This window comes from Lacerta agilis, chromosome 11 (genome assembly GCF_009819535.1).
Source record: "Lacerta agilis isolate rLacAgi1 chromosome 11, rLacAgi1.pri, whole genome shotgun sequence".
Taxonomy (NCBI): Eukaryota; Metazoa; Chordata; class Lepidosauria; order Squamata; family Lacertidae; genus Lacerta; species Lacerta agilis.
This window is the reverse complement of record NC_046322.1, coordinates 28481888-28553976: the sequence shown is the minus strand read 5'-3', so window position 1 is coordinate 28553976 and position 72089 is coordinate 28481888. Positions and strand designations below refer to the sequence as shown.

Below are 72089 nucleotides of genomic sequence, written 5' to 3'. Positions count from 1 at the left end.
GACATAAATTAGCACATGCAAATCTCTGTGCCTCTTTGGAGGGGGTGTTGAGCGATGCTGCATAAGTGCCTACCCTATCTACAACTTGGGGAAACAAGTCAAGTGGGAGGGACCAGTTTCTCTAAGCGGAAAGAGGAGCAAATTCTATACAGAATAGCTTTATCAAAGTTATTTTAGAATAATGGGGGGGGGAGCTCTTTATGCAGAACAAGGGTTTAATTCATCCCAAAAGCTGATAAACTGCCCAGTTCCTCTGGATGCTTCAGCATGGACATTTCTGCTTTCATGTGGCAAAGCATCAGCACTGGGTGGCATTCCTTCAAATCTAGTGGCTGGAATTCAATGCACAAGCAGCCTAGAGCCAATTTATGGATAACAGGTAAGATTTGTGTTTTGTCTGCTTCGCTGCCAGTACAATGCAATGGCTTCTCTGCAGTTTGGAATCTTTATTTTGATGCTATATTGTCTACTCATTGTTTGTTTAGATATCTATCCCTATCCCTAGTGCTATTTATCTAGAAAAAGAGGTGCCGAACCACACCTTGAATGCCTCTCTTGTTCTCTTATAATGGCAATGGTGCCCACCTAAGAGGTGCTGGAACTGAGTTCCAGTGAGTTCCGTCTGAAAAAGCCCTGCCTATCCCTATTAATATTATTCATAATAAATAATTTTCTATATAATAAAAATGTAACAATGTCATCACACAGCTCCCATTGAAGGATTTACAGTGCCTCGTCACAATCCTAGATTGTGTCAGACATGGTAGAGGAGCAAAAATGAAAACAGGTTGGACAACAGCAGTAGCCATGACATGGAAGTGAGAAGGGAAGAGACACTGAGAGGTGGAAAGTGGTGATTTAAAACCAAAGTTTTTTTCAACTTCATGTTGGTGGTGGCTCATTTGGTTATTTCTAAACATTGGGGGTTTTGTGGCAAGGTGGTGTCACCCTAGGAACATGGTGTGTGTGTGTATTGCAGTTTATTGCTAACCCATCAGATCTAAATCTCTAGAAACCAAGCACAATTGGACATGTTTTATGAGGTGTGGCAAACTTTTATTATGTACACAAATAGTAAGGCCTCAGGTCATTCACTGTACTTTGTGCAAAGAGGGCTAACATGCACTTTGTTGGGTGGGGGCCAGGGGCATAACAAGGCGGGGCGTAGGGGGTGGACCACCCCAGGTTCCATAATGGAGGGGGTGACAAATTATCAAGGAACAATTACTGCCCTACAAGGGCGGTTCGTAAAAAACTTTAAAAAAAAAATGCCTGTTCCAAAGGTCTTATTTTACTATACTAGGGATTATATAGCTATATATGAAATTTCATGCATATCGGTTAATATCTTGACCCTCCTCCACCAAAATAGCTGTTTACTTGGCTGTTTTCCTATGTCATGAAGATGTTTTTAGGAGGTAATTTAATTATTGATTGATTTTATACCAATGTTATGTATCTGATGTTAGCCACCCTGAGCCCGACTTCAGCCGGGGGGGGGGGTGAGATATAAAGAAAAGTTTTTTATTATTATTACTTGTTATTATTCCTTTGTAAGAAAATATGAAATAACGTAAAACCATTTTTGTGGGGGGGGGTTGTCAATGGGGGGGGGTGGGGTGACAAGAAATTTTCCGCACTGGGTACCACCTGACCTTCCTACGCCTCGGGGGAGGTGACAAAAATCTTTTTGCCCCTGGGTACCAATTTACCTTGCTACGCCCCTGGTGGGGGCAAAATTGTGGTTAATACTGTTCTGATAAGTTTGTTACAAAGTAACATCTTCAGCTAAGGCTGGGAGAGACCCTCATTTGAAACCCCAGAGAACCACTGCCAATCAGTGCACACAATTCTGAGCTAGGTGGTCAGACTCCTATATTTCCAAATCACAGAGTGTTTCTAGCCCATAGATCACAATGAACTGCATTGAATGTGATGGTCAATCTGAGGGAAAACCAACAATTTGGCATGTAACAACTGCACAAATGCTGTGTTCACCCCTCTGGGGAGTTGCTAACACACAGGCATGCGTGGAATGACCAATTTCTTGCTGATAGGATTGTTTTTAGGAGTTTCAAAAGGCTTTCCTTGTTAATGCTTATTTTTGTGATTGTTTCTTTGATCCTTTTAATTCCCGTGAAACCACAGTTGCAGTGAAAGCCTATCCCTCCCAAGTGCGTCCTCAAGGGAGTCAATCTCATTTGCCTTTCATATAAAACTTCTATTACCTAAAACGCAGAGTAGTCGTTCTGTGAATTCTCCAAAGCATTCCCCATCCCATGGGGGCAAATTCATCCCTGATGAAACTTCATTGACCTCCAGGGAGGGATTAACTCCCAGTGAGGTTAATGGGGGTTGCATGCTTTCCTGCATGCAACTTAAAAGAGGAAATTACCCATAAGTTATCCAAAGATGCTCCAATTACTCCAATACTGCAGCAAAGTGAAAATAAACAGCAATGCTTTTTTCCCCCTGCTAATGTCCCTATAAATCTGATTGTTGTTCTTTGAAAATAGACTGTTAAAGATTTCTGTGATTGGATCTTTTGACAGAAATAACAATGCTTCAATCTCCCAGAAAGAAACAAGTCTGTTACTAAACATATTTGCAGTAACTGCATTCACAGAACAAAAGTGGATTTATATTTTTAAAGGAAGCTGGCCCTAGGAGTAAAAATATAAAGGATCATTTCCTGCCAGAAACTCATTTGGGCTATTGCTGGTTTCAACAGCTCTCTCTTTCCTTTAATCCAAGAAAAACTTTCTCCGGTTTCCTCACTCCTTAAACATTTGTTAACTGTAAATAAATGGTACCTTTTCTGCATTAATATCACAGAGAGAATAAATGTTAAGCACAGTTCTGGATGTATAGCAAAAACTCAGATATTCAAAAGCTGCAGTTGCGTCTCTGTCTTTAAACTGGCTCCACTTGAGAAACGAAAACATTCACCAAGACCTAGTGAGTTATTCTGGGTCACCATGAAGTGTCAGTTTCCTGGCTTTTGTCAGTTTATGTCAAAACATTTGCTTTAGCTAAACATCAGCTTCTTTCCTGCATGAGAAGCAGCCTTGAAATAAGGTAAAGAGTTACAGTGGCGGTCACTTCAAAGGATCTTCACTTGTAAATGAAATCATGAAGCAAAATGTATAAGGGAATTAAAGCAGTTCTCTGGGCTTCTCTAAAACGCATATTCACAGTGCAGTCCTGTGCATGTCTACATAGTGGTGTTGTTGTTGTTGTTGTTGTTGTTGTTGTTGTTGTTGTTGTTCAGTCGTTCAGTCGTGTCCGACTCTTCGTGACCCCATGGACCAGAGCACGCCAGGCACGCCTATCCTTCACTGCCTCTCGCAGTTTGGCCAAACTCATGTTAGTAGCTTCGAGAACACTGTCCAACCATCTCATCCTCTGTCGTCCCCTTCTCCTTGTGCCCTCCATCTTTCCCAACATCAGGGTCTACATAGTAGTGAGGCTTGTTTTGTTTAACAGGGCTGACTCCAGTTCAGTGTTTTTCAACCACTGTTCCGAGGCACACTAGTGTGCCGCGAGATGTTGCCTGGTGTGCCGTGGGAAAAAAATTGTTTATTTGATTCCTATTCAAGATAATTACTTTATATATAGTCAATATAGGCACAGAGTTAAATTTTTTAACATTTTCTAATGGTGGTGTGCCTCGTGATTTTTTTCATGAAACAAGTGTGCCTTTGCCCAAAAAAGGTTGAAAAACACTGCTCCAGTTCAGTGTGCATATAGGGTTGCAGCCAGCCAAAACTATGGACCCGTCCAAAACTGTCAACCAAAAAAGTAAAATGATGTAGAAATGCTCACATAATAATTATTATTATTTCCAATCTTCATATACTAAATGCCATCACATTCATTTTTTAAAAACTGCCACGGGAAACATGAAAGACCTTAAAATAAAACTAAATGGAAATTATGGGTTTTCAGATGAGCCCAGGGCAAATCAAGATGTACCCCTTTGGCTCACTTTTAGAACTGCCTTGTCAGCTGCACTTAAACTCAGCTATAACACAGATTTTCTTCCCTGGGTTTACCTGGCTATAGCATTACCTTCCCAAGAATAAACCAACAGACTGCGGAAACCCCATAGTGGCAATCTTGATGCACTGTACCTACTCAGAAGTAAGTCCCCTTGAGCTCAGTGGGGCTTACATACAGGTAAGGTACAGAACCCGACCCCATGCAACTGTCCTGGGAAAACTGGCTTTTTTCACGCGAGAACACAGAGGCCATTTTGGGCGCTGTGATCTCACACCACAATCTCGCCCCCTACAAAGCCCCCAAAAGAGGTGACTGGCAATTAAAATTGATGGAATACGCAGAGATGGCGAAACTTAACCAAAAGATTAAGAGGTCAAGATGAAAGACTTTTTGTAACAGAATTGGGGGAAATTTATTGAATTTGTTGTTGTGAGCACACCAGGCACGCCTATCCTTCACTGCCTCTCGCAGATATTTATTGAATATCTGATAACAAATTGTAAACAATTAAAAACATTAGCAGGATTGATATAAACACAAGCAGTAAGAAATCTAAAGGAATTTTAAGGATAATTTTGGATATGCAGTAAGAAAACAATATAAATAAAATTAGAAACCACAGAAGGGAAAGGGAGGAAAGTCACAGAAAACATTACAGTATTTGATTTGTATAGATTTATATTGATTGTTGAATTCTGAAAAATGGAAAGTGCAAAAAGTCGAAACAAAATAAAAAATAAAAAAATCCTTCCAGTAGCACCTTAGAGTCCAACTAAGTTTGTTATTGGTATGAGCTTTTGTGTTTAGTTGGTCTCTAAGGTGCTACTAGAAGGATTTTTTTTTTATTGTGTTTCGACTACGGCAGGCCAAGTGCAAAAAGGTGAATGAAAACTTTCAATATCGGTGATTACACTTTATGGTGTTTTGATTCACTATTTTTTTGAACCAGCGGATTTAACTGGCTGTTGTCATTGTATCCAAGCTTATACAGTGGACGCTCGGGTTACGGACGTATTCCGTGACGGAGGCACGTCCGCAATCTGCAGCGTTCGTATACCGCAGAACCACGTCTGCGCATGTGCGTGATGCAATCTGGTGCTTCTGCACATGCACCGAAACCCGGAAGTAACCCATTCCAGTACTTCCAGGTTTGGCTCAGAGCACAATACAAAAAAAGTAACCCGCAGTGGCCGTAACATGAGATATGATTGTAGTACTGATGAAAACTATGTGATTTTCTAATACATATTAATCTCCACTGAAAAGAGGGATGTTGTGGTTCTTAAATAAAATCAAGGGGGTTGATGTGCAGGATTATTTACCATGTGATGGTAGAAAAACAGTGGAACAAATCAATTGATGGAATTTTTCTTCTGCATGTTGCTTTATTGTTTCGTTCTTTTAATTAAAAAAAAAACACCTTTAAAACAACCAACTCAAATAGGCTTTCTAAATTAACCAGTGGCTCTAAGGTGCCTCATCTAAGCGTATGGTGTCAGTCAGCTGAGTTGTGAACCACCCCCTAAAATATAAAGTGCCTCCTAAGGAACCAGCTGACTCAGCAATCAGCCACCCTATGGCAAGGCAAAATGAATGGGTTGCTCTGAAATCATTCATTCATTTGAGAGGAGGTGTTTTTTCCCCTTTGTCAGCCTGCCTTTTGTACTGCTCACAACTCCTACATGCTACTTTGTGCCAAAGTATTAGCCACCCTTTGGAGAAGGGCCTTAGAGCCCGTTTCCTATATCAGATGGAATTTACCTTCATGTAATTTATTTGTTCCGCAGGGGCTTTGATCTTCACTTCCCTTGCAAACTGCCATGTACTCACACTTTGAACTACAAACAAGGGTACCAATTTAAAGGGCCTTGCTGCAAACACCATAATGCTTAATCCTAACAATAAGGTGTTAATTGGTCCCTTGGCTATTCAAGTGACAGTCCCAAAAGGCTTTTGTATTTGTTTACAGCCTCTGGATTTCCTCCTGACCAACACTAAGGAGAATGTTAGAACCAACCCTTCTTTTGTGACACCTTAATTCTACACACACACACCTTTCTCAATTGTGTTATAATTTGGAATAGAGAAGGGGAATATGAGCGTGAAGGATTTAACTCAACAGGTATACAAATAAGGAAGTGAAAAATCAGAGCTACAAATTTGATGCTATGCATTCGGGCAGAACAGGTGAGCAATTCACGTCTCTCAAATAAATGTTCAACAGCATACAGTATAGTGCTGAGCTACCTTGAATTTGTGTCTGAAAAGTACCGGTATGTTGTTATAATAGATGGATAGATAGATAGATAGATAGATAGATAAGAGAAATAGATTATTTCACTGAGCCTTCACATGTGCCAATAGTTTTGAATTTTTCAAATTTAAATCTCCCTTTCCCACATCAAAACTCACCCCACCCCTTTATTAAAACAATATCATAATATAGATATTTGCTGCAGGGTTGCCCAAAAGTTATTGAGATTTTTTTAGGAAGACCCCAAAAATGTTGAGCTTAAATTGAGTGTAGGTTTTAAAATCTGCATTGGGTGACATCCAGTGTTGGCCATCTATCTGCTCAATGGATTGCTGCTTGTAATCATAAGAGCTTGCTGGATCAGGAGAATGGTCCAGCATCCTGTTCTCACAGCAGCCAGTTAAGTGACTGTGAGAAGCCTGCAAGCATGGCATGAACACAACAGCACTTTGCTCAGCTGTGATTCCCAGCAACTGGTCTTCAGAGGGATGCTGCCTCCAGATAGTGGAGGTAGAACATAGTCATCATGGTTAGCAGCCATTGATAGCCTTGTTCTCCCGTCCATGCCTGTGGATTTTTGGTTGAAGGCAAGAGATGGCACATTCACTGCATTCAATATTCATAACAAAATAGAAAATTCTTTCCAGTAGCACCTTAGAGACCAACTGAGTTTGTTCTTGGTATGAGCTTTCGTGTGCATGCACACTTCTTCAGAAAGCTCATACCAAGAACAAACTCAGTTGGTCTCTAAGGTGCTACTGGAAAGAATTTTCTATTTTGTTATGAATATTGAATGCAGTGTGCATGCACACTTCTTCAGAAAGCTCATACCAAGAACAAACTCAGTTGGTCTCTAAGGTGCTACTGGAAAGAATTTTCTATTTTGTTTCAACTATGGCAGACCAACACGGCTACCCACCTGTAACTTCAATATTCATATTTATTTTAATAATAATTTATTATTTATACCCCACCCATCTGGCTGGGTTTCCCCAGCCACTCTGGGAGGCTTCCAGCAAAATATTGAAATGCAATAATTCATCAAATATTAAAAGCTTCCTTAGACAGGCCTGCCTTCAGATGTCTTCTAAAAGACATATAGTTGTTTATTTCTTTAACATCTGACAGTAGGGCATTCCACAGGGCAGGCGCTACTACCAAGAAGGCCCTCTGCCTGGTTCCCTGTAATTTCGCTTCTTGCAGTGAGGGAACCGCCAGAAGGCCCTCGGCACTGGACCTCACTGTCCGGGTTGAACGATGGGGGTTGAGACGCTCCTTCAGGTATACTGGGCCGAGGCCATTTAGGGCTTTTTAGAGGTCAGCACCAACACTTTGAATTGTGCCTGGAAACATACTGGGAGCCAATGTAGGTCTTTCAGGATCAGTGTTATGTGGTCTCGGCGGCCGCTTCCAGTCACCAGTCTAGCTGCCGCATTCTGGATTAGTTGTAGTTTCCAGGTCACCTTCAAAGGTAGCCCCATGTAGAGCGCATTGCAGTAGTCCAAGCAGGAGATAACCAGAGCATGCACCACTCTGGCAAGGCAGTCCGCGGGCAGGTAGGGTCTCAGCTTGGAGCTGGTAGACAGCTGCCCTGGACACAGAATTGACCTGCGCCTCCATGGACAGCTGTGAGTCCAAAATGACTCCCAGGCTGTGCACCTGGCCCTTCAGAGGCACAGTTATCCCATTCAGGACCAGGGAGTCCCCCACACCCGCCCGTCCCCTGTCCCCACAAAACAGTACTTCTGTCTTGTCAGGATTCACCCTCAATAATGATATTTTTGTTGCCTCCCCTCTTTGTTATATATTGCGCTCCATTGTGTCACAATTTGAATTCTATGGAATTCAAGTTGCAACACAATAAAAGAATTAAAAAGCAATAAAAATACAATTAAATATCACACAGCATCCAGCACAGGGCACTACAATTGCTACAACAAGCACACACACACACACACAAATCATTAAGTAGTACAACAAAACTCTCACCAATTCTCAAGTGGTGTGGGGAGGGAGTTTATCACATGAAGAAAGAAGATGCCTAAAGAGAGCATTTGTGTTTTTACATCTATCAGTTTATTTCACTTGCTGCAGCAGATGGAGGAATCTGAAGAAAGTGGGAAGAAGTGGTTACTTATTTCACAATCCAGGAAGTCATAGTGATAGCATTATTGGTTCTAACATTTATACCTCTGAGTCTTGGCTCTGAAAGCTTTTCAGCAGTGTGACTTGGCTCCGTTTCAATATTATTTTGAGACGCTGCTTTTAAAAAAAATACTTAAGCATCATTCCGAAACAGAAAAAAAAAATATTACAGTGTTTTATGTCCTGTCCCCCATTTTTCCTCTTTTATACTTTGGAAGAAACAGATGTGATTTTTTGCTCTCCTACCCCCCAAAAAAGGTTTCCATTCCTCACCCACCCACCCAACATTTCACATTTCTAAGCAGATTTACTGTGGAAATTGTTTATTTTTAAAAGGGGAGCAGTTTTGTCCCTCTATAACAGTTCCCTTCTGCCACTTCGTACTGTCCATAGTTTTAATAATTACACTGGTATTTATACCATCTGCAAAGGAGCACACCCATGATCTGCGCATCTGTTTATTGCTCATTATGAACAGCTCCAGTCTGAAAAGGGAAATATGTAAAAATTCTGGACTTTCAAGTCCTCTGCTTATTCATGAGGAAGAAGAATTCAGGGAACACCAACATAAGAGATTTCTCACATAGCTCTTTCAAGTTAGCCAAGTCAATTTTGGGTGATCACCTAGAAAATTACCAGTAAACTTGCAAAGTTTGCATGCAACAAATAGAGTAGGCAAGCTTCAAAACCATACACAGCCACACCACAGCCCGCAGGCTGGATGCAACCCTCAGTGGAATGTCGTCAAGCCCTCTGGGCCTCCTCTGGGCTATAAGCTGAAAGGTAAAGGGTCTTTAATGCTTTCCAGTTGCAGCTACTTCCTCTGCAAGGGTATAAACCGGTAGACTTGTGTTCCTTGAAAGTATGCAAAAAGTCACCCATACGCTTTGCAATTGCACATGTGCAATTTGGGGAATGCAATTGCATTTTGAAGTTTGAGTCTTTACATACCTCTAAGGCAGGACTTAAATGTGGCGATGTGGGTTAAACCACAGAGTCTAGGGCTTGCTGATCAGAAGGTCAGCAGTTCGAATCCCTGCCACAGGGTGAGCTCCCGTTGCTCGGTCCCAGCTCCTGCCCACCTAGCAGTTCGAAAGCACATCAAAGTGCAAGTAGATAAATAGGGACCGCTCCAGTGGGAAGGTAAACGGTGTTTCCGTGCACTGCTCTGGTTCGCCAGAAGCGGCTTAGTCATGCTGGCCACATGACCCAGAAGCTGTCTGTGGACAAATGCCAGCTCCCTCGGCCTATAGAGCGAGATGAGCGCTGCAACCCCAGAGTCGGACACGACTGGACCTGATGGTCAGGGGTCCCTTTACCTTTACCTTTAAGGCAGGACTTGCAGCTCAGCTTTGCATTGATTTTGTTTGCATTCTTATGGGGGGGGTTAAAGGAGTTCTTTTTGCCTTTTACGCAGGACAACTAAAGAGTATTGGAGAATTGGGGTGTGGGGCATGGGAAAGTGAATCATGAGTGCAGTTACTAAGAATTAAAGCTATGACTGTTTCTATAGGGTGTGTGTGTGTGTGTGTGTGTGTGTGTGTGTGTGTACACTAAGGGTGTCTGATTATGTGCCAGTCTCACCCAATCCTCTGCTGGAGTCTGGCTCTCAACAGCTTTCCACTGAGATAATATGGCCCTCAGTTTTAAAAGGGTTCCCCATTTGTGCCAAAAAATAGGTTGGTGTTTAATTTTTTTCCCCATTACTTAAAGCATTGTTCACAAACTCTGTACTAATATCACCAGATAATTTGAAATGTGATGGTGCTATCACATGCTCCAGGAAGCTTGGCTCCAGGGAGTTATGCTATTAATGAAGAATGAATGCCTGATTCTTGTGAAGCAGGATGTGGGATATACGAGAAGCATTCTTGCATTGGGTCTGTTAGAAAAACCAAAACCATTATTCCTTCCAAATAAGTCATTTCTTCTGTAGGTCATATGCACTGTGGGGGGGGGGGCGATGTGTTTGTTTGTTTGTTTTAACATAAACATGATAAGCAGTTCTTCAAGCATTGGTTTTTTCCCCCCATGAAGTGATATAAAGTGTGGCCCTGAAGAAAAAAATAGTAAAGGAAATGTAGAAGCTAGGTTGCAAATTATACTTTAAATAATTCCACATGAGCCTTTTTATACAGCTGCTCACAGACCTTTCTTTGAATTTTGCACCGAGATAGGAAAAATTCAGCCCTATCAGGTACCGGTAGTCAGCGCTTGGACATGAATAAGCACATACAATGAACAGGGTAGGCAGGGCAGGGCCGGCCCTACAAGGAGCCAAAGTGAGGCAGTTGCCTCAGGTGGCAAATGCTGATGTGTGGGGAGTGGACAGAGCTGTGAGTGCTGTGTGGCCTGCCCTTACTATCTACACTAGCCTGCTGCCCTCAAATGCAGTTGAAGATTTTATCTTTTCACTAGTATTGGAGTAAGATTCAACTACCAGTTCAATTGGCTTCTGTATGTGCCTCCCCCCCCCCCCCCAATTGTCCCAATATTTGGTATACTGGCAATCCATTTAGTTCTCGCAGCTAATAGTCATTGATTAACTTATCCTCCATAAATTCATCTCAAATATTTTTTAAGCAGTCTTCCCACTTTAAATCAGAATCAGTGATCCTCCAGATGTTTCAGGCCTATAACTTCCTTATCAATGGCTATGCTGTTGGGGCAGATGGGAGTTGGAAGTCCCATCACATCTGGAGTGCATCTGATGTAACTGGTAACTGTACACAGCCCTAATAATAATTTGTTAGTCTTTGAGGTGCTTTGTGTTTTTGCCACACCAAAAGACCAACAGGGTTCTATCTCGAGAAGCCATAAAAAAACACCCCGATACAGTCCAATGACCATTCAAGAAAATAATTACATTTGGCATATTTTGTATTTTCTAAGATAAGTATCTGATTTTGTAAGATAAATGTTATGTAGGTTCATTTCATTACAACAGCTGTTGGCCATGAGGTGATGGAATGAAAGGCTGGGATTTCCCCCCACATGTTGATAAGGTTTACGGTTCAGGCAGTTCCCATGAGGAGGAACTAAAAGTCACAATGAAGGTTGTTAGTTCTCACAGACTTGTTTTGAATCTGTGCCTCCTTTCCTGGGTCTGCCCCCTATTATGTACTCTGATTTCTTCACTTTTGATCTCTTGCCAGCAGATAAGTAAACAGTGTGATAGATAAAGAGTGATTCTCTTTTAAGCTTTTCCCCTCCCTGTTCTCGCCAAGACCAGAAAGTTGTTTGGGCCATTTCTGTAAATCAATATCACAATGCCTCTCCTCATTATATCCAGCCAACAGATTTTTAAAATAATTTTTTTGGCAAAAACAATAGCTTTTTTGATGACAGTAATAGGATAGCACAAATACCATGAAATCTTGCGTAAGAACTCGACAAGGTTTCACTCATAGCAAAGCTGTCACAAAAATAAATTAAAGGAGGTTATATGTCCACTGATGTCATATTCTGTGCTTTCTATGATTCCAATAAGAATTTCACCTTCTGCCCTAGATTAGGCCTGCATGACAGGTCTATTGTGTTCCCTTTCCCATTTGCTGTCCCCTGGGAGAATTCAAAAGACACATTGTGTATGATCCTATCCCACATCTTCCCACATCCTCTAAGGCCTGACTATACCTGTCAAAACTGTGGAAGGGATGGGACAATGCCTGCATCCTATATCTCTGCTGCTTCTCTTCTCCTTGGATTCAGGCTTGGTCTACCCATGGAAGGAATACAGTGGCAAGAGTTTTAGAATGGATCATACCCCTTCAGATGGCAGGTAGCGGATTCCCGGTCTCCAAGATGCATGGAGTCAACTTCATGCTGGAGAAGATCTGTTTTGCTTTTAATATATGTATACATCATCATCCATTCTTGCATACCCTCCAACATTTCTCCAATGAAAACAGAAACGTCCTAAGGAAAAGCAGGACATTCTGAGATCAAATCAGAAACCAGGACAGCTTCTGTAAATCCAGGACTATCCCTGGAAAATAGGGACATGTGGAGGGTCTGTCTGTTCTTGTCAATAGATGGTGAGTGGAGTGAGGTTTGTGAAGGGACAAATCCATAACGGCCCAGAAAAGCCTGTTGTCACCCCTTAGCTCAGAACAAGTCCTGACAGTGAGAACAAGAGTTTGGTTCTTAAAGTTATTGTACAGAAGCACCCATACATATACATATCTAAACTATATGTTTCTATGGATATCGGGGGCACTGCTAGGTACTTAAAAGAATCAGGGCACAGCACAGCACAGCACTGACAATGCCATTAATTTCATTGGGTGTCAGGTTAACTAATTGTTCCCATATTAGGGTAGATTTCTATGAAGCTTTCCCCTGTTGCAATTGATAGGAGACTATGGAATGTCCATTTTAACCCTCTTTGCTTCACAACCCATTGCTGAGAACACTGCAAGGGAGGAAAGAGTTCCAAATTTTTTGCTTGGTTCCCTGGGTGTCTTCTTTCCTTGAGCAAGAGGAAGTGTCTATGCTCTTCATGGGTATATAATTCCCTCATTAAACAGGCCTTTGAAATGTGCCAGCTGGGTATTCAGGAAATAACTCCTGTACCTGTGAAGTTATTACCTGCCAAAATGCAATCTGTCTGAGAAAAAAAAATGTCATCCAGCATTACTGATTTTAGCAGCAGCAACCAGAAAAAAATAAAAACCACCCCAATCAAAAAGAAGTCTGGAAGCAGAAGGGTTCATGCCTGAATCATTTCCTTTCAAAAGTCTTTTAAAATTAACTTATTATCTCAACTGTAGCTTGTAACTGTGGCAGGAATTGCCCAGGGCACATTGCTCTGCTTAGACATTTCCCCTCTCTCATTGAGGGCTTGCCCAATTCAACTAAATTGGTTTAACCCTCCCTTTTTTACACAGTAATTAAACGAGTCTTAGAAGCCAGGGCAGGATCAGTGTAAACTGGTGCTTAGCATTTCCTGTTGCTGTCAGAAATGGAGACGTTTGATTCTCGAAGCTGTTGATGTTTCTCTACAATTGTCTCTCTGTGAGCAGGGAGAAAATAGCAAGGTTATTCTCAAAGAAATCAGCCCTGAGTGCTCACTAGAAGGACAGATCCTGAAGTTGAGGCTCCAGTACTTTGGCCACCTCATGAGAAGAGAAGACTCCCTAGAAAAGACCCTGATGTTGGGAAAGATGGAGGGCACAAGGAGAAGGGGACGACAGAGGATGAGATGGTTGGACAGTGTTCTCGAAGCTACTAACATGAGTTTGGCCAAACTACGAGAGGCAGTGAAGGATAGGCGTGCCTGGCGTGCTCTGGTCCATGGGGTCACGAAGAGTCGGACACGACTGAACGACTGAACAACAACAGAGAGAATCGGGGGTGATAGTTATATCTAGAGAAGAAAAACCTTTAAACTGAAATGAAAGGAGAGTCTGAGTTAGGTCACAAATAAGTATGAAGCCTAAGCCAGAGGGCAGATGGAGAAAGAAAAGCACAGAGCAAGGAAGGCAATATTGTTATTGGGCCAGCTAAAATTCAACACATTGCAAGTGAGCGCCCAAGACTCCGACCCTATGCTTGCTTCCTTGGGAGTAAGTCCCACTTCTGAGTACGCACATAAACATCAATACTGTAAACACCAATACAGAAGTGTAAGTCACAAAGAAATCTTGGGACACTGTAGTGGAAACTCGTGGAAGATCTTTGTAATCACGAGGAGTCAGGTGGCATATCCTCCTCCCTTTTCCATCCTCAGTCTTGAAATTAGCACAGTATCTATGTATCTACGGTACATGCCGAAAGGAAGATGTCCAGCTGTAATAGGTTGCTGGTGAGGAAGATACAATTAGTTGTGAACACCTTCAGCTGCCAATGATCTTAGCCAGGCCACACCCAGGTTCCTGACCAGTCGGGAATGGCACCTGATAGCCAGGTGGAATCAATCAAACCTATTAAGTTAACTATATAAACGAAGGAATGGAGGGGACCGATTGGGCTTCGCCGCAGACCAGGAACCGGGTGCTGTGGGTTTCCTGGCGTGGGGGTCTCTCTTGCCGCTCCTTTGGGGCCCCGGGCGGCAGAAGGGGAGATTGTGCTTGGGCTTTTATCAGGTATGCTACCGGTACATTTGTCTGCTGCTGATTGTATCTAAAAATAAAAGCATATTTGTTCTTCTTCCATTGGTGTGTTCATTGAATCCAGACCCCAAAAGAACCCTGCCCCTTGGCGGGACACACACTGAAAGCAAAAAATGACAGGTATTCTTACCCTGCTGAAAATTTGGTGCCACCAAAAACTAGAAAAAGAGGGAGTGTGGGTACTAGAGGTTTGGATTTTGCTATGGCAGTGGAGCTTTATTTTATTTATTATTACGTTTATATCCCACATTGCCTTTAAGGAGCTCAAAGAGGCATCCATGGTTCTCTTCCCCCCAGTTTTACCCACACAACAACCCTGTGAGGTAGGTTAGGCTGAGAGACTTTGACTGGCCCAAGGTCACCCAGTGATCTTCACAGTGAAGTGGGGATTCGAATGCTGTTCCTCTAGGTCCTAGTCCAACACTCTTAACAACTACACCACAGTGGCTGTGCCCTTTTGGTAGCCACCATGGTTGGGCTTTGCCCTAAAAGGTGTCATATGAGTACTTTAAATAAATAATATCTAAACACAAGGGTGTGTTTTTTTAGACTTCTCGTGTGCCACAAAACTAAATGTGACTTTTAAACAGGTACATGAAAACTACGTATTTATTTTCTATTAGGGATACAAGAATAATAATGAACCACTTCAATCTGTGACTTTCAGCAGCATACAGAATTGTTTCCATAGCAGTGGCAAAAAGGGAAAGTATTTATTGTGGAGGTTTGAGCACAGGAGGTTTTTCTTAGAGAGAGAATATTATTGATTTATGCTGGAGTTTCTTTCAGAAATAATGTAAGTGAGGGCGGTATGGTATTTCAAAGGACTGAGTTTTGAAATAGCAACTGATGGTTACCAAAAACCAGTTTTCTCTTTTTCACTTTTCATATTCTTTTGTCTTATAATTTTTTATTTTTTAAAAAGATGATGATGATGATTTTTTTAAAAAAAAGGTTTTCCCAGGGAAAAGTAGCAGGTAAAGCAGAAGTGTGGATGAACCCTTTCTCCCAGGTGAGCATGCATAGGTTTGCAGCCTTAATCACATTTCAAGGATGCCTAGTGACAATCTTATGAAGGCGTGAATCTTCCCAGGAAAGCAAACAGCAGGTGAGGGAATCAAGTGTTGTGGAAATGACCTCACATAATGGGCCACCCTCCAAGTAACATGGCAGTGCCCAGGAAGGATCAAAGGAAAAGAGGATCTTTGAACTTTAACTCCCAAGCTTTCTCAGTAAAAGTAGAGTGCTGTGAAGGCTCCATGGCTAAAACAAGCAATTCCGAAACAAACAAAATAACAAGACAGTGGCAAGACAGCCTCACCTTGAAGAATAAGCATGGCAAAAGGGGGCAAGTGGGCACAAGTGGGTGATTCTGTGAGTCTAGAGATTGCTGCATCCTTTTATAAATGGAAGCATAGACAAAAGTGGGCCTGAGTTTTGAAGACAAAACTGAGCCTCGTCTTATTCTCTGTTTCCTTTTCCAAATAAAAAACTGAAATGTGTCCCAGGCAGGGATGGTGGAGAATTTTGAAGGAAACGGAAGCAGAAATTGCTGGTGTTTGCTTAGCCATCCTGTGATGGAATGGAAATCAATCCAGCAAATATAATCACAATTTGCTGCTGCCGCCAGTCTGCAAAGAGTACATGATTGATTAAATTTCACACACACACACCCCCCATCTGCATTGCATTTTCTTTGCAGTGAAGTGCGTGGGGTGAAATAATGTAGTTTGTGTAATTATCTAAATTACATAATCTTGCAGCAGTTATTAGTGGAAGACAAACTGCAGTGGAATGAAAACAGTGGCGGATGCAACAAAAGCAGAGCAGAATGGAAAACGATGTCTTCATACATCCCTAATCTCAAGGCAATTAAAAACAGGGTAGTTAGTTTCAAAAGGGGATAAGTTCCTAGTCTTAAGTGCTGCAGCTTGACTGTCGAGTGTTCCATTTCTGTCAATAACAGCCTTAGGCCGGTCCAAACCTACATGCACATCATTTAATTTGTTTTCACCTCTTGAGGACAGGACTGGCAGGTAAAGATGCAGGCTGATTCCAGTGAAAAGCGTGGCATTTGGCATGAAATGGAGTGATACGCTGCCTGCACACACTGTTGTAATGTTTCATTCACATATCGAAGCACCATCCATTGATACCACGGTCCTCTGAGCGTTAGGGTGGGCTGTATGTGACCACTGGCTTAATTTCAAGCAGGTGGGAGGAGTCCAGAAGGAGGTCACATGGGGGGGGGGGAATAGAGGATTAGCTGAGAAGAATGGCATGATGGCAGCAAAGGGGGGAAGCTCTTTGCAAGTGCTCAGTTTGGACCTTTTAAATGTACCTCCCCTGTCAGTCTACTGGGTGGGTATGGAGAGCAAGAGAGGAGAAAGCGGGGTGGCAGAAAAAGAGAGAGGAAATGTAATGGTTCCACCCACTTTTGCCTCCATACCCCCAGTGGCTTTAGCCCAGCCCACCCTAGGCATGCAGAGGACAAAGAAGAGGTTTCCCAACACTGATCTATTGTTTATTTACTTATTGCATCTGTATCATGGGCATAGCCATGATTTATTTTAAGGGGGGGCAGGCTTTATGGGGGGGCAGAACCGAGTTATCTGCGATGCAATTGGTCATTTAATTAAGTATTTTTATTTATGTACTCAATTTAGTATCACACCTTTCTTTCAAGGAGCTCACGGTGGCCCACACAGTTCTCCCTTTTTTCCTCCTCACAACAACCCTGTGAGGTAGGTTAGGCTACGAGGCAGTGACTGGCTCAAAGTTACTCAGTGAGCTTCATGGCCAAGTGGGTATTATGAACCCACGTCTCCCATGACCTAGTTCAACACTCTAACCACTACACCATACTGGCACATATGTGTCAACCACCTATAATCACCCATTATGAAAGGGGCTCCAGACTACCTAAGCATGATGATTCAGAAATGCAAATATCAAGGGAAGTAATAGTACCACTATATTCTGCTCTGGTCAGACTTCACCTGGAATACTGTGTCCAGTTCTGGGCACCACAGTTCAAGAATGATACTGACAAGCTGGAACGTGTCCAGAAGAGGGCAACCAAAATGGTCAAAGGCCTGGAAACAATGCCTTATGAGGAACGGCTTAGGGAGCTGGGTATGTTTAGCCTGGAGAAGCGAAGGTTAAGGGGTGATATGATAGCCATGTTCAAATATATAAAAGGATGTCATATAGAGGAGGGTGAAAGGTTGTTTTCTACTGCTCCAGAGAAGCGGACACGGAGCAATGGATTCAAACTACAAGAAAGAAGATTCCACCTAAACATTAGGAAGAACTTCCTGACAGTGAGAGCTGTTCGGCAGTGGAATTTGCTACCAAGGAGTGTGGTGGAGTCTCCTTCCTTGGAGGTCTTTAAGCAGAGGCTTGACAGCCATCTGTCAGGAATGCTTTGATGGTGTTTCCTGCTTGGCAGGGGGTTGGACTGGATGGCCCTTGTGGTCTCTTCCAACTCTATGATTCTAAGATTCTATGAAATAGCTTGATACTAGTATTTTCACTAGGCTCTTGCTGGTGGAATGGGTCACCAGAAAGGACTTGTGCAGCTGCAGGGCCTATGATGCCAGTTGATTCATTTTATTTATTTATTGCTTTGTTTCAATATCCCCCTTTAATTCAGGAGGTCAAGGCAGTTGCTTAAGAAGCAGAAGTAGAAAGCCCATCTATAAATATTAAATGTTAGAAGGACTTAAACCAAATATATTTCACCCAACCGTGTACAATAAGGTAGGACTGTTTGCACCAAAATGCAATGCAAAAAGCATTAGGGAAGACTAACCCTTTGTGTTTCATTTGTTTATCATTATGCTCTGAGTGCTACATGTTTAGGGTTTGGGTCCCAAGGTCAAGCTGAAAAAATGTCCGCTGAACTTGTTTCATTTTAAAACATAGACTTAAAAGACTTGAGATGATTGATACAATTGTGTTGCTAGGGAAAGTCATATTACAAGTTAAAGCAGAACAGATTTTTGCTCGGAACAATTCGGTGGAAAACCGAAATCAAATACAGTAGCAAAGCAATCTGTCAAAGAAAACCTGTTTCATTTCTGTAGCAGGACACACTTTTAAACCCATAATTCACCCAGGTATGGAATAAATAAACGACATTTTCATTTCATTTCATTTTTTTTTCATTCCTCCTGTCATAGGGACATCGGATCCGCTGTATAAAATCTAAGTTTATAAATCAGTAGAGTTATTGGGTAAGTGACAAGGCGTATTGATTTTAGAGCCAGAGAAACAAAGGGTTCTGTCACCAAAAGTCCCACAAGAGTCAGTAGCTCCAGTCTAGGTGCAGTCATTCCTAACTAGTTATGCAGAAGCTGTTAGTTCCCCAGGGAACATCCTCCTCCACCCACTTCAAGGGAACCAAATGAGCAGCATCCTTCCATTTATGCTCCATTCAGAGTTTGCATAAGGGCTTTTATGTCTTGCTGCAGCTGTGGAAACTTGCCTTGCACACAAACCTCTCCTGGTAGATTAGAACAGATCTGTATAGTTCACACTGACATTTGTGAAGGCCTTATAGGAGTCATCATGATTCACCTGAGCACACCACTGCTCAGAGACATCTGAACAAAGCTGGTGCCCGTATCAATATGACAACAATGACCATGGACATATTAATATATACAAAATAATTAGCCATGTACAAACCTGGTCAGCAAATTAAGCAAAAGGGGGAAGAAATGGTCCCAATGATTCTTCGTTGATCTTCTGGCTTCTCTGAATTGGGCTGGGTTGTTTTGGTAAAATTGTGAGTTTCTTTTCATTGTTATCAAACACTACTGAGCAAACACTGGGAAAGAGAGTTGTTGTCATTTGTGTGGACATTTTTAATTTATCTACTCCACATAGATTTTTTTTTTATCTTGAGTGTTATCAAGGATTTTATCATAGGCAAAAGTTCCATCTGGGAATTACAAACCATTAATCAGATGCAAACTTGTTTTCTTTACTTTTTTACAATGTGGCTTTAAAGCTGTCTAGTATTTAAAGAAAAGTATTTAAAGACATATTGATCTAGTTGTATTGCTACGCTTGATTAATAACTTCTAACTTTTCTATTTCACACTTCAAGCAACTCCAATTTTCTATGGGAAAAGTCAGACCCTTCTTACCTGTCTGCATGCATCCTGCTGTGGTTCCCATACACAAAGAGAGATGCAATTTATTGTCAAAACACCAAGACCAGGATAGGCAACTACATGGTAAACTTTTCATCTATTCTGGGTCTATGGAACTGAAGATGTGCATCAAAGTGAAGGACCACCGCTAGAGCTCTTGTGTAAAATAACTGAGCTCACATTTAAAAACGTGCACTGGGAACTTTGCAACAACTTCCACACAACTTTCACAGAATGGTGTGGTTATTTTTGAGCAAGCATTTTAAGCCATAATGGAATGCAGATGAACAGGGGAGGTGACTTGTGTCACTCTGTCACAACAAGCAGTGCCCTCAAATATGTCTACAAAGCAACGACAGCACTTGTACAACCACAATTACAAAGCTATGAATGCAGCTTCTGAGAGACGAACCGCACTCTCAGACCCTCCAAGTGTCCCTATTTTCCAGGAACATCCCTGATTTAGAGAAGCTGTCCCAGTTTATGATTTGATCCCAGAATGTCCCACTTTTCCTTAGGATGTCCCTATTTTCACTGGAGAAATGTTGGAGGGTATGGAGTTATCCGACCCACTGAAGACAATCCTGTATAGGGAAGTTTTTTAAATGTTTAATGTTTTATTATGTTTTTATATATGTTGGAAACCACCCAGAGTGGGTGGGCCAACCCAGTAAGATGTGTGGGGTATAAATAGTAAAATTATCATTATGGAATGGGACGTCCCTATTTTCATCGGATAAATGTTGGAGGGTATGCACTCTCTCATGTACAAAACTGCTCACCTTTGGAATACAAAGCCCTGAACATTTTAGGTCCTGGGTACCTTCTATCCCAGCAGATGAGGAGAGAGAGAGAGAGAGAGAGAGAGAGAGAGAGAGAGAGAGAGAGAGAGAGAGAGAGAGAGAGATGGTGTGAAAAGGCCTCTATCTACAGTAATGTTGACAGAATTGAGCAAAGTAAATAACAAGGAGGTGCCTGTTGCTCCTAAGAAAACCCCACACTTCTCTCAGGCAGCTGCTGTTTGACTGCCAAGTGGAAAATAAAAGCCACTCTCCTCCTCTGGACATCTTAAGAACTCGAGCAGCCTGCAGATGTACAAGGGGCCCTCCGTTCCTACTTCATGATATAAGTTATGTGTGCTCACTTCAGCATTGTGTAAGCAAGGAGCAAAGCACATGTTGTATCCGTTCAGTTTTGTGTGTGTAAGGGGAGGCATCTGATGGGGAAATTTTGCAGCTGGAAAATCTGCGTTTAAAAAATCCCAGTGCATCGTAAACCTGCGGAAGGTGTGGGCATGGCCTGTGAGTGCCACCACCAGAACCCACAAAGCTGCCCTGTACTAAGTCAAACCACTGGTCCATGTAGCTCGGTATCGTATACCTGCTGGCAGGGGCGTCGCTAGGGGGCGGCAAGGGCGGTACACCCCGGGTGACAGGGGAGGGTGGGGGTGACAAGCGGCGGGTGGGGGTGACAAGCGGCGGCCCCTCCCGTCACTCCCACGCGTTGCGCTCCCCCGTCACCCCGGGAGCAGCAGCACACGGCTGAGTGAGCACCCCGTCCTGCAGCGCTGCTGCTCCTGGGGTGACCGGCGGTGCGTGGGGAGTGGCAGGAGGGGCCGCCGCTTGTCACCCCACGCACCGCTGCTCGCTCCGTCGCCCTGGGGGGAGCAGCGCACGGTGTATGCGGTGCTGCTGCTCCCAGGCGACGGAACGAATGGCGGCGCGTGGGGGGTGACAAGCGGCGGCCCCTCCCACCACTCCCACGTGCGGCCGCTCCCTCCGTCACCCCAGGAGCAGCAGTGCACGGCCTGCAGGCGCACTCCGTCGTCGGACCACCGCTTCCGCGGCTCTTTTGAGCCGCAGAGGGAAAAGGCGGCTGGTGGGGGCTACCGTGCGCGATCGGCAGGGAGCCGCCGATAGCGCTCAGCAGCTCCACGAGCCGCCTTTTCCCTCTGCGGCTCAAAAGGGGGTTGCGGAAGCAGCAGCGGCCCGGCGATCGTGACGTCACAATGTGACGTCACGACACCCCGCCCCTGGGGCGTGTTTTTTCGCCACCCCGGGTAGCGCGGAGCCTTACTCCGCCACTGCCTGTTGGCAGAGACTCTCTAGGAATTCAGACAGGAGACATTCCCAGTCCTACCTGAAGATGCCGGAGATTGAACCTGAGACCTTCTGCAAGCAAAATAGATGCTCTGCCACTGAGCTATGGTCCTTCAAATGAATGTTTGCACTGAGTTTATATAGAAACTATTCTCTGTGGAAATGAAAGCAGATGAGATAAGCTGGATCTCTTGCCTACTGAGAGTGAGATGCTGAGACCCAGCTCTTTGGTTGTTTTGTGTCACGTAACGCATGGATGCCCCAAAAGTTTCTCCTCTCACACATGACTGAAAGTCGCTGTTGCAATATCAGTGACCTGAATTTATGAGAGCAAAACTCTCAGGGAGAATTAGATTCAAAGAAGCCTGAAGCTTCCTGAGAATCTGAAAGAAAATGGCATTTAGGTCTTCATGGCCGACTAGAGCAAGTTAAAAGGTCAGAAAGAGAAAGGTTACTGACCTGTGGGTTTTCCTAAGACTAGGAAGGCATCACAGGAACATTGGGCCTAGCATTCTCCTCACAACACAGGGATCATCCAGGAGTTTGCAGGTCAGTGACCCCGCCAAAACATTCACAAACAATATAATGTCTCGCATCAGATGTAAAAAAAAAAACCAACTATACAATTTGAGAAAAGACAGTGCACATTTTTGTGAACCATGAAAATATTTAATAAAAAAATTAAAAAGCATTCAAAAATGAGATGTACTCTGCATTTTGTTGTGATTTTTCATTTAAAGTGAGTTTACTGAATGATGTCACATTGTTGCATTTCCACTGCCACAACTTGACTTGCCGATAACATGTAAACAGCCTCTATTTCAACTGGATTATGAACCAAAATATTGGGGGGAAAGGATGATTGTCTCCAATAAAGAAGTGTTGTGAGATGGACATGGTTGAGCAACCAGTCTTACTAAATTCTGGCGTTGTTATTAATACCTCATAAACTAATGTTACATTTCTAAGCCAAATTTAGATTGGAATTCCAGGTCTTTAGACAGGACTTAGTGGGCAGGAGTCAAGGTGATAAGCTGTTATAGTGCCATATGGTAATTACTTTGGGGCAGGGCTTTTTTTTTTTCAGCCGGAACTTGCCAGAACTCACAGGTGGGCACCATTGCCATTCTGAGAGAACAAGGGAAGTGTTCGTGGCGAGTTCTTTTTTCTAGAAAAATAGCACTGCTTTGGGGGTGGGGGTGGAATGCAAACTTCTAGGTTGACTTTAAAGCACAGAATCAGCAGCAGAAAACATAAGTCAGGCCTAGGGAACCTTATTTTTCCCTTTTTTGAAGGCCGAATTCCCTCAAGCGTACTGTGTTGGGAGCCACATGCAGACAGAACTAGACACAAAGGTGGCCACGGCCCACTTTTCTCTATCTACCCCTTGTTTCCCATTCCACTGTCAGAGGCAGAATGCTTCTGAATGCCAGTTGCAGGAAACTACAAACTGTGAGAGCGCTGTTGCACTCAGTTTCTGCTTGTTGTGGGCTTCCCTTGGCATCTGGCTAGCCATTGTGAGAACATGATGCTAGGCTAGAAGGGCCTTAGGCCTGATTCAGCAGGGTTTGTCTTACTCCCTCCTCCCCCCCCCCATGGTCACATCCACACCCTACATTTAAAGCACACGAGATTCCTGAGAACTGTTGTTCACCCCTCACAGAACTATAATTCCCAACACCCTTAACAAACTACAGTTCCCAGGATTTAGGGGAGGGAGTTGCATGCTTTAAATATATGCTGTGGCCCATCTCCTTCTCTCAGCCCCTCGCTTTTCTCCATTTCTGCCACTCTTTTATCCCCACCCCTGTTTTCCCCTATTTGTCATCAGCATGAAATTAAGCTAAGGGCCACATGCGACTCTTCACTGTAAGCTGCCCACTCCTGCTCTAAAGTAAAAGGGCTATAATTAAGAGACTGTTTCGGCATGTCCAGCGACTATTATTATTATTGAAATTGATATACCGCCCTGTACCCACGGATCTCATGGCGGTTCACAACCTAAAATTACAATATAAAAAACACAAAATACGTAATAAAAATGAAGACAACTCAATAATCCTCACTTCCACAACACATTTAAAAGGGGTATAAGCATAGCTGTCAACCCTCCCTGCTGTTCCCCACTGCTATAGATGTTAATCAGCCAAAGCCCCAGTTAAAGAGGAACATTTTTGCTTGGTGCCTAAAGGTTTATAATGAAGGCGCCAGCCAAAGCTTCCTGGAGGCAGCATTCCACAAACAGGGAGCCACTGCAGAAAAGGCCCATTCTCGTGCTGCCACCCTCCAGACGTTTCGTGGAGGAGGCAGGCGAAGGAGGTTACAAACTGTGCAGCTTTTACTTTTCATCTCAGAATTACATATCTTCATGCCGTATCGCAATCAGCTTTTGAAAGTTTCCAAAGGCGTTTCCCTTGTGGAACATGGGACTGAGTTTTTAGATACATCAATCTGAAGCTCCAGAAGGTACATAAAGCTCCCTAGCCACCACGTTTTCAGGACTGTGGTGAAAGACTCTGCATTTAGAACATCCCCATGTCCCTTGCAGCATCATTGACTGAAACCTCCACCAAATCAACTCTGTTTGGCTCTTTCCCTGGTTGCAGTGCAGAGCTGCAAATTATATTTCACAGCTGAAGGAGTGATTGAGTTTGTTGACATTCTGCCAAAACAGATTGAGAGAAGAAGGCTTCAACATTTCTTTGATCGTAGAAGACAAGTGGCTCTCATTATATGAAAGTGTGCTTGACAGGATGGAAGGAATACAGGAACTTAAATGCTAAACTCCCCCCCCATAAAATATAAATGGTTTATGAATATTTAAGCAGTGCAAAAATAGCACTGGGCTTTCTGAAGGAGAAAGTAACATAAAAAATATTTTTTAAAATGTCATCTATTATCACTCACTGAGTTCACTTTGTTTTTATTTTTATTGCGATATATATATATATATAATTTCATGTAATGAATCACCCTGAGATCCATGAGTATAAACCGATGTACAAATTTAATAAATAAGAAAAATAATTAAAAATGATCACCTTGAGAAGTTTCCATAGATTCAAGACAGAGTAAAATAATGGCATGGTCTTAAACATTGCCTGAGTCTGATTCTCCTCTTACAGGGTAAAGTGAAATTACCTACTTTCAGTTTGCTTATTCCCAGATTATACTAGAGTAAATCAGTTGAATGAGACATTTACATTTTAATGATGTAAGGACATTGTTTTCCTAAGAAAAAGACAAACGCATTTTTTTTTAAAAAAAAAATCTGATTTGTGTGCATGTACACACAAATAGAACAATTTCGTTTGCAAATTAAAACTTTGGATAAACAACATTGGATGTGCCTGCTTGGTTTGACCATGATGCTCTTGATATATTGCTTCTGGAATGAAATTTTGCTTAGGGCTAAAGGCATGTTATGCAGATGAAAGGCAATTGTTTAGCCAGCCTCCCTGCTGGCTGCTGGGAGAAAGGATAAGCAGAAGCAAAAATCTTAAATAGAAACAAGAGTCCATTAAGATATGAATATTTTGAGCAAAAGGTTTATGCCTGGGGAATCTTTAATGCTGGCACCTGCATTTTCTGTTACTTTTTTCCGGTTAACGCTGGGTAAAACTTCCCTTTCTCCACTGCCATGAGGTTTCACTGCTACTTCAGAAAAACAAAAAGGGAGATTCCACAGTCCCTAATAAGGCAATACAGTACCTTTACTAGGCCATATGAAATGGCACAAAATAGTGTGCATGCTGTAAAGTACACTATCTTGTGACATGTTTGGTTGGCCTAATACTGTCAGGAGTCTGAACCAGGAGTAGATTAGTAATAAAGCACCCAGTGTCAGTGAAGTTAACTCTTTATTCAAAGAAAGCAAAACAGTGCAGGCCTAGTGAACACAGCAACTCTTCCCAGTAGGTCTTGCCCCAATGAGGCAGTTGCAAGGACTGAAAGTCCCACCATTCTCTAAGACTCCTCCCCTGGGTCCTTCCCCAGCAACTTGAGGCTCGTTCATTTTGTCTCTCTTTGCTCCGCCCTCCTCATTCCTCTTCATATTCTGGGAGACCAGGGGGAAGGGGAGCTAGTGACAGCAGGAGGGGGAGATTCCCTGGCTACTTCAGCAGCCTCTCCCTTCTCCTCTGCAGCCTCCACTTTGACCTCTGAATCTCGACTGCCTTGAATGTGGTCTGCCAATGAATTGAGAGCTAGTGAAGATCTTGGAGCACAGGCATAATATGCTGCGATTCTTACACCTTTCAGCAACTGTACTGCAGCAGTCTGCACTAAGGCTGTGTACACAATCCCACTTGCTCCGGCTCTAGCACTGATGTTTGAAGCCAAGTGCACGCAACGTTAGCCACAATCCATAGGCATGCTGCAGTATTTCTTGAGAAATACTCCTGTTTGGTGCACTTTCCCTCGAACCAGTTTCCATCCGATTGGGAAACTGAGGTGTGTACACTTCAGGAAGCCATTGCACATGTGCAGATGACAGTGTATGTGCAAATGTGACTTGAAACATGGCTTAGGTGCGGTGAAGCCATCTGCTTCAGGTGGCAGATCAGACCCCCTCCTCAGTCCTGTCATTACACAGCACCATGTCACCAACACAGCCTTATTGCTCTCACTGTTGACACTGCACCCTCACAGCTGCTGCTGTGTTGCAGAGGCAGCGTGGGTGCACTCACAGATGAAGGTACAGTTGCAGTAATGGGGCTGGCAAAATGTCTCGGGCCGGCGCTGAGTGGGGGAGAATGGCATTTGGTGTGTTTCAAGTCACAAATACGTACCTAGCACAGTTGCAGTTTCTGGATCAAGCATAAGGAAAGCTTCAGATGGAGTGTATTGCATTCTTGACAAAGCATAGCCAACCACCCTAGAACCAAACATTATGAGTGCACTTCCATAGCACACTCAACACTTGAATTTTACACATCTCTATGTACTATGCACGCCTTGAAAGAAGGGTGCTCCTGCTACAGAAGGCCAGCCTTCAAGTAGGTAGCAGTCTACACATTATAATCAGGCAACTGTTTGCCGACTAATAAGATTAGAGTGTGCCAACTGCAAAACATCACAGGATGCAGCACTGAGGCATGTTTGGACAAAGAAGGAAAGGGATATACCGGTAGTACTCAACAAGGGTGACAGATTGAAAGTCACTGGAAACTTCCTGGCACACAGGCAGGAAATGGTTGAAGATGAATGAGGCAGAATGATTTTGGCCACACAATTTTCAATTGCTGTTTTTGAACCTCTGTCAGGGCCTGCCCACCCATGAGCCAAGATGAGGTGACTGCCTCAGGTGGCAGGATCCATGGGGGCAGCAGATCCCAAAGTTAATCTTCCTTTCCCTCCTTGTTCCTGATGAAGATTGTCCCTCACCCCTTCTTTTGTGGCAGGGACAGGGGTGCCATTTTGTGGTTCATCTCAGGTGACAAAATGTATTGGGCTGGGCCTGACCTTTATCTCACACAAAGTTAGCAATAAAAACATTTTAAGGCCACAATCCAATATTTAACTGGGAGTATGCTCAGGGGACGACAGAAGACAAGATGGTTGGACGGTGTTCTCAAGGCTACCAACATGAGTCTGACCAAACTGCAGGAGGCAGTGAAAGACAGGCGTGCCTGGTGTGCTCTGGTCCATGGGGTCAAGAAGAGTCGGACACGACTTGAAGGGGACAGTTCAAATAGCTAAATATCCCATATTGATTATAAATGCCTTAATTGCTTTCTAAGCTTGTTTATTTGTGTATCATTCACAGCATTTGTGCATTAATATATTTTCTGTATTTTTGTAATATTAAGAGAGACAAAGGAATGTGCCTAATGTTGCTTCTTCAACTATTTCTGGGAAATCAGCCAAAATTAGCCAGCAGCTTCAAGGTTTTGATAACGGTGTACGGTCTGGAATTAAACAATGGCCTGTTAATACAGAAATAGCACCTTGGCTGTTACCATAGAAACACCATCACGAGAGAGGGGGACGGAAAGCCCCTTTTAAGGAATGTGCCGTTAATTGTGGTTAGCCTTTAATGGGCTTAAGAGCTGGTCTTGTTGATTGATCATACTGGAGGCATCAGGCTTGTTGGAGTTGTGTATCCATTACATGTATTGGTATGTATTGATTTATATTTGTGTATTGTTCCTATGGGTCTTTGGGAGAGGGGCAGCTCTGAGTTGTGTGAGCAAGGGGGGCTCTCAGCCTTGGACGGGATGTATGCGCTTTCTGAGCAGACAGGAGGAATGCAGCTGGAGTTGGCTCCTGCCAACTGTATTAATATTATATTCAGTCCATTAAGATGTAAGGTATTTCCTAGTTAGTAGACTCATCCCCCTGCATGGGTATTATTGATTTATGCTTTTGTATTTCCTATCTAATGCAACAAGTATTATTGCCGGTTAACTGAAGTTATGCTTTCTTGCTGATAGGCACACACACATGCCTTATGAATAGGTTCAACCTTCAGCATACAATAGCGGATCTGTGTGCTCACAAGCTAGGTGATGTTGCTATATTTCTGGGAAGTCTGCCAAGTATATTCAAAGCTCGCCAGGTACACATTCCCAGACTGGGGAGGCTAGGGAGGTTACCCTCCTAGGGAACATGTGAACCTTGAGCCAATTTTCGGTTTCTATTTTCGGTTTCTGTATTGTCTTTATAAGGAGTACGCGCCAGTCTCTCAGTGCTCAGTCCAACTTTTGGATTGTGCCTTTTGCTTTACATATGTAACTCAAAATAAATCCTGCTGAACCCTGCATGGTGTTTTGCCTCTTCGTGTTCCTGAATCCACCGCTCAAGAGCTCAAGAGCCCATTATGGTCTTACAGACTGAACAACTGAACAACAATGCTCTACTGGACTCAGTAGGGCTTACTTCTGAGCAGACATATCTAGAATCATGCAGCTAATGTGCAAAAAAGCAAAATCTGAAGTTTTCCATAATGCAGATGCTAAATTTCCAGCTTCTTATGACTTGTCAGGAGAAAGCATATTGTTGGATTATGAACTCAATCATAAACATGTTCTTGAGTTATTTTAACAACCACAAGGCAAGTGGTAATTCCAAAATATTCATTTGCTTGCGGGGCAGAGGAACTCATGGAATTTACATGGCAACCCGATGTTTGGTCAATCCCTTCCTATTTTAACTAACTTCTTTTATTTTATTCTTAAATGAAAGAAAGATTTGAAAGTGGATCTCCCACAGGTTCCACCAAAGCCAAAGGTTCGGCTCAAACTGGTTACTCATGTAAATAAAGGGCCTTCACAGCACCTCGCTGCTTTTAATTAAGGCCCAATTTAAAAGAGGGTATTTAACCACCCTTCACCATCAAACTTAAATCTGGTTCCAGTAATTAAAAGGATTTTCTTAATCTAGTTCTCAGTGTTAGGAGGCTCATTTCAGTTAGTTAATTAAAGACTGTTTCTTAAGCTATTCAGTCAAAGGAAAACAAAGGGAAAGAGATTTAAAAGTGTCATGGGTGGAGGGGGGAAGAATTGCATAAACATGGCTGAAATTATCGGTCGGCCTCTTTAATTAAAAGCAACGGGTCTAATTTATTACAAATGGCACACACATTCATGTTTTAAGCTGCTTTTAAACAACTTTCGTATACTTACGAATAAACTGCAGACTCCCCGGCTGTTGCAAAGATATAACATTTGTATAAATGAACGAGATGTCGTAACATGAAAGGGTTCAAAGCTTGTGCATGGGGTTTCCTTGTTTTTATATGTTTTGATGTGGTGGTTGTGTACATGAATTGGACTTTGTAGAAATTAGCTTTTCCTCCCACCACCACCAACAACAACAACACCCCAGCCGAAAAGGATTACAGAGCTTTAGATTTAGGACATTTTGAATAATGCTTACTCTCCAAATGGATGTCACTAAAATGGGCAGGGGCTGAGCAATTGGAGGCATACCTTCCAATAATAGTCTTTGCTTGAAGGGAGGGGGGGCGGCGGTTTCCAGCGTCAGACTTGACAGAGAGCCAGCACAAATTGTAAGCAACTGCCTGTCTGCCAACCAGCTCCATCCATTGTTAGTTCTCATATTGATGCCTCTCTGCCTCAGCAGAAAGGAACAAGGAGGAACATCTTATTCACCGGACAGCATCCTGTTGACAGAGACCCTGTAGGAAGGAAAGTCAAGGAGAATTACCTTCCTATGCTGCTCAACTTCTGCCCACTTGAAAGGCAGAGGTCTTCTGCCTGCCCTCATTGGCTGAACTGTGCCTCCATAAAGACTTAGGTTACATCCATGCTGTATATTGAAACCATTTAGCAGTCACAGAGAATCCTGGATGCTGTAGTTTGTTCAGGATGCCGGTCAGCAACAAACTACAGTCCCCAGCATTCTCAACGACTGCTAAAGAGGCATAACAGTGCTTTAAATGTATGGCGTTGAAGCCGAGGAGGAATTGTTGAACCTTAGGGATGTCAGCAATAGATGGGGTAGCTGAAAAGATTAAATACACCATTCCTGGTCAGCACAGCAGTGGGAATCCTTGAGCCTCACCAAGGCTGATGTGTTTGGGTGGAAGTGAGGTATTTTGTAACATAGGAAGCTGCACCAAGTCAGACCATTGGCTCCCATCAAGCTCCATACACACTCACTAGAGGTGAAGGACCAGGGAGGAAACTCAGATTTCATAGTGGAATCCCTGGACTGACAGATCACGGCCGGGAATGGATCATTTAAAAACAGGTAATTCAGCCACCCACTACCAGAAAAAGTTGGTACATGGGACTTAATGCCATTTGAACAGAAGTGCCCCTGGGAGCAACGGGAATTGATTATGGTCCATCATTCTAAAAAAAATAAAATAAAATAAAAAATGTTGCCCAGCACAGAAACATGATAGGATGGATTTATTCCCATCATCATGCAGATCTGGGATGAACCAGACATCAATGGGTCCATTCATTTCTACATCTTTACCTGGAGGTGTCAGGAATTGAACCTGGAACCTTCTGCACACTAAGCATATGTTCTACCACAGCTCTTCTCTGTTTTGTTTTTGCATTGTTGCATGTAAAAAAATGCCTCTTTTTTGCATTGTTCCTACTGGCCCCTGTAGTAGATAGACTTAAGTAATAAAGTCACTGGAGGAGACTCTTGAGGAGGAGGAGGAGACTCTTGAGAGTCCCGTGGACTGCAAGAAGATCAAACCTATCCATTCTCAAAGAAATCAGCCCTGAGTACTCACTAGAAGGACAGATCCTGAAGTTGAGGCTCCAGTACTTTGGCCACCTCATGAGAAGAGAAGACTCCCTAGAAAAGACCCTGATGTTGGGAAAGATGGAGGGCACAAGGAGAAGGGGACGACAGAGGATGAGATGGTTGGACAGTGTTCTCGAAGCTACTAACATGAGTTTGGCCAAACTGCGAGAGGCAGTGAAGGATAGGCGTGCCTGGCGTGCTCTGGTCCATGGGGTCACGAAGAGTCGGACACGACTGAACGACTGAACAACAACAACAACAATAAAGTCACAGTGCCACAATTTGGTTGTCCTATTGCCAAGGCTTTCACAGTACTATAACTGATGTGCAATAATATTGCTATCATTTGCACCAAAGAGAAAAGGCCATCAAGCATCAGTCTTCCTCCATCACACCATTGTTTATTACTTCATAAGACCTGGGTCAATTCTTTGGCCTTCTGAAATGGTAAAGTAGCAGCAATGGTCAATGTAGGCAACAACAGATTGCACATGGATAGCCACAGATTACTAGCATTGCTTTTCTTAGCTTCCTGTTTAGCTTCACTCTGAATGCCGAAATTATCCAAACAGCAATGCCAAATGCACAGTAATTGGCGTGTCATGTAATTACATCAGTCACTACCAGTAATCTAACAGCTGTGATGTTACATGATTTCTTGTGCTTTTCAAGAACAACCTGAAGAATTACATTCTAGCAAAAACCAAAGAGATTCTGTGGTGAGTACTTAAGATGTTATCTTTAGGTAGAAATGTTTGGCGTTGAGTCTAACATGCAACAGATTTTATATCTATACTTATATTCATTATAAAGCTTTGATGGCCTTTTATATATTGTAAGTAATAAAAACAGTGAACAATGGGCACAGACATTTTTTTAAAAAAATCATGTTACAATATAACAAAACAACAATATACATTTTGGGCAAGGAAGGTTTAGGACAACAGTGGGGTGGGGATGATGTCACATCATTAATGCGGAGAGAAGCTGGTGCAAATCCACATTTTGCTCTAGCGTGGAGAAGCCCTTCCATGCTGCTTGGTCACACTGAAGCTACACAGCCCAAACTTGGGTCCTCAGCTGTTGGACTACAACTCCCATCATCCCTGACTAATGGTCCTGCTAGCTAGGGATGATGGGTGTTGTGGTCCAACAACAGCTGGGGAGCCAATTTTGAGAAACACTGGTTCAAAGCATGGAAGCTCAGGTGTGCTTACAGAGTTCCTCTGACAACAACAGGTTGTCTAATAAATCCTGGGACCCTGTCTGTCGTTTGCACATGTAGACTGGGTCACGTATATGTGCAATGGAGTGCATACAGAATTTTGGAGTAGATTATGATGGCCATGATATCTAGGAATGCACAGCACACTATTTATTTATTTTCATTGGTCTCCCATCTTTCCTCCAAGGAGCTCAAGGTTGTGTACACCCTTGTCTCCCCAACCCCACCACCATTTTATCCTCACAATAAACCTGTGAGGTAGACTGGCCCAAGGTTACCCAAGGAGCTTCATGGCTGAGTGAGAATTGAACCCTGGCCTCCCAGGTCTTAGTCCAACGCTCTAACCACTATATGACACTGATAATTTATCCATTCCCAATCGCCATAAGTGGCCAATACTGGCAGGGGCAAAGAAGCTTACTATGCAGGAAGTATTCACAGTACTGTGAATGTTCCAACTTGTTATGGCATGAAGGAGAGGAGTTCATCTCTAGACATGCTATTTTCAGCATCTCCCAGGGTGAGCTTAAAATATAGCTCAGCTTTTAATCTGAGGTGAACTGTGTCACATCTATGCATTTCTTTGGACACTGAGGTGCTTTTATGGAGGCGAGGTTCCGTTCCCTACCTTGGAATAGTAGCAGTGCAATGAGCAGAACCAAACCAGCCTCAATTTTTTTTAAAAAAATAGTTAATTCAAGTTGGATTGTTCCTGTGTTTTCAGAACAATACTGCATCCTGGCTTCTCCTAAAATGATATCAGCACAGACCAAACAGAAGCATTACATCATCAGAACGATCTCTCATTGGATGGTCAATGATGCAGCAACTTCTGTTCCCTAGCAACTTCCCAGGGTGTTTTAACTCCTTTTGCAGGTACACCACATAGCACAGTAAATCACTTTGCCAGAATATTTTTCAAAACCTTTAGCTCTCAACCCGTAATGCTCTTAAATTCCTAGAGTAAGTGGCTCAGGCCTTCATAGATAAACATCTATACACATTTTCCATATTTATGGGGGGAGAGAAGGTGGGGTTAAGGTGACTGGGGGCTCTTGTGCACTTCCCCAAACACCCTTTTTCCCCCAAGAAGGAACGCATCAAATAAAGTAATGTGAACGGAATATTGTGGCATTTTAAAGATGAACACAATTATTATGACATAAGCTTTTGTGGACCACAAAATATACTCTGAGCGTGTGCAGTTTCACATTTTGAATGAACTCATTTCCTGCCTTGGGCCAGTCACCAACTCTCAGCCTAATCACAGGGCTGTTGTGAAGGTATAGAAAGTGGTATAAAATGGCTGTAACCCTTGGGCATCACATTTCTATTCCTTTGACCCAAGTGATGCATCTTTATTCCTAGATGCATCTAGAAGGTTTTTTTTTTTAGATGGGGGAGGGGAGATAGAGACAACTCCAATGCTTCAACCAGTCTGACTTGATTATTTAGATGCCTAAATTCCACTTGTGTTCAGGTAAGTTTACTCCCAAGGTGAGTGTTCACAGGGGTTTGTTTCTAAGAGGTGTTGTCTGGGACCTATAGCCAATGGGGGTAGGGGACTGTGGAAAGCAGTGTAACCTGCTCTCATTTTAAAATTTATTTATTGATTTATTTTACAATTTCCTATTTACATTTACAGGCAGAATAGTAAGAAAAAAACACAGTCAGTATTTTCCCTAATTGCTCAGTAAAACCTGTACCCACTTTCTAATGTAATTATTATTATTATTATTATTATTATTATTATTATTATTATTATTATTAAATATTTTCTTGGTTTACAAAAGTATGAGCAATGACTCTCTCTTTTTTTTCCCAAGTTACATTTTTACAAATAAGTTTCATTTGTTGAGACATTAGTGTTACATTAGGAAGAAAATGGGGGAAAGAAGTGGAGCGGGGAAAGGTGAGTGGGGCGGTGTCAGGTGGCAATGTTTCTATTTTACTTAATATATGTGTGGGGTTTTGTGTCAGCATCGCTTGTGCAGGTTCTCTGCTATTTGCTTGTGTTCCTTCGGTGGTGAGAGAGGTTGGGGTTGGCCTAGGGCAGGCATAGGGAACCTTCGGCTCTCCAGATGTTTTGGACTACAATTCCCATCATCCCTGACCACTGGTCCTGTTAGCTAGGGATCATGGGAGTTGTAGGCCAAAACATCTGGAGAGCCGAAGGTTCCCTATGCCTGGCCTAGGGTGTGGTTGTTCATTTGTGATTGGCTGTGGTGAGCTTTGTTTTCATGTGTGAGTGTGGTGGGTGGGTGTTTTGGATCAGGTTAGCCATTTATTTTTTATTTATTTATTTATTTTAGTTATTTTCTTTAATACTGGGCGGGAACTGCCTTTGCCATGCAAAAAGGGGAGGGGAGAGAGACTTGCACGCTGGACAACAGGTTAGCCATATTGATTTGTATGCTTTTGGTGGATTTTTGTCATTGTCTTGTTGCGCTATGTGTGTGATAAAGGGGATCCATACCGGGGTGAAGGCGTCTTCTTCTATTTGTCCCTGTGTCAGTTTCAGTTTATTGGTTAGTTTTTCAAGTAGGGCTGTTTTCCATACTATTTGGTACCACTGGTCCATGCTTACTCCTGACAGCTCTCTACAGTGTCTGGTTATGATGTTCATGGATGCTGAAAGTAGGTGGGTTATGAGTTCTTTGTGATATAAATGGGCGTTATTGTCTTGGAAGATGTTTAGTAGGGCCAATTCTGGGGTGTTTTCTAGTACTTGCTTAGTTATGTAAAATTTCTTGTATGGCTGTTGTCCAGAATAGTTGGATTTTGGGGCATTCCCACCACATGTGGAGGTATGTGCCTGTGGAGGTGCACCCTCTCCAGCATTTAGGTGATATTCCTGGGCGTATTAGCATTAGTTTTCTTGGTGTTAGGTACCACCTGTAGGTGAGTGTCAGAGTGAGTGCTTTCCTTTTCGTTGATATGGATTTAAAGGGGAGTTTAGACCATATTCTGGTCCACTGGGTGGGGTTGATCTCATAGCCTATTTCATCCTCCCATTGTTTTCTGATTGCGTCTAGGGGGTTCATGGGATTTTGGAGTAGTATTTTGTGTATTGGCGATACCAACCCTTTGCCATGTCCCTTTGTTGTTAGGAGGAGGTTTTCGAAGGTTGTCAGGGGCCTAGTTGCTGCTGATTTTACTGCTGGATTGTTTAGGAGGGCATGTACCGTAGTTGGTGGTGTGTTAACCAGGGCATTTGGGTGTCTTCTAGCTTGTCCTGCATTTCTTGTGTAGACTAGGGTTTGTTATTTATAGAAGTCTATTAGGCAATATAAGCTTTTGGTTTGCCAGGTTTTTATCTGGAGGTTTTGTGCTGTGTGGTGGAATTAGTGGGGATGGGGTTAGGGATAGTTTGCCTATTTCTGCTTTCCATGTTTTCAGCATGGTCTGTGTGTACCTGTTAAGTGTTGTGGGTATTTTCCTTAGTTTTTTGGGAGGAGTGGGTATGCTGTGGTGCAGGTATTTTCAATTGTGTCCCTCTCTAGGTGTATCCATTGTTTTGTCTCATCTTCTAGTATGTATGGGATTATATGACATACTTGGTTGGCAATGTAATATGCTTCTATGTTGGGGATTCCCCATCCTCCTTCTGAGGAGAGGTGGTGCAGGTATTTCTGGCTTATTCTTGGTTTTTTATGTGAGAAGATAAATGAGTGTAGCTTTCTCTGCCATCTGGGTTGGGTTGGGAAAATCCAGATTGGGGGGGTTTGGAATAGGTAGGTTAGTTTTGGGAGGGTGATCATTTTGATAATGGCTATTTTGTCTAAGAGAGTGAAGTTTATGTTGTCCCATCTCTTTAGGTCTTTGTTAATTTGTCGCCACAGGGGCTTGTAGTTGTGGAGGTATAATTTATTGAGGTTTCTGGTTATATGAACCCCCTAGGTATCTGAACTTGGTGTGGCAAAGTTTTATCTTGGTGGCGTTAGTGATTTCTTTTTGGGTGTGAGGAGGGGGGTTGAAGCACATGGCTGTCAACTTTGCAAAATTTACCTGTAGGCCCGATACTGTTGCAAATGTGTTGAGTTCTCTGATTAGGGATGTTGCTGTGTTTATGGGGTCTGGTGTTGTGTCATCTGCGAAGAGCCCTAATTTATAGGTTCTGCCTTTTATTTTCATTCCTTTGATGTCTGTGGCTGTTCAGATTCGGATTGCTAAAGGTTCCAGAGCCAGGATGAATAAGAAGGGAGACAGTGGGCATCCTTGTTTTGTGCCTCTTTGGATTGCTATTGTATTAGAGTCCATATTGTTAGTCCTGCATTTTGCTGAGGCTTGGGAGTATGGATTATGAAATGTTATAGAATATTTTAAAATTTTATTTAGACCAGAAAGCTTGGTCAGCTCACTCAGACCAAGGTGGGTGGTCCAGAGTCTCATATGCAAAACCACATGCTCAGGACAATGAGTAAAACAGAGTCCTTGCTCTGGATTGTGCACCTTTAAGACACAGAGTAGAATCATAGAATTGTAGTGTTGGAAGGGACCACAAGGGTAATCTTGTCCAACCACCTGCAATGCAGGAATCTTTTCCCAACATGCTCATACCCACGACCCTGGTTAAGAGTCTCGTGCTCTACCAACTGAGCTACCAAGGGCATCAGGTATGCACAAGCATTTGGAAATTCAATGTTTCCATCTGGACTGGGCTCCATCTTTGCCTTCCATTTTCTTGACTACTAGTTCTGTAAGAAAGTATGTGAACAAATCAAATAATTTATTATCCATTACAATGGGACAAGCTCACTCCACTTGAGGAAGAGGGCTCATGCAAAGAAAATAGTAACAACTACTACTACTACTACTACTTTATATAACACCCATCTGACTGGGTTGCCCCAGCCACCTAATACATTATTGGAATATATTTGGTTGATAGTCTAATGAAAAATATTTTTGAATACATTTTTATTTTAGTCCTCCGTCAAAAATGTTTGTGCAAAGATAAGCTCAGTGGAAGAGCATGTGTTTCAGATGCAGAAGGTCCCAAGGTCAATCCTGGCACCTCCAGGTCAGATTGGGAAAATCTCCTGCTCTGAAGCCCTAGAGAGCCACTGCAAATCAATGTAGACAATACTGAGCCAGACAGACTAGTGGTCTGACCTACTGTGAGGCTGCTTCCTATGTTCCAGGTGTCGTACATATTAGCATTTCTATGAAAATTAGACCAGTAATCATTCTGTGCTAATCACCTGAAGTGGAGTAAAACCCAGCAAATCTCCTTCCTAACAACCCATCAGTTGCTAATGGATTTTCTGCAATGTGCTATATATGCAATAAATGTCAAACAATGCCTAATGGAATTTTGCCTGTAAAAATATTATTTCCCCTAGAATTGCTGAAACCTGCCATTACTTTGACTTATTAGAACATTAGAGAAATTGGGGGTGACTATCATACCTTTTTTTAAAATCTAAGAAACAAAGCAAGGACCCTTTATTCTGGGCACCCTCAGAATTCTACAACCACCCTCCATCCTCTCTACTTCCTCCCCACAACCAGTTTATCTTTCCTAGATTCTCCCATGCCCTTCAAATGGCCAAATTATTTCCTTCCATGCATAATACATTTTTAGGAGGCATTGCCTAAGCTCCAGCTAAGGCTCTTTTTTGTCTTCTGATAAGGGATTTCATTAATGGCAATTCTGATTTAGTTGTAGGCTACACTCTAAACATAATTGTACACAGTGTTTTATGAGAGCTTATAACAATGCGCTACATATGCAGAACTTAATTAAAACAATGACTACATTCAAAGGAAATTGCCTTATGATGAAAAACTTTTAAAATACCAGGAAGGATGTTATTAGAACGTGGCATGTCTGTGAAAGGGCTGGAGGCATCACAGTTATCGGGATGTTGTCGTTACCACCATTCTGCCTACAGATTATTTGCATTTGTGGCTTCCTCAAAAGGAGCGAAGTTATTCAGGTTATGTGGTCATGAATAACCATAAAAAGCCTGTCTCTGGTAATGTATATATTTTTCCTTAAGCGGGAAAGAACTACAGTACCTTCCCTGTGGTTTGCATTTAATTCATGTTATGCAATGCAGATAAACAAGCAGCCTCTGATTCTGTTTGCCGCTTGCTGTCCTACTGACCCTCCTGCAGGAGAAATCCTGTCTTATACCAGGGCTGGGGAAGCTTTTTCAGCCCAGGGCTGCATTTCTTCATGGAGGTCCTTCCGGGGGCCACATGCAAAAGTGGTCAGAATAATAGGTGTGACTCTTACCAGTCACACAGTTCAGGAGTCCATTCCAACAGGGGAAAGTACTCACATAGGATGCAGAGTACAGCCTGTAGGTATGTGACCTGAGGAGAGAGCATGGCCTCGGAGAGTCCTGGGGCGCTGATAGAAAGCCCTGGAATTTGGCCTTCAGGCTGAGGTTCCCCATTCCTGTCTAACACAGTTGTTTTTCTATAGTGCTTCAATAGCTTATTTTTCCAAGAATGTGGTCTGGCCTACTTGCCCACTAAAAGTTCTCAAGTTGACTGTTCTGCAACCAGGATCTTCTTGAACCGTAGGTATGGTCAAAAGAATGGATCTATCATATACACCATAGATGCCTCTATAAAATCAACAAATAGCCAAGTGTTTTGTTCTTGATAACTGTGATTCACCTGAAACAGTCCACGTCCCTGCAAGCCCCTCCCCCCCAAAAAAACAGGGAATATGTGTTCCCATACAGGTATCTGCACACATACACTTAACATCCTTCAGTAAAGCCTTGTTCCAAAGTACTTTAAAGATTAAATAAAAGAACAACTGTCTTGGTGGTCATTACTATGCTGTAAAATGTCTGGCTCAAGAAGGCCACTTGGCTTGTCCTCTGGCTTCTTTTGGAAGAATAGTCAGCCCATCTATTTAGGCAAGCTTTTGTGCTAGCAGCTGGTGATTCTTTTTTCCCCTTTTTTTTAAACAGCTCCTTCATAAATAAGAGAGCCAGTGCCAGATCAGATTAAATATCTAGCTAGTTCAACACCCTGCTTCCCACAGTGGCCCATCAAATGCCTCTGAGAAGCCTACAAGCTGGGCAAGGAGGCATTAGACCCCTCTCATTGTTGTTCCACAGCAACAGATATGCAGTGACCTCTGACCTTGGAAGGCTCATATAGCCACCATGACTAGCTAGCATTCATAGACTTGATATTTTATTCTGCTTTATTGTAATTTAAGAAAGGTGGGGAGAGTGAATGGGCCATGGTCACCCAGGGAGCTTCATGGCTGAGTAGAGACTTGAACTTGGGCCTCCCTGGTCCTAGTCAGACATGTTATTTATTTATTTATTTATTCATTCATTCATTCATTCATTCATATTCTCTCTCTCTCTCTCACACACACACACACACACACGAGAGAGAGAGAGAGAGAGAGAGAGAGAGAGAGATAACAAGTTGGCTTACAATATAAAAATATAATACAACAGCACAGTGGTACTTTGGTTCTCAAACGGCTTAGTTGATGAACAAGTCAGCTCCCGAACGGCGAAACCCAGAAGTAAGTGTTCCAGTTTTCGAATGTTTTTCGGAAGCCGAATGTCCAACGCGGCTTCTGCTTGAGTGCAGGAAGCTCCTGCAGCCAGTCGGAAGCTGCACCTTGGTTTTTTGAATGGTTTCGGGAGTCAAATGGACTTCAGAAATGGATTAAGTTCGAGAACCAAGGTACCACTGTACCGTGTTTCCCCGAAAATAAGACATACCCATAAAATAAGCCGTAGCAGGATTTCTATGCATTTGCGCAATATTAATGGCAATAAATACAAGATGGTTAAAGAAGCAACATTGTAAAGTCTGGACAGTACAATTTTCAAACAGCAGGAATGACTCCTGACAGACTTCTGCCACCAAATATTTCCACAGGGCAGGCTCTGCTACACTAAAGGATGAGTGCCTGGTATATACCATCTGTGTACCACATACCTGTGTTCACATAGTTACAACACAGCAAGGGCATTAGTCAAGCAGAGGCTAATGGCTATCGAGAGGCAAAATGACTTAAGTAAAGTCCCTCTTTTTTTAACCCCAGAGGAACGGAGATACTTACAACTCCCAGCTAGGTATTTTACTCAGCTTGAGGTCTCATCCCACAGAAGGGCGTTCACACTGGCCCGAAATCATGTCCTGCCATCTGCCGTATTGGATGGGAGGTATAGGGGCGTTCCTTTGGGTGACAGACTCTGTCCATGCGACTCCGGAGAAGTAGAGACTACAGACCACGTACTTCTCCGTTGCTGCTTTTATAGGGCTTTACGGAATGAACTTATCTCTCCGCTATTATGTGAGTCTCCTGGATGTCCCGAACAACACTACGCCCATTGGCTCCTCTCAGATGCCAACCCTAAGGTCACAGCTGCGGTGGCAAAGTTCTGTGCTGTCGCTATTACCGGTAAGCTTCGGTCCGCACAATTAGGTGGCTCCTGATCCTTCTTTTGATTTAAGTATTATAATAATCTGAATTGTTGATTTTTTAATTAATTTCTAAATTTATTCTTTTAAAGCAATAATTATTAATTTTAATGTACTTTAATTTTAATACGGCCAACCCCCTTTAGATCAAATCTCAGATCAATTTTAAATTGCAATTATTATTGATTCTGTATGTGTCTTTTTTGTGTGTGTGTGTGTGCTGGCCGTCGACCGTAATAAAGTACTTACTTACTTACCATCTGAACCTCAGGGATGGGGGAACACCAGATGCTCCCCAACAGAAGATCTCACTGACAAGGTGGAACATGAATAATAAGTCAGTCTTTAAGGTACTTTAGGCCCAAGTTGTATAGGAGGATGATTCTTTCCATCTGCTGCTGGAAATCTCTCTGTGGCTATTTCAGAGGAAACAATTTCCTTGCCTTTCATGCCACCGAACGACATAGGTATCTTTATGTGCCCCAGGTATCTTTTCATGATGCCACATTCGTTGAGGGATGTGGTGAAATCAGCATGAGGTTAAAAGAGATATTTGGGGATAGTTCCAAGTCAATCTAAGGCGGCATCGCAACATCAGTACCAGCTGCCTTTCTGTAAGATAACGATTTAATGGCCTCTTCGGTTTCAGCCATATAAGATTCCTGGGCCAGAAGCTGATTGTATCACACTGAGGTAATTCCTGTATAGCCTTTTAGCTGGCAAATGACTCATGATTCAGGATGTTCTTAAAGGGTTCTGCCCCCTAGAATTTGATTCTTAACAGTCAAAGGAGTGTTACCATTAGAGTTCATCTCAGGGGCTGAACCTAGACAATGTTTATTGAGCAGAATGGCCACTTATGTATCTCCCCTCCAAAAGAGGACAGAATATCACACACACACACACACACACACATGCTACTTAGTATGTAAAGATGCAAATTTAGAAAAAAATTACTGCAATCTGAATAGAAATTCAATGCATCTTGCTATAGGGGGAAAGACTAGCCAAGTAACCTGTCCGCTGTCTGGGCACTCACTATTGACAAGCAACTTTAAGGTCCCTCCTGCTTGCGATTCCTGAACTTATTTGTCTTTAAACTAGCATTGGACCAGACATCCCTTCAAGCAGAGGATTTGTTCAAATAAAGGACTATTAATAAAACAGCAAGGTATCAAAATGAGCACCAATGTTCTTCCATTATTGTTGAATAAAGTCTGTTATATTATCTGCAAAGTTATGACCATAACTTGACATTATAGCTGTTGAAATACTGCTACCAAAAACTTTCCTTCCATTGCAAACTGAAGGTCGAGAAGGGGGGCATTCTAATTATGGCCATGGTGATTGCAAAGGGTTAAAGCCCCTGTTCCCCAGCTCTGATCCAGCATAGCCCCTTCCATACTGGTTATTTTGGGGAGAAAAATATATTGCACCAATGACAAAAAATGTTATGTTTTGCCTTGAAGTCTCCATGTCACTCTTCAGAGCTGCTTGGCGGCAGTTACTGTGGCTTGAGATGTTATAAAGCCTTCTCTTAACTTGCAGTTTTAGCCTGAAAGCGCCTGCTGTCTTCTTCTTCACAGGAGCTGGGCCTCCACCTTGAAACATCCAGGCAGCTGGGAAGATCTGTTTCGATTTATTACAAGGTTTGTTCATAATAAAAAAAAACAGGATGACCCCAATTCCACCCCCACCCCCTGTCCTAAGGACATTAATTACTGCTCTCAGTAGTAGGTCTCAGTAACAGGAAAACACTCCCATTTATTACAGCAGTACAGTACTTACTCTCACTTACTAGACTTGATCCAGTGCATCATTAGATACACTTACTTTCGATAGCAGTAGAAAAGGATTTCTCACTACCAGAATAAAACCTAAATTTTCAGCCTTGGCATATATGGAGCAAAATTATCTCGACACATTTCAAGTCTTGGATCAACGCCTGCTTTTCAACCACGTATTGTGCATAAGGGAGTTGTTCTCTTCTCGCCTGACATATTTTGCTGCCAGCAGCATGGAAGGCAGGTGGTCCTTTAAAGACAACGAGAAAAGGCCAAGTTGGTGCATTTGGGCAGCAGCTACAGACAAGACAGATAGTTCCGTCCAAGTGACATCTCTCCTGGGTACCTGCTGAGAACTCCAATCTTCCTGTGTGTCCAGATGAAACTGAGAAGGACCACCTCCAGCCTTCCGCAGAAGGCCTTTGCAAACAGCCCCACAGAAGTGGCAAGGCCTGCTGGGATTTAATCCCTTCCCTAACAAGGCTTTCATTCAGGCCTTCATCCAGATTAGAAGGTCTGGTTTCTCAGAAACGTCTTTGAGTGAAAACAAGGCACCTCCTGCTTTCAAGAAAGGTCAAGGTCCAATTACAATGCTAGAGAACTTATAGGGGGCTGCAGATCATGACTCTAGACCTGTGTCCAGCTTTAGATGGTGATAAATAAAGCTACTAATCAGATGGAGAATCCCTCTACCACACCTGTGTTCCCAGAGCCAGATTTAAGTGAGACTCGGTTTCTATTGTTTTTATCAAAAGAAGTAAGAATGTAACAAAAGGTACCCAGAGACTTTAAAACTGTGTGGTGTAAACTGATTATTCTTGGCAATGGGGTAGCCTAAATGGTGTCTACCATTGCTGGTAATACAAATGCTCTCTGAACTCTGATGCAAACAAGAACATAATCAAGAGGGAGAGTGTTTAATAAAATGCATGCCACTCTTTAAAAAGAAAAAGAAAACAGTGCATAGCTACTTGTCCTTATTGGTAATGTCTTTCCATACCAGGACATTTTCTTGTCTTTTGAAGTTCCTCTTTGGATTGAAATTTGACTGTTTGCCATCCAGTAGTGTCAGTTTATCGCTCTTCTGGCAGTAAAGGCCCTGACACTAATTGATACAGTGGCATAAAATGTTTGTGAACATTCTAACTGCTTAAGACACAAAACTGACAGAATACATGCAGTCCAAATTCTGTGAGGGAAGGGGGAAATTATCACTTTGAGCTTTAAACCTCATACAGGTTCTAGAAACAGGAGTCAAGTCTCACTCTCAGGTCTTGTTATATAATTATCAAACTTCCATGTTCTAAAGTAGCTGAATGAAGATGTCCCTCCCATAAGCAGTTCAGCTTTTTGTGCGCCTGAAACCAATCTTCATGTTTCTCTATGTATTACAGGCTTATGGCTTGTAGCTCTCTGCTATAAGGCCAATAATCAGTGGCACATACTAACTGTAATTTTACAATTTCTAACTGTTTTTATTGCTTGCTTTGTTCATTATTTTGAATGTCTTTCTAAAGTAGGGTATAAGTAATAGGAAATAAATAAATAGTATGTATGTCTAAGTGTTCCAACACCAAATGCCCTCAGGTTGAAATGATATTTCACGACCTATAGTACAGGATGCAGCGGAATTATTTGCCACTGTAGTATGAGAGGGTAAAAGTAGTATCTGAAAGCTGACCAGAAAAAGTGTTGAAATATTGGAGTGCCAATGCACACTTTATATAGTAGCCACCAATGTCTGCCATGGTGGACACCATAAAATGTGTAGAGGATGCACACATATAATTCTAACACTCAATATACTCAATGGGCCTGGACCTATGACCAATTGCAGAGGTCCCTCAAGAGTAGACACAATTGTCACTGCTGACAAGTAAAATGTGAATCAACCCCTGGATTCCCACTAAAACTGGAAAAATAGCTAAAGAACTGTTCTGGGTTTTTTGCTAGTTTCCATTGCCATGATAAGGGTACATGATGTGCAGAAATTTAATGGGTTTGTGCCTAGCAGAATCCACAGTCATTCTCTGTAGGTGTTTGACATATGCACTGGAGGAATGACATTTGAAGGAATTTTGTTGCACGAATTTATACCGCCCTCAGGCAGCTGTTTACTTGGATCTTGCTATTTATTTAAAATTTTATTTAAAAAAATATTGGAGGGAGGGAATAAATTAATATGGAAACTTGAAAATGCTTGAAAATGAAAAGCCAGAATTATATTCCATCACTTACCAAGCACTACTTATAGAGGCTTATATCTTTCGTTATCTAAAGTCACAATATTCTGCCAGGTAGTATTGCAAACTTGCAACAGTACTGCTGTCTGTAGGTTCCTATATCAGGCACACAGGGGGTGCTGGGGGTTGCCCCACTAAATTCCACCCTCCTTTTTTGGAGGGGGCAAATAAATAATTAAATCAACAGGAAAGCCTTTATTTAAATGCTCTCTCTCTCTCTCTCTGCACCCTACCTAAGCCAATCAAAACCATGCATTCTTAATGTGACTGTTAGCGGGTGGTGGGACAGAATAAGCACCATTACAGTTTGGTTGGTTAGAAGTGTGGAAGGAATGGTATCTTGAAAGAAGTGGGGTGTATGTGAGAGATGGAGTTGAAGGGTGGGAAAAGGAAAAGGTGGAAGGTGGAGAGGAAAAATTAGTAGGGAAAAGATGAAAAGGTTGAGATTGATGGGAGGGAACAAGGAAGTGAATGGAGATAAGGGAAATTGAGGAAGAGTAAAGAGAAGGGAAAGCCAAAGCAGCCAGAGGATGGATGGATGAAAGGATAAAAACAAACAGGTGAAGAACAGAAGGAAGGGCGGTAGGAGGATGCTGTGCTCTGCTAACCCCCAAAATAGCAGCCCTCCAACTTGGCCTGCTGCTGCTGCAGGACCTGTTCAGGTAACAGTAATAATGATCATTATAATAAATAAATTAATATAATAATGTTGACATCCATCTGTCTTGAGAGACAATGGAGTGTGCTTCTAGGGGTAAAGTCAAACCACTGGAGAATCACTGTGCCTGCGTTGTTTTTGTTGTGTTAGCAAAAGTGAGGTCCTGGGCTGCCCAGACGACAATACCTCCTTCTTGGCCTCGCTGGAAAGCAGAGGAATATGTTTGGCACCACCTTGGCTGCAAGAGTTGCCAGAAGGAGGCATAGAAGACACCATCCAACCAGCTTAGCAACTCTACTCTACTCCCTACTTCTTTGGTGCCCCAAGCAAGCATCACATGGAGATCCCTCAAATTTCCATCCATTCACTGTCCTCAGGAGCTGCCTGACCGTGCCAGCTTTCGCAACTGACCATCACAACTACACAGAGCTTTCCACGTGTTCTTGCAAAAACCTTCCAGCTCTTCTGACTGGCGGTGCAACAGCTGGGATAACGATGATCATTTATGTGTTGGATTGTATAATTCCACTGAAATATATCACCCAGCGTGAAGCCAGCAGTGAGATTTTTCTGTGAAATCAAAGCATCAAACAAAAGCCATGTAGCATCAGTACACCATCTCAGAGGACATTCCCCAGTAACTAGTGAGTGTAAAACAATAGCAGCTGAAATCTGATGGCATAAGAAGAGGATTAGCAAGAGTCTTTGCTGCAGTTTCTCCTGCTTTCCTTCTTTCACTGCTCCCCACCTCTTCAGAGATAAAGATTATGGTTGCTAAGGCAACGGAGGAAAGTAGCATAGGGGAGAAAATTTTGCCTAAATTAGTTCCTCGAGGTTCTCCAAGCACTGTTAGTTCAAAAGCGTAGTCCAAACCTGATTATAAGGGGCCTGTAATTTACTTAACCAAACACATTATAATGCCTGGTCGCGTCTTATACACATTTCTATGTGGTCTCCAACCGAAAAGGGTGCTCTCCATTTGTGAACTGTTATGGAAGTCACATACAAGACAGATGGCATTGTTGTCAATATGCACATTTTAGGCGCTGAGGCACATGGAATCTTTTGCATTTTTACAAAGGGAGCTTCGTGTGCTTAACTCAGGTGGCACATGCATGCTTCGCATGTAGAAGGGCATCAATTCAATCCTTGCCAGATGCCTGTTGGCAGGGTAGGAAAGGTCTTGTGTCTGAGACCTTGGAGGACTGTATGTATCAGTCAAAATAGATAGTACAATGTGGACCAGGGAGTTGATTCAGTACAGGGTCCCTTCCAGCTCTACAATTCTATGATTCTAAGACAGTCTGAGGTTGGGAAGGAGGAGAAATTTAAAGGTGAGCTTACCTAATTCATCCTTTCTGAATTAAACACAGATAGTAATCCTTTAAATTTTGCACTTCCCTGATTTTGCGATGCAGCTGCCCAGCCAAGTGATGTGTACAAAAAATGGACATAGTATTGTAAAGTGTGCATATAAATCCATATATTAGTGAAATAACATACAATAATATTGGGGGGAAGGGAAACTGCTCGCAGAAATGTGTATATTTGTCAAAGCTGCATACAAAAATGTGTTTACTAAGAGAAATTCACACCAAAATGCTGGTGAGTTTTCATGAAGATTATTTTAAGTAACATTTGCAAATTGCTGCAGAAATGTAGAGAACTGAACCAACAAGTTGGCCCATCCCTAAGTCGGAGGGCCTAGCTCCATACAGTGCTAACTGTGGAGCCTGCAATCATGTTGTTGTCTTCCTTATTTAATTACAGGCATTGGGGCAAGACAATCTTCATTGGTAACACAGCATCTGAGAAGGTAGGTTTAACCCTCTCCATCGTCACCATGATCACAATGAAAATTCCCCCCCTCCCCTGTGCTCCAGTTAGGCTTAGAAGGAAAGACTTCATTGGCACCAGTGGTTTTGCTTTGGCCATGCCCACTGCTGGCAAGTGGGCATCAAGAGGGTTACCCTGTAGTGAAGGTAGCCACCCCTGGCCTAGGGATGAAGTATGCCCCCATTGTACATTGACCCAAGGATTGGCCTTGGCTTGCTTTTGATGTTACTTCTGTTCTGTTTGGCACAACACATTGCTGCCATCAAGCCCTTGACCCGGACCAGTTATAAGGAGCATGTGATTCCCAAGTTGCAACAGCTACACTGGTTGCCAGTCCATTTCTGGGCACAACTCAGAACGCTGGCTATGACCTATAACATGGTCTTTGGTAATGTCTTGTTGGGTGGCAACACAAGAATGGACCTTTTCTGCATAGCTCCCCATTTGTGGAATACTTTCCCCAGGGAGGTTCGCCTGGTGCCTTCATTATACACCTTTAGGCACCAAGCAAAAATGCTCCTCTTCAACCAGACCTTTAGCCAACTAGCATCCTATAAAATTTTAAATATGTTTATGGGAGGGGGAGGGAGGCTATTGGCTTGTTTTGTTCTTGTTTTTATTATACATTCTGTGTATTTAGCATGTATTTTTATGCTGCGAACCACCCTGAGAGCTACGGATGAGTGGCAGTATACAATTTAATAAATAGTAATAATTTATTAATAATAAAAACTCATATGTAGAAATACCGGTATGTGAAGGAAGGAAATTGCACCTCAGAAGGCTTAAAATAGGAGCCTCCTGTAACATTAGAATACTCTGCATGTTTCAGTGTGCAATCATTAGCTCTTCAAATGTTCATGTGATCACATTTATGATTCCTGAGAACCTGAACATTGTTTTTTGTTGGTTTGTTGTTGTTTTAAACAAAAAGAGTTGATCTCCCTTCTTTAATCTAAAAATAAATAAATCCCAAAGGCCTCCCTAACCAAAATTAAGTAACTTTCCATCCAAAATTAAGTATATTTGAACTACATAAAATTTCATTCAGAAATAAATTAAGACATTGGGACTCAAAACATGCCTATCTTCGACTGGATTTCAGTTAGTTAACCACAAGACTAAGAATGCTTTTGAAGTTCAACTCATCCAAATTTCTCCCTGGACTTTAGTGTTTTGAATTTCATGGTCTCTTACTTCTGCACTGCCACCAAGGCTTTCAGAATTTACCACAGCTTAGTTTATTATTTCAAAATTTTTAACATATTGCAGTGCATGCAGTTTATCACAGCTTTCTGTTCCTTTATGTCTTATCTACCCCCACCCCACTGTAAAAAATCAACAACCACATCTATATGATTACATCAAGATTAGCCTACTATGTCCTAACGCTGACTTTGCCATTTCCTGAGCAGATTATCCCATGATGGCATCAGAATTCTTTTTGTAGTTTTACCTGTGTGCTTGCATGAATATATAAAACAATGTAAAAAAGAATGGATTTGCAGAAGAGCCAATGATCAGAAAGGGGCCCATCCCCGATTGGGAACTGATGAGTGCTAAGGAAATAGGAAACTCAACATTATTTATGACACATTAAAAACTAAAAGGCATGCATTTTGTAGAAACCCACATTATCTTTTTTCCCTTCTCCCCCTCAGGAATAATACTGCAGGATTTGACTTGCATAATTTCCTTCTGAAGTAATATCAGTCACTAAGCCATGCTTCAAGAGCTATGGGGCAGGGGGATTTTTACAAACTCTTGCATTTCCTGTCCACAGAGCTGTCTTAAAGCTCCTGTCATTTTAGCTGTTGAACTTTCAGAGCTAGTTCATAGCAAGAGTGACAGGACAGGACAAAGGGGAGCATTCCAAGTGTAACTGAAGCAGACATTTAAAGGAAATCGGCAAGCTCCTTGTTGGAGATGCCCTGTTTTTTTTGTTAAGGTGAGAGTCTAAATGGACCGAAACATTTCTGCTAGGGAAATAAAACCTCAGGAGAACTTGTTCATTGAAGAGAAAATCTCTAATAATTTATTGACCTTCAGTTTCACATTGTGAAAAAAAAATGCAGTTTTACAAAACCTCAAAATGTAGTAGCAAATAAAGAGACAACATAGATATTTTACTTCTTCACCGGTACAGCTTTCCTTCCCCCCTCCCCCCCCCATTTTTTTGTACGTGAACCGCATCTTCAATTGTCAGACAAGGGACACTATTCAGCTCTAATCACTCTTATTCAGACAGGTGTCAGGCCTAGAAAAAAGGGCCTACACAATTATACCAGAAGTGGTAGGCTGTCCTTTGTTCCGCGTTTCCACAGCAACCAGCCCACAAAATAAGAACTTTTCTCTTCTTATGCCAAGGTTTTTGTGTGTACTCTGGTGTGAATTGCATTTCTCTCAGAAGTGTAGGGTGTTTTTCGGACTGGAATCGCCAAGTAGTAAGCCAGGATTCCCACGTCTATTCAAACAACAGGAACCCAAAATATTTGCCTGCAGGGCTAGGGGCCACCCTGGTTTTTTGTTTTCTTCAACCTAGGCCCAGGAATTAAATCCAAGGACTTGAAAGCAAACCACTGCTTTGAAATACAACTGTGGAGACTTCGGGCGCTTCAGGAAATTGGATGGTATTACAAAACAGATCTGTGTCATAAGCTAAACAGTTATAGAGAGCTGCTGCAGACAGGATTCCGTCACTTCCCTAAACAAAGGGTTTTGGGCCATTTACTCAAAACACCTTGGGAGTAATGCATGCCTGTGTTAAGTGAATGCAAAAACATTATTACAGTTCGGCAAGGCTTTACAGGTTACTTTTTATTTTATGGAAGGGCAAGGACACCTCCAAACCGAAAGTGAGAGACAACCCTTGCATAAAGAAAAAAATGAAAAATGAAAAAAAAAAATCCTTCCAGTAGCACCTTAAGAGACCAACTAAGTTTGTTATTGGTATGAGCTTTCTGTGCATGCACTTCTTCTTCAGATACACACTTCTTCGTGTACATGCACACGAAAGCTCATACCAATAACAAACTTAGTTGGTCTCTAAGGTGCTACTGGAAGGAATTTTTTTGTTTGTTTGTTTCAACTATGGCAGACCAACACGGCTACCTACCTGTAACTTGCATAACTTGGAAGAGGGTTTCCCATCTTTCACAATTTCTTACTAAACTTACTGGCATTTTACTGTATGTTGTTGCTGTGTAGAAAAATCCTTTTCAGAGCCAACTTCAGCAGCGATTCTTAAACCAACAAACAGCAAATGCCAACAGCTCTTTCTAGAGCAAAGAGTGACCTGCAGCAAATCCCATCACCACTCCTACTGCACTCCAGTGCAGCTGCCCTGAGGGCACTGGCCCTCAATAACCAATACACTAGACTTCACTGAAAAATTATCGATGGTGTTTAGGAATACTTTCATTTTTCCTCCACCCCAGGCACTCGGTACATTTGAATCAAAGTTTGAAAGGAGTTTTGTTCTAGAATCCACTCAAACAGCCTCCCTTGATACAGCTGTAATACCTGAAAACGTCAAAGCTGGTCAAAAAAATGCAAATCAAAACAGTGGTCTGCAAATCAAACTTTATGGTGCATACTGTTCAGAGTTTCTAAAAAAAACCATTCTGGCTACCCATGCTAAGAACCACTACTCGCTATTTGCAAAACTGCACACACACGCATTTCTCATTAAAGCAAATAGGAACACATAAGAAATGCACATAACTGAGTCTGCAGAATTAGCCTATGGCAGCATGAGAAGAGGTCTTAAGACTGATAATGCCATCCTAAACATACTTACTAAGAAGTAAGCCCCACGTAATGCAGTGTGGGTTTACTTCTGTGTAAGCACCCATAGGAATGCAGTGTAAGATTACTGTGTTTTTCCCATATGGTAAAGAGTGTGAAGAGTTGAGCTACATCATCATTATGCAGGCAGGCATCATCATCATCATCATAATTCCTTTTAGGCATGCATGCATGCATTTTAAAGTAATTTTGCTTATACAACATTAAGACAAGACAACCAACCACGATGAGGACTGGCAGCTTTACGCTGGTTGAGCTGCACCGATTCTCATGGATAGCACAACTAAAAGTCTGGCAAAGACACAAAGTGTAAAACAAACAAACAAACCAAGAATGGAATGATCAGGCTTGAAAGTAAGAACTAAAAAAATAAATTCCAGGGGATGGGACTTTGATCGGGATCCTATGTGATGCTTCCAGATAGTATGCATTTGAAAGCTTAACTTGCTAATTAATGAAGGAATTATTATTAAACCAATGTTTGAGCAACATTTCTCCTTTGTCATCCTAACAATCATGCCAAACCTTGTAAGACACTGATGGTGTATGTGTGTGTACAATTTAAATTCAAAAGGGGATGGACAAAAAGTCGGTGTTAATTTTAAAAAAATAAAGAAAAGGCAAAATAAAAATAAAATAAAAACTCTTCCCCATCTTCTTTATTTTGCTTTGTGAATCAAAAATACTTCTCACGGTTGGAGGAAGTGGGTCCATAGTAGACATCCCACCAGCTAACTTTAAATAAATAAATAAACAAAATAAAATGTTGGATAATGCCATGAACAGGGCTCTGTGTAAATTAATTCTGCAGGGGCTTTCCACACACACACCCCTTTTCCAGTAGCGATGAGGCTGCACAAGAAGAAAACTGTTAAGTGACAGTGGCTACTTCCACATTAGTTCCTTAAAAAAAAAAAAGGTAACGCTAGTGAAATCAAGTGTAACAGGGAAACCAGTGGCCTGAGAAAGTGACCTCCATGGCTTCCTCCTTCAGTATACGTGTAATTTAAGATGCTACCTGGTAATCCTTCAATTTCTGACTCTTTACCTCATTTCTCCTCTCCCCAAATATTACTCAGCACTTTTTCTTCTTGTGCAGCACAGCAAGTCACGAGACCACAGAATGTGCAAAACAAACGATTCACATAAGCCCTTAAAAGACAACTGTGGGCATCGTTTCCTCCGCATGCAAGCACTGAACAATAAATAGCTATATTTACAACAAGTAACAATTTAAGAGTAGGACAGTTGTAATTAATAAATACAAGAGGAAATCAAATGCGTGGGGAGTGGGGAAAATGAGTTATTCCCCTTCGCCCACAAAATGCTGCAAAACAACAACAACCCTCTTCTCTCTCTTTTTTAATAGGTGTGCTGCTCCTTAGCAAGTAGAAGGTCACTCGCTGCAGCTACAACAATGCAGCTCAGCAATTTGAACGGATGCTCCAGGCACTGCCTAAGAGAACAAGCACTTCCCTGTGGCAGGGGATACAGCTGCACCTTCATTCACAAAGACATCTTGCTGCTCCAGACCTGGCCCATGAAAATTGAGGGTTTGTGCTGTGCTGTGCAGCTCTGAAAAGTTCAGCTTCCCCCCGCTTTGAAGGGCTGATTAAACTTGACATTAATCCACAATTACTAACACAGGGATCAGATCATAGGTTCATTCACTCATAGTTAAACTATGTGCTGATATACTGAAGACAATATTCTCCCTCCCATTCCTTCATTTCCAGCTTTTTAAGAATTTAGAAGGTGCAGAATATTTTCTTCAAACTCAAAATAAAAAGGAACAGGGTTTTTTCTTCTTCATTAAAGCTGCTTCTCCACAGTTCCAACATTTCTTCACCAAATAATGGAACAAACTAAAAGAAAGAAAAAGGAAGAAAGTTTAGAGGGATTCGATGAAACAACATACCATAAGACTTTCAATGTCAGGCCTAGTTTATAGAAAATGCTGGCGCCTTTTTTAGAACTTGTCCAATAACCAGCAGCCGATAGCTCACAGACTACAAATATCAAAGTTATATAGACTCCAGTTAGGCCGCAAACCTATGCAAATTTACCTGGGAGTAAGTCCCATTCAGCTTAATGAGTCTTATATCCGAGTAAACAAGTATAGGATTGCACTGTTAAGCACTCCTTCTTCTGAGAGCATTCACAGCAAAGGTTTCTGTTTAATATAAGTAAAACGGTGGGGGGGGGCGGTTCAATTTGATGGATTGATCCAGTATGGAACTCTCCAGTGAGCTGCACGAACAGATAATGTGGCAGAGACAGAATAAAAATTCATGTAATGCAAAGTTGCTGGCAGAAGTAGCAAGACAGTCATTTTGGTCATGAGCCAAATCAAACTAGCCAAGGAGAGAAAAAGGGGGGGGGGGGGACCCAGCCTGTTGGAAAGAAAGAAAATCTCTAACCAATGCCCTCTGTTAACCATGGAGAATCCTGAATAGAATTGATTCAGCATATGAATGGCAGACATATTAATCCCCTTATTTAAAACGTTTCTGCTATTCATTATGTCAGAACTCTGCTTTGCTGTGCTTTGTCATGTGACAATGTAGTATGCTTCAATGCCTCTGCACTGAAGCCTTCCCCCCACCCCAACCCCCCCACCCCCCCGTGCGTTGATTATGCAGTGCAGAATATTGGCTTTGGACGCTGCCGTTTTTTGGCGTCCAGACTCCACCTTCTCACTTCATTATTATGCTCAGAGCCAGTTCTCAAACCAGGCACCACGCTGGTTTTTAAAGTAGCAATTAATAGCTCTGCCAGAATGTATGAGGCAAAGTTTGATGGGATTTCCGCTGGGGTAATTGCAGAACTGCTCCAGTTAACTTGGTGCGACTGATTTGAATGTACATGTGTGTTACTGAAAGCTCAAGTCAACCTTAAACTAAAAGCACTGTACTAGAACCTGTACTAGAGTGCATTCAGGATAAATCTGCAGCCCTAGCTCATCGCCTCTTGCAGATTAAAGACACAGCCCCTTCATTATTTTTGAAATGTTTCCTGCTGATCAGAGTCTTCTACACATTCTTGTGCCTGGTGTGTCATTCCCCACCCTCCCACCCCTCAACTTCCACTCCAGCCACTGAAACCAGTATTCACATTTTTTGTGGGGGGGGGGGGGGATAGGGTCCCCTGCTCAAGAGCCTGCAAGTCTGAGAGAAGAGACAAAGCACACTTAAGATCTTCCTAACTGCTGTCAGGCTGGGGCCACACAACACCATGAAAACAGAGCGCAATCAGAAGTAATTTCCTTTCTATCCCTCCCTCCCACTGAGAAAGCAGCAGGAGACAGTAAAAAAAGAAGAAGAGAAGAGATCTATTTGCTGGATGTATATGCAGCCCTAGAGACTGAGCTCTACAGTTATCTTAATGCATTACAGAAGCTAAGGAATGGCTTTGTGTCTGTGGTGTGTATGGGAGAGCAGACATCCGAGATGGGCAGCACAGCAAGCAAATTTGCTCTGTGCCCTTGCTAACATGAAAGGACAGTCCTCTGATTATGTACACGATGCCCATTCGTTTTATTACGGTTGTTATTTTTAGAACAATTCGGGGAAATCTTGAAAGACCGCATCACTGTCTCTGGGGACAATTCGGATTGAAGGATTTGTTACTCGCAAGATGATCATATCCATGGCCGCTAAAACAGCGTGATATGAAGAATCACTATTGCACTCTAGGAAGGTTGATGTGATTTTTGTTGTTGTTGTTGTTGTTGCTGCTGTTGCTATTGTTGTTATTTTGCTTAACTGTTTTAGTCAGGGGACAGTCACAACTATCGTCTTTGGCATGCAGGTTATTCTCAAATACAAGTGATATCAATGAATGGTCTGAGAGCATCTATAAGCCAATGGTTGAGAACCTCAAGCTTGCAGGTTCCCTGCCATGAGTTCTTTGGAATTAAGGCTGTGATCCTGCAACCATATTGGCTGGTGTTTCTACACTTTGGTGGCCCAATTTGCAATACTGTAGTTTTTATTGTATGTCTAATGGCTCTGCTTGTTTGCTATTTACTATGTTACAAAGGCAATAGTTTGTCCAACTTTTATTGCAAAAACCACTTAGCTATTTCCTTTTAATCTACCCACCAATTGTAACCTTCACAAGGAAAGAATCTCAAAGAGTATTTACAACCTGGCTGGCTTTACAGGCCTATTATGCAGCTTCCAAACGTTGGAAGAAAATACAGTGCAAGCATCTTGTAGCATGAACTGCATTTCTCAGACTACTTACATTGGAATAGCCTGACTACTAGTTAATACACAAGTCTAGTGGGTTGCTTTTTTTTTTTAATGATTGTTTTAAAGGCAACAGTCAGCTATGAATTGGATTGGGCTGCACACATCCCAGGGAAAAAGGAAAAACACACACACTTGGGCCTGAAGTACAAGTTAACCTAGAAGTAAGCCCCTCTGAGTTCTAAGGGCACAGATTTCCAAGCAAGTGTGTTTAGGATTGCAAAATTTACCTTAAAATGTGTTTTACCAGTTTGGAACAGCAAAAGACAGGTAATAGGAGGTTAACTGTTACGAAAAGGCTATGTTTGAGGAAGCTTCACTGGCATTTCAAAATTGGGGGGAAAAAATCAGGAGGGGGAGGGAAATGTTTAAACCAGCAAGAAGAGAACAGTACAAGCACCTGCATGACCAAGTTGAAATTCAGAGTTGCTTGTAAGGAGATGCCATTCTGTTGAAGTCACCAGCAATGCACCTGCCTACATCATCAGGTGAGAACTTGGGCCGCTGCACTAAACTATAAAGTAGAATTTATGGGCTTTGGAACGCTCTGAGTTTGCAGACCAAATTATTACTTGAACCAAGTGGCATGTCTTCTTTTAAGCATAAGGTCAACGTGATTTACCATTGGGCACAGGAGCTAAACTCTTTTTTTCCTTCAAAAGCAGAAGCTTTCTACTTAAATGTTATAAATAGTCCTGTTTCCACCAAGTTCAACTACCTAAGCCCACAGCTTTTCCCTTTGATGTTGCATACCAAATGTATTTTCGAAAAATGTAGTCCATGCAAACAGATGATAGTTGCCTATTTATACTTTAAGGTCAACAACTATCCTGCTTGCTCTGCAATTGCAAATATATTTCCCTGCAATTAGTCAATTTAACTTACTTCCAGATAGTGTAGTTAGTAAAGCAGTTAACAGGAGTTGTGACAGGAATCTAGTAGATAAGTTCATGAATAAGCTAAATTTCATGTAGTTCAGACAATGCTATCCAGTATCGGGGGGGAAAGTTTGGATATTTTCATTTCTATATCTATGTGCAAGCAGTCCCCAACTACCCTCGAGTACATACCGGTACTCACACAAAGGAAGATAACATGTGAAGCAAATAATCATAAACACACCCAAAAGCAATTCTTGTGCCATGAATTACTAATGGTTGTTATCTATGATTGACTAGTCCATCATTATATTGCCCACACAATTGCATAGCTGGGGACAATTAGGACTGCTCACAGTGCTGAACAAAACACCTTGCGCAAGCTGATCTTATATTGCAAGCCAGTGAGGTTTAATTAAGAAAGTGGGGTTCTATTCCTGATTCTGTCAACATATGGCATTGGCTGAATGACACAAGCCTTTTCTGTCTCCTATTCCACTAACAAAAAGCATTATAATCAACATTTGAATCTCCTGAGGTTATGGGTAAGATACATAGCAACTTGTAACTTGCAGGTGTGGTTTCTTACCTGTACAGGCACACATGCAGTTAAGAAGGGAGATGCTTCCATGTGCTCACAAATGCAGTGGGAATTAGGGAGTAGGGCACTGTGGTTATGCTGTTCCATACATCTAGAGTGGGGTCATAGCAATCTAGCGTCTTGCATCTCTGGATGCCAAAATATCCCCCAACAACATACAGCTTGTTTCCCGACGCTACTGCGTGGCAGCTCATTCTCTTAGCTGTAACATCTCCCACTTTAGTCCACTGGTAAGTTTCACTGTTGAATTTATAAGCCGAGCACGCGGAGAATTCAGTATCTCCACCCATAATAAAGATCTGGTTGCCCAGAACAGCTGCAGCTGTGTATCGCCATGGCTGGGGGCAGGTGGCTGGTACTGTCCATCTGTTTTCGCAAAGGTCGTAACACTGAACTTTGGGTAGCTTATCATGGCTGACACTGGTACCGCCAAAGGCAAACAGCTTCAGCTTTGCACTGACTACAGCTGCATTGCTTACTCCTTCTCGAAGTGGAGCAACCATTGTCCATTTGTTGGTCACAGGATCATACTGTTCTACTTGCTTTAAGGATACTGAAGGAGAAGCTGGGAGGCAACCAGTGGCTGCTGTGTGCCCTCCAACAACATATAGACAATGTTTGAGTTCAGCAGAACCATGACCAAACCGAGCTACTAGCATGGGAGCAGCCTTGGACCACTCTTCATGAAGTGTATCATACACCCAAACATCTTTAGAGACGCCATTTTCAGATCCCCGGCCACCTGTAATGTAGACTTTACAGCCGATAGCGCATGCACTGAACTCTTTCCTTGGGCTTGGGATGTCAGCTTTTGGGATGATCTCCTTTGCTTTTTGGTCAACCAGGTACAACTTGTCACACATAAAGGTTTGTCCTCCTAAAAGAAATAGGGCATGGCCAGTTTTTCGAGGCCTCGCACACAAACTGGTGACTACACCATCGTTCTGCAAAATCTTCAACTTGCACCTTATTGCTTCTTCAACAATCTCTTTGCTCTTCCTCTGCTTGGTGATAAGCTCCTCGGTAGCCACATTCTCCATCAGATAGATGGCTGGCAAAAGAGCCAGTCTCACAGTCTGCAACAGTTCTGGTAGATAACAGTAGCGTTTGTTCAGATCATAGTTAATCCAATTCATGGCAGACTCATACACCAGACGCTCATCTTCAGTCTCCAATTCTTCACTAGACAGGAGCTGCACAACCATGTCTTTTGGGAGCTGGAGAAAATCTTCGCTTTTGCTGATAGCCTGGAAGTTGCTAAGGCACATCCTCCAAGAGAGTTCATAGAGTTTGGTACACTGGTGAGCATCAGACAGAAGCAGCATGCCGAGACAGTTAGTAGGATGAAGATTTTTCTCCAGGAATTCTGCACAAGCATCTCTGATGTCTTGAAACTCCAACATGTCTCCAGCCTCCAGAAGAGACTCCGCATTTTCTTCATTGATGATGACCCTTGAGGAGTATGCATAGTCCAGGAGAAGTTCTAGAACCTCTGGGTGGATGGAATTATGGAAGTTGACTTCACTGGCTTGGCTCTCCTTGAGTCCTCCACTGAACATGGCTTCAAAGTATCGACTGCAAGCAGCTAAGACAGCTCTATGGCAAGGGAATGACTTGCTTCCAGCATGAAGAAGCACATCCGTAAAAAGACGTTGTTGGCGCAGAAGGTTTAGATGAGTGAGAACGCTATCAGCATATGAAGATTTGTGGAACAGATATATGTTTATGGAGCCAGTGCTGGCTCTAGATTTGCGATTCTCATGCATGCTGACTGACATTTTCTTCCACACCTAAACATAAAAAATACAGTTAAGTTTTAGGAGATAACAATGATGATGATATTCTGTCTTCCTCCACCACCCACATCTTGCAAAATGTAACTGAATTCTGAGCAATGCTAAACAGAAGCTGAAGACACAGACTACTGAGCCTGTTTGTGTTTTTCTGATACAAATTTCTTAACTGGCATATTCTGAAAATTGTTGCTCAAGATAGCAGGTTTATATTGGCAAACTAGATATCCTACTTTCATGGCAATATATGTTGGCACTGTAACTCAGAAAAGGGGGGGGGGGAAGAGACAGCTCTGATTTTTGTCACACCTCCCCAGCACACAGCAGCTGATTCACCAAATATGCACATACACATATTTAAAACATTGTTGTGCTTTGAATCATAGCAGGATGAGCAACAAGACACACTACATTCAGGAATGTAAAAATACTGCTTGGAGCACCAACAGCTACAAATGAAACTCATTAAGATACTATCCTCACACAACCGTTCCAAACACACCAAAAAGGTATGTAAAAGGAAAGACAGAGACCATGCCTAGCATATTTTACTTTCTGTTATGAGTAATAGATATTCTAAGCTGGAAAGCACTGTGATTTAATAATATGCTAAAACAAAATAGAGCCCGAGTTCTGGAGTATCCTTCAATTTTGAGAGCAAAAACTATTGCATTAATCTCAATTGAGTTATGTCCTTGCGCATGTAAGTTCAGATTTAGTGAGAAGGGATACAAGGCCATGGCAAGAGGGAACTATAAGCCAGCACCCTAACAAAATACTGTAGAGCCTTGCAGCCTGATAGGCCTTTATTAATGGTTCCAGGTTCAAGTCAAGACTTTTTGTCCCATTAGGAAGACACAAGAGATAGAGGGTGCTTTGGGGCACCAAGAGAACACAGGTAGGAGAGGAAGATTTAACACACCACAGCAAAAAGTTCTCTCACTCATAACTGAGTTTAAAGTCCAGTGGGGTTGGGTCTACTTGCTGTGCAGGTCAGACCAGCTCTGATTCAAGTTTCATAGAAACAACCACAGCCCACAGAATAAGAGCCTAAGTAAGTCTTCACAGTCCAGAGGTAGGAGTGAAGGAAGTCTGGAGAACAGAAAGTTATAATTTGCATGACCTCCACGAAACTTTCCCACAAGACTAAGCCTGTCACCCAAGCAGAAAGTGTCAACAGAAGAAAGAGAAGCTGAACTATTCATTAATCTGCAGCTAGGTGATGAGTCAGATATGAAAGGACACCTGAAAGGATGCTGCCAGTGACTTTTTTTCCAGGGGGCACTCAAGAGTACGCTGTACCGGCACCTCTCCTTGTTGTTAAAGTGTGTGGCACTTACTTTAACAACTTTGGCGAGTACCTGCACCTATTTTTATTGAAAAAAAGCACTGTACGTGACCATACCCTAGACATACATAAAGCTCAGGGAAAGTAGGTACAGTATGTTTCATAATACAGTATGTCCACAATGCTTGATCAGAAGCACAGTGCCCTTGAGAAAAGGCAAAGAGCCGCTACAGGGGAGGAAACAGCCCACCAACCAACTCATATTTGAGTATTTAGTTGAGATCTCTAACCTCTGGCCAGTAACAGTGGGTCTTCATGGAGCAACGGCACCACCACAGCCCTACTGGACACACCAACTAGGGCGCAAAATGGGAGGTCAGGCTAGGACAGTGAAGAGGTCCAGATTGGGCCCACAGTCTTCCCATCGAGATGACACCACCACCAAGTCAACCGGCCTGCCACTTGGGTAGGTGTACTGGGGGTGTTCTTTGCTAGTGGGGGCTCCTCTGCTGGTGGGGGGGTACACCTCCGCTGCATCCAAACCTCCTTCAACGTGGCAGATCAGGGGTTTGGATTGCTCTGCAGGTTTTCCTTATTTGATATCAGATGATGGAGAAGGTGTTGGCTGTCATTCTAGCTTTTGAAGCCTCTGTAGTACAGGTGCTGCTCCCTGCGAAGCACTTGTGGAAATTGCTATGAGACTAGAACCTTTTCAAGCTTTGCAGCCCAATCTTAATAATATTTACTCAGAACGAAGTTATCTTTGATTTGGGAAATAAAGCCTCAGTTTGATGGGAAATCCATCAATGGGTCACCACAATGTACAGTCGGCACACCTCAGTCAGCATTACAGATGTGGCATACCTTGATGGTGAAATATGCAGCAATCCTTTTATTACCTGGATTTGTGGCCTTCGTATGGAATGAACAGCACTGCAAGTGAATTTCTGAGATACATTTTGCAAAGCAGCCGCGTAATCTGCATGCTGAGCCTAATGTTTCACATTTCTCCACTAACATGGTACAGTGTGAGCAATTAAAAAGAAAATGCAAACTCAAGCTGCAATCCTAAGCACAGTTACCATGGAGTAAACCACACTGATTCTACTTCAGAGTAAAAACGTTTAAGATTGTGTTGTCTCACCATATATATCAAATTAGACACAGTGAATAAAATTGTTATTAGCTCTTACAGCTAAGCAAATTATCTGACAAACAATCATACATTAACCTGGCATTCAGAAGCCCCAAAAACTAATCTTGGATTACCATTTACCTCGTTGCCTCAAGGAGTCCCCGGTATACCTACCGGAAAGTTAGATGATGTTATCACCCCATGAGTTAGAATCATCAAGTGAAAACTTGCAGCTGGAACCTAATACGTACTGTGCAACTAGCCTAGTTTTTCCTTAGTATTTATAATTTACTACTGCCAGATGGAAGAATCCCCCAAAACCTCTAAGGCCTAGCCACTGAACTCAGTTGGCATCATACATCTACAAGGAATCCATTCCTCAATCAGCCTACTGCAGAAAATCATTATGATCTGAATCCAGATTTATGTCACCAGCAGAAACCATGAGAAAAAGAAGCCTAAGAAATCGGAGATACCTGCTCAGATTAGGTAAGTAAGAAAGTTACCAAATCTGATCCTACAAATAATATTGACTTGACCTCGGCAGATAGGATCCTTCGTGCTTGTGAAACAAACTCTAGGCAGACCTACTACTCTACCCACATAGAAGTTTATAAACGGATCAAACCTTCCTAAACGTAGTCCTTGGCAGGAAGACAGAAAGTCTGTGGCTTAACACACGGTGACCTGGTTCGCATGACACACTAAGCCAAACCTTGGTTTAGTGAGCGGACACAAATGTTCACAGAGAGTAGTCACTTGGCTCCTCCTCTGTCCCTTTTGCTCTTGCAAAAAAGCAAACCATGGCTACGGCTTCTGGTTAGTGATGAGAGAGCTCACCACACCTTGCGAAACCCGGGCTTAATTCAGTGCCAGCACAGGAGCGAAGGGGATAAGGAAGGAGCAAAGCAGCTGCGAGAGCTGGCACCATTCACGTGCTCCTGCTAAAAACAAGGTTTTGCGTACTGTGCCATGCAAACCAGCTCAGTAACAGTAATGCAATCTTAAAATACAAAAAGGAATACTTGAAGCTGCAGCAGGTCTGGTTCCATGTAGTACTTGTAAGTCAAGTCTCCCCAAGGTGTGGCTATACAGCATCACGTAAGAGGAGGTCCTTAACATGTACGTTAAAAGCCTAAAGGTAAACCAAGGTAATGTCTCAAATTAAAAAATTCCTCTAAACAGAGATTAACAATTTGTAATCTGAGGGCATTTGCATAAACGGAACAAAAGCAGGAAAGAGCCCATCGGTACAGATTGCTGAAGGTCACCTGCCAGTATGGTTTTTCAGCAATCCATGCCCTTGTAAAGGGGTGCTGTGTCAAGCTTTTGTGAATCCGAAAAGTAATAAAACTGCAATTTCAGAAGAATTCTGAGCAGAACAAGTAAACCTGGATTTTTTTTTTTTAAAAAGCACACAACTTCCTTATGCTCACTTCCTTATACACTTCTAACAATAACTCAAAATACACTGATACAAGAGTATCACTGTTATTTTTGAAATAATGCCTAAATAAATATTCTAATGCTTTTTAATACAATTTCATTACAGAGGGTTCTAAGAATGCAGCAGAACCCCATTGCAAAAAGTATGACCTTATGGCTAACTGGTTCTCTCTCATATGGCTCCATCTCAACTCATCTATTTCTATGAACTTCTGCTTATCTGGACATATGGGGGTGTCCTACAGTCCACTAGAATAAGTCGTATTGCATTCAAAGTTATCAGTTGAAACACTTTGCTCCTTTGTTGCTGCAGATTACGCAAGCCACAAATATTTTAGCTAAAACAGCTTGGCAAAGACACTGAACAAAAAAGATGAGGCAACCCCCCCACAATAAAATTAACATGTAATCTGCACATAGTGCATCTCATACTGAAACACTGCTGCATTATTAGGAATTCAGTAGGAAGCATATCAAAGCAACTACACAACTGACTGATGGCTCATGCTCCTCATTCTTAAAGCTTTCTAGAATGCAAGAAATACTTTGCTGGACCAGACAAATCTAGTCTGGTCTGTTTCCAGCACCAGCCTACAAACTACATAGCATTCAGTTGATTCTGAAATCTCACAAGCAAGTCATGATGCCAAATGGCTATTGCCTATTCATTGTTTCACAAACCCACACACCCACACACCTGTTATTCACAGATATAGTGCCACTGAACAGGGAGGCTCCATATAGTCTCCAAAGAGAAACTGTGACAACTGGGAGTCTTGGCCAAATCAATGAGCAAATGAGCAGAGAACAGATTAAGAGTAGAGACAGGTAGAGACAAAACATGTTATTGAAATGCTATCTCCAGTGACTATTCAATAATTCAGCTGAGTGTTTATTCCTGAGTAACTTTTAAGAAACACACACTGGTAAACACAGTCTAGCTGAAAGTCTCACAGAGTTCTTTGGTGTTAGGATGAAATCTGGAAAAACTAAAGACCTGCACACACCTTGCTCCAAGCAGCTGATCCAATAAGGGTATCCCCTTACTAACTTTCTGTTTTTCATATGCAGCAATAATACCTTACCCAATGAAAAAGAAAATACCCTAAGGCTAAAATCTTCTTTTGCTTCCTGTGTTCAGCCCTCTCTCAAACTTCAAAGGAGCTGCATGAGGGGTGGACTCAAGTTACTGTGAACTGCCTGGAGAACTGCGGGTGTAGGGCAGTATATAAATTTAATAAATAATAATAACAATAAGCAAATACTGATACAGTTCATCATTCTTTATCACATGTACTTATGTATGGTTGGGAAAATATTCCATTATATTGTTAAATAAACTGATTTTGGTTCACAAAGACCTCATCAGTGCAAAATATTAATCCTTTTCTGGTAAACAGAAATGCATAGCCACAGTTCAACGGTTCATACAAATACCTGTCACTATTGTATCATCTTATCAGGGTAGCAATAAACGCAGTGATGCAAAAACAGATGAACCAGCTTTCTTGAACCAGCACAGGACGTTATTGTTCAGATAATATTTTGCATTGGGTTTAAAATATTCAAAGTATAGGTGTGTGTGTGTATATATATATATATACACACACACACACACACACACACACACACACTTTTTAAAAGACTCCCTCCATAGTGACCACAAGTGTGATAACCAGGATTTCCCAATATCCTTTATTTTTAATATTTCTTTTAAAATATCAGTGGCCACGTGATGATTTTAGTATATAAATTTTATTGTTTAATGTTTTAATTAGTATATTTAAGTCTTGCCATAGCTTTGTGCTGATTAGGTCATGTTTTGATAATGTAAATGTTCTAAGTTTTGTACCAAATTTGTATACATATATTTTACTGAATGACATTGTACACATTGCAGCAGCCTTTGGCTATAAGCAATAAACTTGATACAGATACCGAATATCCTTTATTTTTAAGTTTTCTTTATTTCAGAAAACTTGAGCATAGTGGACAAAATCCCAGCTTCATAAAATTATATAGAACACACACGCCTTCGCCTCTCTTATTATTGAAATAAGACACTTCAAATTTCCCAGTGATTTGGAGAGAGAGAGAGAGAGATTAAGGGGGAGGTTTCATGTTTCAATGGATCACGTTGTTAGTTTGCGGTTCCGCCGATCAAAATACTTCTTGATTATGACGACTGAAATGTTAAACATGTAGAGCCGTCTTCCTCGCCTAACGTGCCCATTCAGCAGCTGCCTGGAAGAGCAGCGCGCCATGTGCGTCTCTACAAAATACAAAAGCTCTGTCAACGGCTGCCTCACACTTCCCTCCGCTTTGAAGTGGAGCTAGGAAGGGAGGGGGGAGAGAGAGAAAAGCCAGAGCCATCTCTCGGAAGAGAGAGGAAGGAAGCAAGCAGCAGCACACCCTCTGACCTTCCCTCTTCCTGTGGGACGGAAAGGCAGAAACGTGCCCTGTCTGCAACCCGGCTCCCTTTCTCTGGGCTGTATAAACAATTGTCCCCTCGGAACAAAACCCCAGGCGCATCACACACACACGAGAGAGAGCTGCATTTCAAAAAGCGAACTACAGTATAGGGGGCGGGGGCCTCGATCCTACTTTCAAGTTTTACTTTGCGACACACACACTCCTTCACTATCCCGTCTCATACACTATCCCTCCATCCCACACTCGTGGATATTGCTGCTTCTGGGTGCTGACTCGGCGGTGCCCTCTGTGCATGCTCAAAAAAGCGCGCGTTGCAGCAAACCTTCGCCCTGGTGCTGAACGCAAACGTGGGTCACAGGGCTGAAAGCTGCAAATCCTAGGCACGTCCGTCTGAATTCGGAAGGGCTTGCCGGGCAGAAGGTGGAACGTCGTCCGTTCCCCCCCCCGCCGCCCCCGCCCCCGCCGCCGCCACCCCCCAATCCATTGATTGACCCGGCGCGCGCCGCTCCGGGCACCAGCAACCCTCGCGCGACGCAACAGGTCGCAGGAAGAGGCTGGAGAGAAACTTACAGCCGGCGTTTCCTCGGGGACGCTCCAGTCCGTCCAGCCTTCCGAGACCGGGGCAGCTCACGGCATGGATACGAGGCCGGTCCTTCCTCGCCCCAGGTTCCGCCGGCGCCTTTCTCGGTTCTTCAGCCGCCTGCTCCCGAGCCAGGAGAGGCTGTCCTCGCTCTTCCAAGGTAAGGGACGCCGCGCCACTCCTGCCCGGGCAGCTGCCTCAGAGCGTCTGAGGGAGACGCTGGCGGCGGCGCTTGCTGCAGGAGCAGCAGCAGGAGGAGGAGGAAAAAGAGGAGGAGGAGGAGGCGAAAGGAGGTGGGGCTGCGGCGCACTGCCTGCTTCGCCTCGCGCTCCTGCTCTGGCCTCGGCTGGCGCGAGGGGAGAGCCTATAAAGGGGGCTGCCGGCGGGGAGCGCCGCCTATGCAAAGAGCGCCTGTGACACGCAGGGGGCGGGGAGGGAAGCCAGGCCGCCGGGAGGCTCCTGGAGGCGTAGGCAGGGTGTCCCGTTGGGGGCCGGCGGTGTGTGGGGAAGCCGGGAGCAGCGTTGCTGGCCGGGCTCCCGAGGCGCTTTCCTGCCAGCTGCGCTCGTGGTCGCTGCATGCAAAATGAAGGCGCAAAACTCTCAAGGGCGTCTCAGTGTGTGTGTGTGTGTGTGTGTGTGTGTGTGTGTGATATTCAGCGTTAGTCAATAACAAATATAGAAAGCTGAGGCAAAGGCACCCAATTCTAGAGTAAATTTATGTTAAGTAATTTATGCCAAAGGTAATTCATGAAAAAACCCGCATGTTCCCGGGAGATTCTGTGGGAAGCTGCAAGACCAGGAATCACAAGCGAGGAGAGCAGCGCTCAGGGAAACTTCCCCATCCCAGTGTTGTCCAGGACCTTTCTGCCCTTTAAATGTGGGTCCCCCGTGCTTTTTTTTTTTTAAGTGCCAGTAATCACCATGAAGTTGTTACAATAAGCCTCACACTTTTAACATGGGAAGGTGTGGGTACTGCGTACTTGAGTACTCCCCCAAAAATGCACTACACCAGTGTTTTTCAACCTTTTTTGGGCAAAGGCACACTTGTTTCATGAAAAAAATCACGAGGCACACCACCATTAGAAAATGTTTAAAAAAATTAACTCTGTGCCTATATTGACTATATATAAAGTAATTTTTCAATTTTTCCCACGGCACACCAGGCAACATCTCGCGGCACACTAGTGTGCCGCGGAACAGTGGTTGAAAAACACTGCACTACACAAGATGGCCATTTCTGACTTTTCAAAGCTTGAAAATCTGCATTTAAAGGGGAAAAGATATGGGACAACACTGGGATGGGGAGGACATCATGTGGACGTCCCTGTATTAATGAGACAGGCAGGTGCAAAGCCACATGTTCAGGTGTGCACAGAAGCGTGGCGTACATCTTGGGGGTGTGGCGCACCGCCCGTGGGGCATGGTGCACCGCCCATGGGGGTGAGCGGTGCGTGCCCCGGGGGGTGTCGCCAATTGGGGATTGGCATTTTGTGTCATCCCCCCTTTGGAATGGCACCCGGAGTGGACCGCCCCCCCCCCCTCGGAACGCCCCTGGCTGGGTGTGGACAATCCCCAGGATGCTGGACTAGGTGGCCGGATCCAGCAGGGATCGTCTTATGTTATCATGTTACAATCTCATCCGTATGGGAAGGTGATATGTGCTGCTGCTGCAGTTTTGAAGAGTTAAAAGGTACGTTTCCCTATTTCACCGCATCCTGGTATATTATAGGTTGCTTGCAGACAGGGTGTTTATTGTGGGATTGGCACTGCTCTCGCATACACCCCATGAGATCAGCATCAAAATGCTAGGCTGTGTTTCATTCCTTTTATATTCAGAGTCACCGTTTTCACAAAAATCAGATTAGTTTTTTTTAAAACAACAACAACAGCTGCCAATGTCCCATTTGCAATTCTGAATGGTCAGTTTGCAGTATTAAGCCCCCAGCTGGAAGCACCTGTAGACATTTCAGTTGCCTCACAACTGGGGTGAGATAGGGCAGGATGCAATAATATTGTGCATTTCAAAAGTTTGTACAAAGCACAAGATCCTGGTGCAAGATCCTGCTAGTGGGTAACACTGGGGAACAATTTTTTTTTTCCATTTTCTGTTGCATGAGATTTTTCAACTGTTCTTATATGTTCTTTCAATGCTGATTTCAAATATGTAGTCGGTTTTGTTCTGTAAGCTCTAGGTTTTTTTGCAATTCATGTTTTTCACTTTTCACCATAATCTTCGTTTTTCACAATGCAAGAATTCAATATTTTATTAAACACATAGCCAAAGTAGTACAATATGAGTATAAATGTAAGTGACTTATATAGCATTGAAAATGACATGTATATCTATGCACAGTTGGAGGTATGCAAAAAAATGTACTGGTATTCCCTTGGGATACACAGTATCTGCAAGCTGTTGTTATTCAGGCAAGAATTTGCACTTGTAGCTCTTGCGTTTGTGGACTTGTACAGGGGATTCTCATTTGATGTTCCAACAGTAGTCTGACATCATAGTTTTGTCCCATCGCCCTTGATAACGCTCTTCCATTGTCTTCAGGTCTTGATAGAAGCGCTCTCCCTGTTCATCACTGACTGCCCCAAGGTTTTCAGGGAATTGATCTAGGTGACTGTTCAGGAAATGGAGCTTCACACTCATATTGCTTCACAATCAACATGGAAGGAGGAATTCTGGATATTATTCTAAGATGGATTTAAAAGAATTTGGAGTTTGAAAAGCAACATAGGAGACATGGAAAAGATGGCTTTATGAAACAGTTTGTGAAGGCATTAAATACTGAAGGTAAATGTTTTCAACATATAGTTGCAGCTTTTCCCGCTTTGTCTTTCAAGAAGATCAAAGCAGGTGTGTTTGATGGACCTCAGATTCGTGGCCGTGTTCAAGATGAGGAATTTGTCAGGAAGATGAATGGCAAAGAGAAGAAAGCGTGGCTGTCTTTCGTGGCAGTTATCAAAAACTTCCTTGGCAACAAAAAAGCAGACAGCTATGAGTTTGTGGTTGAAAAAATGTTGTTGGCTTTCCACAATCTTGGGTGCAATATGAGTGTGAAGCTCCATTTCCTGAACAGTCACCTACATCAATTCCCCAAAAACCTTGGGGCAGTCAGTGATGAACAGGGAGAGCGCTTCTATCAAGACCTGAAGACAATGGAAGAGCGTTATCAAGGGCGATGGGACAAAACTATGATGTCAGACTACTGTTGGAACATCAAATGAGAATCCCCTGTGCAAGTCCACAAACGCAAGAGCTACAAGCGCAAATTCTTGCCTGAATAACAACAGCTTGCAGATACTGTGTATCCCAAGGGAATACCGGTACATTTTTTTGCATACCTCCAACTGTGCATAGATATACATGTCATTTTCAATGCTATACATGTCACGTGCAATGCTATATAAGTCACTTACATTTATACTCATATTGTACTACTTTGGCTATGTGTTTAATAAAATATTGAATTTTTGCATTGTGAAAAACGAAGATTATGGTGAAAAGTGAAAAACATGAATTGCAAAAAAAACCTAGAGCTTACAGAACAAAACCGACTTCAGATTTGAAATCAGCACTGAAAGAACATATAAGAACAGTTGAAAAATCTAATGCAACAGAAAAAGAAAAAAAAAATTGTTCCCCAGTGTAATGTATTGGAAGGTATATGCTTGAGGGTTTCCTATAGGCATCTAGCTGGCCTCTGTAGAAACAGGATTCTGATCCAGATGAGATTCAGCAGGGCTCTTCTTGTATTCCAGGTACCGGTAAGCTCCTTAAAAGTGGGGGCATATCCGCACTATTACTTGTTTTTGCAGTTGTACTCACACAGCATCTCAGCTTCTTGCAGTCCACATCAACAGTAGGCTTCAGCCAATTGTGGTACCTCTCCTCATTTACACAGTCAACAGAAGAGCTTGTGGCCATCTGTGCAATTTGCATGGCTGGTCTTCCTGGTCTTCCCCGATTGTGTTCTAGAGCACCAAACAGAGAGCACAGGGGTTGCTATAGAGATGTAGCCTCTGGTACAAGTTCATTGCACAGCAACAACTTAAAATACAGTGTATTGTTTAGTGGTAGTGAACTCAGTTCTCTGTGCAAGCTTGACGCCATCAAAGGTTTGCAAAAACTCTTCAGGGTGGCGGGGAAACACAAGCTTCTCAATGAATGCTGAGCAGTGTGTGATCAGGATCCATACAAATGCCTTTTGGCTGTTGGAGGGGGATGAGAACCTGCAAAATCAGGTAATGGCGTATCCTGGGAGAGGATGATGCTTGTTGGCTAGAACCCTAAATAGGAGCACTGCACACTGTGACATTTCGTTGCAGGCTCCGCTTATTTATTTGTGATCTCCTCCCCTTCCTCCATGATGATCAGGGCAAAATGGTTGTTTACCCTCAAAAGAACTACCAGTATGTTGCTTTCACTGCACCTCCTACTGCCTCTGCTTCAGGGGACTGACAGTGATGTATCCCTTTGCAGCTTATAACTGATTGGTAATTATAAGATAATGTGGTAATAGTTCCCCCATGGTGTGTCCGAAGGCAGCAGGAGTTGGAGGAGGGTGGTGGTTAGGCTGTTGGCTATGCATGGCACAATACTTTGGGGGGGGGGGGAGAACAGGGAGTATCAATGCACCCCAAGAAGAGAAAACAGCAAAGAGAAGGATGCAGAATAAAGATTATCTCAGGAGCTTCTCGGATGAGAAACCATAAAAATGATGGCCATTCCCTTCCCATCAATATCCAGAGGCCAGAGGAATAGTCCTGGCCCCAGGAGGATGTACTATATAGTCTATTATCAGCTAATTTTAAAGCCATGTGCCACAAGACCATGTCAGACTGTGTGATTCAGCTGGATAGACTGTTGTTGTGGTTGTTTTATTATGAGTGATATTTTATTGAAAAGGTGATATGTGCACACTAGCTTCTAAATGGGCTATCTAGGATGAATACCTATTTGTGAAAGCAATAGGAAACAATACATTTAGGGGAACTGTCTATACACTGCAATGCACAATGGCTGCATGCAGTGATGGAATCTTGATTTGTCAAAAAGCAGCAAAGGAAAAGTTCGGTTTTGTTTGGGAGTGGTAAAGTGCAGGGAGGAATTTAAAACAGAAGATATAATCCTGTTTAATACATTGGGGGGGGGGGGACTTTTGCCCAAATATGCATATCAGCATTTAAATTCCATTAAAGAACAAAGCAGTTGATTGTGATTCCATCTATTTGGAACATGCCATGATCCTTCTGGTTTTGATATAGATGTCTCCTCTCTTTAGGAAACAACCGATCCCAGAAAAGCAAAAAAACCCAAAAAACTCTCCACTCTTTTTGCTGTAACCAACGCACTTTCCCCAGCCACTCGCCCCCCCCCCCCCCCGCACTTGTTTCCCGGCCAATAGCTGGCAGCGCTTGAATCAAAGCAAATGGCTCTCATATGTTGCTTGCTGGATGGAGTATTCTGCAGAGATAAATTTGTTGCTCTTTGAATGCCCTTTCTTTGGAGTTGTAACATTTTAATGGCAATGCCTAGGCCTTAATGCATAGTACATGAACACACTTGCCCCTCAGAGGGCGAGGCAGAAAGAAAGAAAACTGATACAGAAAGCAAACCTTCTTCATCGGGATTATTCATTTACTTTCACCAATGCCCATAAAAACAGATAGGAGGGGAAATGAGATGAGAAGGTGGTTTGTTTGTGCACACATAGATAGATAGATTTGGTGAAGACCTTTATATCAGCAGGCAAGCATTTCTAAACTTATACACAGCTTAGAAAGTAAAGCACTAAGCAGTATATATAGCATACATAGGTTTTTATTACATCATGCATGCTGCATAAACTGTTGGTTTTTCTTTATCTTAAGTGGTCAATGGTGCTACTCAGAGGTGTATGTTTGCAGTTTGACCTATTTAGCTGCACACCTGTGGTCTCTTGACTATTTGACTAATTAAAAGGGGAGTTTACTTTCTGCACCGGATGCAGGAAGGGATGTGATAGGATAATCGGTTATTTGAAAACTGTATTTAAGTTGATTGAATATTTTGTATGCTGTTGGTGAGGAGGAGTGATGGTTTGCAGCGTTTGGTTGTTACGTTTTCAAAAATAAAACTAAGCAAAAATATTGCGGATAGCCTTTTATTTCTACGCTCCAGTCGCTGTGCACACTCTGTGTTGGCAAAAAAGTCCAACATAAGCATCACTGTAAAAAAAAAAGAGATAGTAGACAAAGGTATTTCAGCTGACACTTGTTTACACACTGCTTGGAGTTTTGCTGAAATCAGCTGACTGCTCCTTCCATTATAAATTAAGCATGTGGTTGAATGAAATTCCACACACACGCCCCCCCCCCCGCCAACCCTGGCTGACCTACTGTCTTACTGGATTTGCACATGAGAGCACATCTCTCAGGCCAAAGTTTTGACCCAACATCCTTGAGCCTTTCACAGAAAAGGCAACAACTGGCTGAGACTCTTCAGTCCCAGTGGCAGACAGCTCACCAGCTGAGTCTCCACAATCGACATAACTGAATAACTTTCAAGAAGGCTGCTGCTTTTTAACTGATGATTGGCTAGCGCTGTTAAAATACTTAACGTTTAACACTTGGACAGCTTGAGTGCTGATGTTTTTCTGCCTCCCTTAAGTCAGAGTTTTAATTTCCAAGCCCGGGTATAGGAGCCTCAGGCCAGCTAAG

At 42.6% G+C, this 72089-nt stretch overlaps 1 protein-coding gene across 1 annotated transcript; it reads right to left on the bottom strand.

The window, feature by feature from the left end:
- Nucleotides 1-52779: 52779 nt before the first annotated feature.
- ENC1 (ectodermal-neural cortex 1) lies at nucleotides 52780-65646 on the bottom strand. Its single transcript, XM_033163745.1, has 3 exons — nucleotides 65375-65646; nucleotides 56698-58499; nucleotides 52780-52842 (listed from the first exon to the last, which is right to left on the bottom strand). Exon 2 carries the CDS (start codon nucleotides 58485-58487, stop codon nucleotides 56718-56720), a length of 1770 nt encoding a protein of 589 aa, XP_033019636.1. The 5' UTR covers nucleotides 58488-58499; nucleotides 65375-65646; the 3' UTR covers nucleotides 52780-52842; nucleotides 56698-56717.
- Between the last annotated feature and the right edge of the window lie 6443 nt (nucleotides 65647-72089).

Excerpts from the sequence above, each read along its gene's own strand:
- ENC1 (XM_033163745.1), bottom strand. The coding sequence starts at position 58,487 with ATGTCAGTCAGCATGCATGAGAATCGCAAATCTAGAGCCAGCACTGGC.